The sequence below is a fragment of the Taudactylus pleione genome, unplaced genomic scaffold (genome assembly GCF_031769625.1).
Source record: "Taudactylus pleione unplaced genomic scaffold, aTauple2 ptg000005l, whole genome shotgun sequence".
NCBI lineage: Eukaryota > Metazoa > Chordata > Amphibia > Anura > Myobatrachidae > Taudactylus > Taudactylus pleione.
In genome coordinates this window covers 25,222,855-25,294,943 of record NW_028284408.1, presented here as the reverse complement: position 1 = coordinate 25,294,943, position 72,089 = coordinate 25,222,855, and the positions used below count along the sequence as shown (strand labels likewise).

The 72,089-nt window shown below is 43.9% G+C and overlaps 2 protein-coding genes across 3 annotated transcripts; both read left to right on the top strand.

The window, feature by feature from the left end:
* Positions 1-18,438: 18,438 nt before the first annotated feature.
* Positions 18,439-20,891, top strand: LOC148543294 (uncharacterized). The gene is made up of 2 exons (XM_088481086.1): positions 18,439-19,269; positions 19,503-20,891. Exons 1-2 carry the CDS (start codon positions 18,439-18,441, stop codon positions 20,889-20,891), a joined length of 2,220 nt encoding a protein of 739 aa, XP_088337212.1.
* A 20,369-nt stretch (positions 20,892-41,260) lies between these two features.
* Positions 41,261-71,884, top strand: FKBP11 (FKBP prolyl isomerase 11). Of its 2 annotated transcripts, XM_088479362.1 has the most exons (7): positions 41,261-41,534; positions 42,621-42,683; positions 54,418-54,505; positions 62,580-62,613; positions 68,036-68,106; positions 69,593-69,721; positions 71,647-71,733. In XM_088479362.1, the coding sequence occupies exons 1-6, from the start codon at positions 41,418-41,420 to the stop codon at positions 69,694-69,696; spliced, it is 477 nt and encodes a 158-aa protein (XP_088335488.1). In that variant the 5' UTR covers positions 41,261-41,417; the 3' UTR covers positions 69,697-69,721; positions 71,647-71,733. The 2 variants fall into 2 exon arrangements, with proteins under 2 accessions (XP_088335488.1, XP_088335414.1); XM_088479288.1 differs by lacking the exon at positions 69,593-69,721 and having other exon boundaries at positions 41,285-41,534; positions 71,647-71,884.
* Positions 71,885-72,089: the final 205 nt, after the last annotated feature.

Genomic DNA, 72,089 nt, shown 5'->3' with positions numbered 1-72,089 from the left:
GTATAAGAAACAGGAGGTTTTATGTAGAGTTGTTTGTGTTCATTCAAAGCACTTTGGGGACAATGTTATAAATTCTGTAGATTTTTGGCTAATTTGTCAGCTGTTTTTAAAATGGTAAGAAAAACCCAGCCAGGGTTTTGCCTTTAATAAAATCGCTGTTTCAAAACCAGCCAGCAAAATCACCAAAAATGTGCGATTTTGCAAAACTAGATACTATACATTTCCCCCAAAGTTTGAGTTTTATTGCAGAATGTGGCCATCTTCAACAACAGTATATTTTTGATACAATCACATCTGACTTATATAGTACTGTAATATATAGTAGGTTTATTAATGTTTGAACTTATTTGTATATGTGTTTATATTTTTATTGGTTTTGGTGGTAATTGTTGGCACTTCTTTTATGCTAGTGTAGGGACTTGCAGAGCATTGTGGTCCCTTGACGACAGACTGCAAGCTTAAATGTTTTAATAAAAAAATCAACAAAATCCTCATGCTTTTATTTGCTATATACACAGAGATTTGCAGTATTGTATTGTTATCGCCGATAGCAAAGTCTTTCTGTTTGGCATTTCTTATGCCTTGTATGAGGATTTAAATAATATTCAGGTTTTAGTTTCGGAATCTAGAGGAGTCTTAGGAGGCACTTTTCCCTAAAGTGGAAATCACTGGACAATGTTGTAGATGTCCTCTTGGTAACATTGCAGCCTAGAGAGCAGAGGAAATGACGTGTCATCTATCTCTCCAAGTGGTCTTTTCAGCAACAGTGACGATGCTACCCAGAGTATTATAGGACAACATCGTCACGATTTTTTATCAATTATTACATTATATGTAAGCAATTCAGCATTATTTTTTGCAGGTACAGCGGTTGCGGTAACACGCTGTCCCTGCGATTTTACAGAAGGCACTGTTTTCGGGATCTCGAAAACAATGCCTTCTGTTTCTGCTTCTGCGCATGCTCTCGGGAACAGTCTCCATCCCTGCTTTGCGTTGACCACCGATGGGTAAGTCACTCTAGAGCCTGTCAAAACTGTCCAAATTGATTGAAATGTAAATATAAATGTATACAGACTAATATAAAGCCTGTGTACACATGTCAATCAATTTAAGCAGTTTTGACAGGCTGGAGATGTACTTACCCGCATCGGTCACTGCGAAGCAGGGACGGAGACTGGGCGGAGATACAATATGCTGCAGGGACTTATGGGAAAATGTCCCTCTGCCCCTGCAGTTTTCGGGAAATTTTATGTATTTTCTTCATATAACGCCATTCTGAGATGGCGTTATATAAAGTAAATATTTTTTGAGAAAGTAACGCTTTTTTCTTTGCTGAATAGCCAAAAGCGTTAAAGCACTGTAGAGATCAATGGATGATCCCTACAGTGCAGTACTCTGCGAGATGGGAATTAATGGAGAAGATAATTGCTGAATAGTGGACTTACATAAAAAATGCGGAAATGATAATTTTTATGTAAAAAAATCATTGTTGAATAGCCATAAGTCACTAGCTGTATACACCAGTGTGAATCTCTATGTTACAAGATGTAAAGAAGCAGCCAAACAAACACGACAAGTCCATCTGAACCTATCTGCCTGATACTATAGTACTATATGAAAATCACATAATATAACCTTCTCTTTCTTTGCCAGGAAATATTTCAGTTGCTGACACCAGTTTCCAGTGTTCTTCAAGAAAGCAAATATTGGTTGCAAATAATATAATCAAATAATTGTAGCTGACTCGACCTAGCTTGAACTTGAGACTTGTAAGGATAGATTTAATAGCTGCATAAACTCCTTAACTAGGGTTGCTATAGTATCCCTTTAAATTGGAACACACATGAATTACACAGGTTCTGTGGCTGGTCAACTTCTGTGGCTAGTCACTTATCACAGAATCAGCGTAACTAATATATTTTATTAATAATGTAGCCACCATATCTTTATATTCAGGAGAACTTACCGACAGTGCTTCTAACTGATAAGGGGAAACTCGTAACAGCAGCTGTGTCAAGTGAGAGCCTGTGATAGTAAATGAGACTGTGGAGGTCATTTATGAAGTGCAAAATAGCTCTGCAGAACAAATATTGCATGGGGTTCAATGGGCAACTCCATTTGTGCAAGTGCATCTATATTACAGTCTACAAGCATAGGTTTGTGGAGGATTCAAAGTTTGCTCAAGTAAAGGAATGGCAGTTTTGAATAGAGTTGGCACACCAGTGCAGAGCAAGACTACTGTAATCCGATTAAGGGGTGGAGGTGGCATTTTCAAGGGCATTCCCTACTGTGCAATGCCATGCCTCCTCATCAAAAGGACTGATTGTGTATCAGCTCAGTGCTGGTGGAGATTAGGTCTCATACTTCATATTCTTAATTAGATCAAATAGCTCCCATAGAAAGACAGATAGAAACACACACACACACACACATATATATCTCGCATTCACAGATAGCCTTGCTTCTGGAGATGCTGGGCAGGTTTATATATATAGCACAAACCATTTCCAGACTGATCAGCACATAGATGTGGTGACTTTGGAGGGTGCACAAAACAGTGTGCCATCTAGCAGAGCCGTAAGTAGACTTTTTGGTGCCCTGTGCCAGAAAGAGCATTGGTGCCCCCCCAGTTTTCAAATAGGGACATAATGCACCCAAAAAAGGGGAATGGCCTCATGGGGAAGGGCCAGGGAAGAGATATGGGAGGCCAGGAGATGCTGGGGATGACATAAAGAGGAAGCTACAAGTGAGAATGATAATAAACAGAAAATTGACAGGCCCAAACAGCGCCCCCAGCCCTGCAGTGCCATGGCACTGGTCGCACTACCCTAGTTACGGCCCTGACATCTAGACTATCAGCCTAATGAGGGGAGAAGCATCGGAGCTGATTGCCCTTCTTTAACCTAACTGGTGATTGCGATTAGATTTCTTCCATCTCATTAACAACTCTTTCTGGTATTGTCCTTAGGTGAAGTGAGCAAGAACAATTGTCTAATACTGTTGTGGCAAAATAAATTGAAATCCCTTCATTTTTTTCCATTGTCAAAAACACTTTGTCTAGAGTTGGATTAAAAAGAAGTCCAAGGATGTTATCGCATTAGTGGCAGGATTTTTTTTTTTTTAACAGCACAATTTTATTAAAGGATTTCAAGAGTGAAGGTGGGGAGATGACCTCCACAAGGCATACAGATACAAAGGTAATAAGAAAACATGCAATGGTAGTAAACACAGCGTGGTATTGAGATTATGGAATAGGCTATGGTAAGGCATAGTACTCTGTATAATAAGAATGCAAACTGAGACATTTTATTAAAGGAAAAGATACAGTATATGTTTTCTGGAAGCCAGAAATAGCTATAATGTTAGAGAGAGGCAAGGGGAAGGAGATTTCAAGTACTGGGCAAACACTGCTCTGTTAGCTATAAGTATGTTTCCTATAGCAGTTCTATTGAAGTCTGAAGCTGTAGGGGATGTAATTATATAAAATGGCCAACTTCAGAGAGAAAGGGATATTGGGTTGAACGGCTCAATTTATGAGATTGAAAACCTCATACCAAAGATTAAGTAATACGGGACGACTCCAGAACATATAAATGAGAATACCACCCTTGCCACAACCATTCCTACAGCATTTCAAACAGCTTGGCCATATCTTATGCATTTGCCATAGAGTCAGATTTCATCTATGAATAATAATTTCAGAATGCTTTACATTTTCACATTTTAAAAACATTTTAGGAATTAGAATTAGCTTTTGGTAATGGATGAGCCAACCATGAGATTGTAATACCTGAATGACAAGCATCTGCATTGATTATAAGATCGTCTAAATACAGAATAATCATAGTTATTTTTGCTCTATAAAGTGCTGTTATTATGGCCACTATCTTTGTGAAGACTCTTGGAGTCATCGCTAGCCAGTACATTAGACTAATGTTGAACTTTAACCACAAAATCTGAGAAGACAATGAGGTACTTCCCAGATTGGAACATGTAAAATGCATCTTTTATCTATGAACACCATATAGTCACCAGTTTTCGTGCCCTGAACCAAAGGCGTTACTAGTTCCATCGTAAAGGAATTGACATGAGGATATAAGTTGAGGTTCCTCAAGTTTTCAATTGACTGAAATGAACCATCTGGTTTTTGTACCAGAAAAACCTTTGAATTAAACCCAACCAACTCTGGCAAGTTAGGACAGGTTGAAGCTACTCATGAATTTATTAGAACATGAATCGCCCTTGACAAAGCCTGTTGCTTTGTCAAGGGCGATTCACGACAGGAAGGACTGTGGTGAAGAACTACTTTGGATTGGCTTTAAAATAAACTTAAGTATGTAGCGTCACTCCACAATTCCTCTCACCCAAGTGTCTGGAGTTGAAGAGAGCAACTGGTCTCTGAAGAGAAGATGAGCCCCCACCACAAGTGAACTGTCTCTTGGCATACCAAGCCTGTCCACTCTTACTAGTGAGCTGCCCAACTTGAAACAAGCCTTTTGCCTTGCTATAAAGTAAAAAGGGATGAAACCTGGAAGGTCTGTTTCTTGGGATGTTAGGCAAATAGGAAATAAAATTTAAAACCAAAATGAGTTAACCACAAACTCAATCTCCAGGCGCTAATAGAACATTAAAATTTAGATAGTATTAGAATGTTTATAATAACACAATCTATAGTACACAGCTCCCCAATAAAGTAGCTATGTTACTACTTAACGGTTTAGAATTGGAAAATATATATGCAAGAGGAATAGAATAAACTACTCCACTTGAGGGTGCGTGATATCATAGATTAACTGAGACACATATGTAAAAAATAGTCAGTGTTTAATTGATAATATGATATAAAATACCTAGCCTTCAAATAGGCTAGTGAGGAATAGTACCTCTTGTTGACTTCTCCTTGTAAAATAGTTGTGAGTCTTATAAGAAGCATACGACCAACGGTGGGTGCAGTGTTACTAGCGGTGACGACTGATGTTGGATTGGAGAACGGGACACAGGCAGTGAGAGCTCTATTGCACCGGAGCAGCTGCTCATTATATCCTATTGATGCTTGCTTCTTATAAGACTCACAACTATTTTAAAAGGAGAAGTCAACAAGAGGTACTATTCCTCACTTGATGAAGGACTCTTTATATTGCCTCTAAATAAATGACTAAAGAGACTATCAATTTATACTCCATAGGATATATGAACAATTCTTGCAGCATTGAACTGTTGCTACCTTGAGTGAGATTGTGAAAAGATTACGATCAGCTACTTGATACAGTGGTCTTTAGATATACTATCTTTTGTACCTACTTGTAGCAGCAAAGTGGGGTTATTTCAGGATATTGTTCCAGTATATTCATTGGTATATCTATTATTGATAGAATCGTGTGGTGTTTGTTTTTATATAAGCCTAGTTGAAGGCTAAGTATTTTATATCATATTATCAATTAAATACTGACTATTTTTTACATGTGTCTCAGTTAATCTATGATATCGCGCACCCTCAAGTGGAGTAGTTTATTCTATTCCTCTTGCATATATATTTTCCAAATAGGAAATAATACCTCCTGTAGACTGACTGATAACTCTATGACAAATAGGACATAACCTGAAAGAAATAGTATTATTATTATATTTTTTATATGGTGCCGCCAAGTGTCCATTGTGCCTTACAGAAAGAAACACAATTATACATACATACAAACAACATTTGTAAAAAAAGCTTTTCAACTGAAGAAGGAAATGTGTATAACTACAATAAGTGTAAAAGTTGGGTCCATTGTGGTTCCTCCATTTGAACTTCATGGGACAATTAAGTGTAAGCTCCTGTTGGGCCAGAAGCCTTAGTCACACAAATAGATAGAATAACCGAGGAACTACTGTATTTTTATCTTCTAATAGGGCTGAAGAGCGACTAACTAATTTGGCAGAATTAGACAGTCATATTTAAATTTGTCTTTCCAGGCAGGATCCATCAAGCGGTCACTGGGTCTCAGTATCACAGAACTGACACAAGGCATCAGAAGCAAGCTGCTCAGTCACTAATTTTAAACTACAGTTTGAACACATAAAAAAGTCCCAGAATTGACCCCACTTGAGTAGGCTCTGGTACTGCTCTATTGTCTACAGAAGGCCTAACTCAGAGATGGATGGATTTGCAAAGCTGCACACAAGTGGCTGTGCAATTCCATCCATCTCAGATGCAAATGCATAAGGAGATGTCAGACACCTTCTTGCTGCATTTGCGATCCCAGCACTGTGACCAACGTCGCAGACTAGGATCACTATCGTGACCATCGGTCATGATGGTCATGATTGAGGTTCTTTGGTCAGGCTGAGGGAGCTGAAGATTAATGCAACTTAAGCGGGAGAGATTATGGAAAGTAACAATAGATCCTGGTGACAGTCCGATCCCAGATGAAGTAGAAAGAGTCATGGGTACCGTAGGCTTGAGTATTGAGCAACATATATACTCAATAATACATGGGCAAATTTCCGCTAGAGACATGTCGACTGCATTACAAGAGGCATATCAGGAAGGAGGTCTCATAAGGAGAATAAACTAAAGACTACACGATTACATGAATGCAGAATTATGAATGATTATACAGACAGGATGATGTCAGCAGTTAGCGTCTGTTGTTGTAAACATAAAAGATTGCAACTGCCATGCTTTAATCTCTAACACCAGATTTTGACTTCTTAGTTTTTGCATTAGAAGACTACAATGCAAAGTTGACAATAGACACAGTGAGAGTAAAGCTATTACAGTTTCAGTAACGTGTACCTTGTGACCTAGGGCCTGATTCAGAGACAGACGCTAATGCAATCGCAACTGCGTTTTCGTATGCAACGCAGTTGGAAAAATATACTAATGTTAGCAAAGATCACCTAAGCATAAACACGCCCACTGCTGTCTTCTCACCTGTGTGCGACTATGCATACCTAGGTAAACATCGTAACATCGAAGCACATTAGCGGCCATCTTACCCTTGCGGCAAGTCTGACCTGCCTCAGCCTTGGGAGCTCTTCTGACACGCAGAGCTGCATATGCAATCACAGTGGCTAATTTATGCACGCCCATGGAACGGTGTTTAAATGGACAGGCATGCCCGTGTTTTTGTAACCACTCCCCATTACCACCCCTAAACACTGGCAGTCTTTCACTTAGCGATGGATTCCTCTGTGCCTGCGTGATCACAATGTGATCGCAGCGCACACGTAGTGCGGTGCATATGCATGCACAATGCCAAACAACCACTCGATCTGTATGAAAATTGCATTAGTATCCATCTCTGAATCAGGCCACTAGTCCTGAGACGAATACATAACATGCTAAGACTGAAAAGTTTAGAACACTCAAGTTCAAGTATTATCATGGTCACAAGATACTGTAGGTCACAGGGCAATTCACCGTAAACAGGGAAAAGTGGATAAAGGGCCTGATTCAGACCCACTCGCAAGCGGCTGTCCGCTCACAAGTGGGTCGATGGTGTGGACTGAGCATGCGCACGACGGAGGGAGCTCCGTCGTGCGCATGCGCGAGACGCGACAAGCGAAGGACTTTCCTTTGCTCGTTGTGTCTGATCAAAGGGGGCGTGCTGTCGATGTTGATTGACAGCACGCCCCCTTTGGTGGGCATGCCGGGGGCGTGCCTCCCAGACAGGGGTGTTCCCAAGGGAACGCCTACCGTCAGAAGCCGGCCCACTGACATCACTAGTGATAGAGCCAAAATCACTCCGGGCCTTGCGGTTGAGAAACTCAACTGCAGGCTCCGGCTCGCAGTGGTGACCCACAGCTATACGAGCGTCCAGGAGGTCGCTCCATAATTATGGAGGTGGGCCCTGATTCAGAGCGAGCGCTCTGGTCAGAGCGTCCGGCTCTGAATCAGGGCCAAACTGCATAGTCAGATATTGGATGACAAGGATCAGCCCTGAGTGTAACAGATAACCACAGAAAAGATTAATGGTATATTGATTCAGGTGCAACAAGACATTTCAGCTGTAATGAGTGGTTCACTAAGATAAGTGAGTGTGACTCTATCATAATCAAGGGAATCAGCAATTAATCGTTGATAGCCACTACAGTTGGGACAATTAAAGCTTGTTTAAAAATTGGTTTAAGATTCAAAGTCACAGAGACAGAAATGTATTTTATGTATAGGAACAAATCTTATTGCAATTAGTGTCCTAGAGCCACAGAGTGCATCGTGAAAAATAGAAATGGGACAATTATCGCTACAGACACAAGATGCCAGCAATTGTATGTCCTTGATACACAGCACTGCTAAGCAGAGATGACAAATGAGTCACAGGCTTTGAAACTCTGGAAAATATGTGATTTGCTGGTTTTTAAGGTTTCAGATCCAGTCTATTTCATGTCACAGGGTACTTCTGAAGACGTACCATGTAGGCAGGGCAAGAATAACCTCACCAAAATTTACATACAGTACAGACAAAATTCCAGAGACCGTCATGTAATATAGAGCCCGTAAACTTAAAAAAGAAACTGTTAGACTTCTCTTAATCTTCAGACGTGAATTTTAGAAAAACTTATATTATTTGAGTGATATGAGTATGCTTAAACATATAACATTCACTTTTTATTAAAAAAAGGGCAAACATCCCAATAATAATAAAAGCAACAATATAATAAAAAAAACACCAATATAAAAAAGTTACTAAAACTTAGTACTCACGGAATAGAAGTGCTGTACAAATATGCAAAGTGTAGAAAAAATGTCCCCCACACTGCAATAGACCAGCAATAAGATTTGAATACTACATGATAATAGATATCAAGAGATTTTTTTTGCATATACTTGCAAAGATATGTTTAAGCACCGGGCCGCGTCAAGGCTTCTCTGTTCCGGGGCCCCTAATGCTACATGATAATAGCATCCACTTTGGGTCATATAATTACATATTGTTATGCCACATGCTAATAGCATATACATTAATATAACAAAGTTGAGAGCCAACTCACTTGGATGTAACTACAGAAAAAAAGGAATTTGCCCCCCAGCACACTGCAGCTAAATCAAAAATACTTGAATCCTACATGATAATAGAAATTCAGAGGTATTCATTACATACACTTGCAAATATATGAATAAGCGCTGGGCCGACGTCAAGACTCCTCTATACCAGCCAGTGGTGTAACTGGGGTATTTGGAGCCCAGGGCAAATTTGAAAAGGGAGCCCCCCCGATGTGTGCGCGCCTAAGGTGCGCGCAGCGAAAAAATGGACGTGGTCACTTAAAAATGGGGCGTGTCAACATGACACACCCCTTTATTTTCACACTGAACATTCCTATCCATATGCACCTTAACCCCAGTAGTACCCCTTATACAGTACCCCCAGTATGGAGTTGTGGCCCCTCTTATGCAGGCCCATAGTAGTGCCCCTTATACAGTATCCCCAGTAGTGGTCCCCCCAAATGCAGTGCCTCATGTAGTGTTCCCCCTTATGCAGTGCCCCCAGTAGCAGTCCCACCAATGCAGTGTGCCCAGTAGCGGTATCCCCTTATGCAGTGCCCTTTATATGGTGCCCCCAGTAGTAGTCCCCCCCTATGCAGTGCCCTTTATATAGTGCCCCCAGCAGTAGTCCCCCCCCCATGCAGTTTTCCCAGTAGTGGTCCCCTTATGCAGGCACCCAGTAGTGATCCCCCCTATCCAGTGCCCCCTGTAGCGGCCCTTCCTATCATTGCCCCCAGTAGTGGTCCCCCGAGTGCAGTGCCTCTACTAGTATGCCCCTTTTATAATGCCCCCAGTGGTAGTTCCCCCCCAAGTAGTAGTCCCCAGTAGAGGTTCCCCCTCCCGATTAAGTGCCCCCAGTAGTAGCCCCCCCAGTAGAGGTCCTCCCAATAATGGTGCCCCACCCCCAGTAGAGGTCCTCCCAGTAGTAGCCACCCCCTCCCCCGTTCTGCAGATAGGTTAAAAAAAATCTATATATGTATATATATATATATAAAAACATACTTACCTTCTGCTCCGGTCCGCGCTGCCGCTCCCGCCGCCGCCCGCCAGTCCTCCCGGGCTGGCGCGCTCAGCATTATGGGACAGACGTCATGACATGATGACGTCAGTCCCATTACCCACTCCAGCCAGAACAACCCCGGGGACCCCACTCCCAAACGCTCACCCCAAAATAATTATTGCTACATAATAGCAGCACCCACTCTGGGTCATATAATTACAAATTGGTGTACTGCATGATAACAGTACATTTATGAGCTGAGAGCTCGGACGTGAAGAGTGAGCTCCAGGCTCCAGCTGGTGCTGTGGGGAGGGAGCCAGGTGCCCGCTGGTAACAAAATCTCAGCGGGCGTCCGGCAAATGGAGCCTCCCTGTGGCGCCAGGCTAAGGTGGGTCGGAGGAGGCGGAACTGGTTCCACTTCCAAATAGAAGTGACGGAACGCATTTCCACCCCATTCCGGCCCACTTTAACCCCTGGACACTGGTATAGAGAAATCTCGACACGGCCCAGTGCTTAAACAAATCTTTGCAAATTATGCAACAAAGATCTCTGGATTTCTCTTATCATGTACTATTCTAAACTTATTGCTGGTTTATTGCAGTGTGCTGGGGACATTTTTTTCTAGTCTAGATTAAAACCCCTCCCTTAATGCACCTGTGAAAGACTATTAAATTGATCTGTGCACCCACTACTTTATATGACTGTTTTGAGAGATATGGGTGGAACCAGCATTAAGAATGGTGCTGGTTTATGTAGTGCTATTTGGAGGATTCTGGGTTACATCCAGGTGAGCAAAAAATATGGTAGTTGCTCAATCAGCTTAATGATATACTACAGGTGGGAGACGTCTCTCCTATAGTTCAGAGGACTCAGAACAGCCAGGCGGACCGCAGGAGCGGGGCTTAAGGTAAGTATAGGGTTTTTTTTGCGTAAGCGGCACTATAGGGGGCATAACTACTGGAGGCATTACACAGGGGGCATTACTACTTGGGGCATTACTACTGGGGGCATTAAACAGGGGCATTACTACTGGGGGCATTACATGGGGGGCACTACTACTACTGGGGGCATTACACAGGGGACATTACACAGGCGCCATTACTACTGGGGGCATTACACAGGGGGTACTACTACTACTGGGGGCATTACTACAGGGGGCATTACTACAAGGGGCAGCACTCATGGGGGCACTGCATAAGGGGCACCATTACTGGGGGCACTGAATAAGGGACACTGCATAAGGGGCACCACTGGGGTCACTGAATAAGGAACACGACTACTGTGGGCACTGCATAAGGGGCACTACAACTACTAGGTACACTGCATAAGGGGCACCACTACTAAGAGCACTGCATAAGGGGCACCACTATTGGGGGCACTATCACTGTGGGCACTGCATAAGGGGCACTACCACTACTGGGGGCACTGCATATGGGGCAACACTACTGAGGGCAATGCTGTGTGTCATACCTGAATAAGAGACACTATTATGTGGTGTAATGTGAATCGGGTGATTCAAGATTGTGCTACTGTGTGGTGTAATTTGAATTGGGAATACTATTGTGTGACCACGCAAATTTGTTTTGAGACCACGCACCCTTTTATCAGCGCGCGCGCTGTCCCTTTTTTTACAAAAGCGTCAGGCGGGAGGGTGAGTTCCACCACTTCTCTAGGACCACTTTAAGCACTGCCGGTGCCCCTAACGCTACATGATAATAGCACCCTTTTTGGGTCACATAATTACATACTGTTTTGCCACATGATAATAGCATATGCTTTAATATATCTGAAGGCTCATACACACTAGACCAGTGGTCGCCAACCTTAATTGAGGTGTGAGCTACTTTAGTAAAATTAAACCTCCTGAAGAGCTACTAAAATTGTAGAGAAAAATCTGGTTAATAACCGAACAATTGAAGGTCATTTAATGAAAATAAAAAAAAATGTTTCATAGAAAACAAAAATGCTTAAAATTATTAGAGTGATATTGTTAATACAATTTAAGCACAGGCACATTTCACAGTTAATTACCAGTCTCAAGGAGGTCATACATGCCTACTCTCCCGGAAGTTGCACCCCTGGTAGAGTAGGTATTTCTCCCGCTTTCTGCCCACTTCCTAGTGAAGTGGGCAAAATGGGGATAATTCCTGCACCGATCGGGGGTCCCTGTGTATGGGGTGGGGCTTAATGGTGATTATTTAGCACCGCCCCTATTTAAATTTGCTACAATTTCCCGCAAAGGGGCGTGACTTAATAATGTGAACCGTCAGGCCCCGTCCCCCATCGCAGCCCACCTGCTTCTCCTCCCCGGAGAAAAAAAGTAGGCAAGTATGAAGGAGGTACGTGCAGTAGAGGAGCAAAATATACTGTATAGGCAGGGCTACTGTGTGATTTTCCAGCAGGGTTGCGTAGATGATGTGGAAGCAAGTCAGGCGATTGCTCTAGGGGCTGCGGCAATCACCTGACGCGCCTCCCTGTTGCTCTACCCATGGTTTCGACACCACGGGGGAGCACGCACCAGAGGTCACTTCCTCCTAGTTTACTCGGCAGTACTGCAGCTAGATGAGCTACCAAAATTAAGACCGCGAGCTACCGGTGTGCTGTATGAACACTGGAAGTGGAGCTGCAGTCAGGTCGTTTCTTCTGTCCTACACGACCAGGAGCACAGCAGCAAGTCACTATACACCTTCCCAAGCTCCCATTAGCACATTCTGAGCCAATGCAAGTGCATACCTATCAGTGACATTTGTAGGTTTGCTGGATTATTTTTTCCAGTGATACACTTGCATCAAGTCAGTTGCTCTAATAACAATATTAAATTGGATATTCATCCGTGTGAGTTGATTTTGCACAGTTATTGCTGAAAAATATCATGTCTATATTTATGTCCTTTTGATTGAAGGCTTTTTAACTTTATATTTTACATGTTATGTAATTATTAATGGATATTAAATTCATTTGTACAAAAACCATGAGTTGTATTTAGCTTTTTAGTAGTGGCGCTCCAATTAAAATCAAGTAACAGCTGATAGATTCAGGGGCATCTTAAGAGAGGAGGGGGCCCGTGTTCATTTCCCGTCCGGGGCAACCTCCTCTCTCCCCGGCGGCAGGCAGCTGACTGACGTGGCTGGCCGGCCACCGCAGCATCAGTAGACTCTGGGCCCGGAAATGGCGTGACGGCCATTTGAAGGCGTTTTGAGCAGCGTTGAGACACCCGACGCGGGACCTCGGAGAGGTAAGTTTTAGATAATATGGGAGCAGGGTGAGCGGTGCGTGCCCCCCCTGGACCTGAGGGCCCGTGTGCACCACACATCCTGCACCCATTATAGATACACCCCTGGATAGACTTATTAAAGAACTGGAAGATTTATGCAATGAGTTTAAAAGATATCCAAAGCTGGATAATCATATTTCTATTTACAGCAGCATAAATGATGTTTAGAGTGTTCCATATATGACAAACCATAAATGCAGGTATTAGAAGTATAATTAGAAAGTTCCAATATGGTTGGATAATCAACATTCAGTATGGAGCCTTCCAAAATGGTAAACAGTGAGGGCCATGATTCTCAGGCAGACGCATCCGCGGCTGTCTTTCAGTTCGGCTGCAGCAGTCTACTTACTTACAGTCAGGACCGCCATCAGGGGGGGACAGCCAGTACTCCTGTACCGGGCCGGACAGCTGAGGGGCCGGCTGCTGGCAGAGTAATTGCTACAGTAATTAATCACCCTCACACAGGACACAGAGAGAGTTCTATGAATGAGTCATCACACACAGGACACAGCTAAGCTGTATGTGATGAGTCATTCATTAATTAAGTCTCTGGCCAGCACGCTGCATGATCAGCACATACCTACCAGGTACCAATGTCCTGCTTCTAATACTGTGAATCAGGAGCAGCTGCAGGAGGACCATCTTATAATAAAGCTGGGCCCCCTCTTACAGACAGGTCCCCCTCTCAAGAGTCAGGACCTCATCAAATAAGTAAGTAAGTAGTATGATCTCTGCGAGTCTGCCTCCATCATGACGTCACTCCCATAGTGCCCTGCGGGACCCGGAAGTCGGAGGGAGCTCCGTCCTCCGGCTGCCGCCGGGGGTTTCAATAGGAGCCGGGCGCCCGCTGGTAACACACTCAGCGGGCGCCCGGCAGATGGAGGGAGTCACGGGAGTTCCTCCACTGAGTGGCGTAACTACTGCCCCCGTCGCCCCCAAGCTATCCAGCGCCTCCAAGCCACAGCGGGGGCTGCGGGGGCAGTAGTTACGCCACTGTCCCTTCCTATCTGTGTCTTTGTGTTCTTTACCTAAGTGTGCCTCTCCCTATTTGCACCTCTGTCCCTTTTACTAAGGTGTGCCTCTCCCCATGTATGCCTCTGCCCCCTTGCCATGTCCATGCTGCGTTCCACACCACAGTAACTGAACCTACGGATGGCAGGTAAGTACAGTCTCCTGCTGTAAATCATTGGCTTTTCTCACTTTAAAAAAAATCCTTTATTCCTTTTTAGTCTTTAAAGGCAAATATCGTACATATTTTACATTTACTGTTTAACTGTTTATTTTTGTTATGTGTAATGTGTGTAAATATTGCGATAGGATCACTGGTAAAGTGGTCTGTGGCAGGTACATTTGTCCCAGATTCCTGTCATTATGTGTTTTAAACCCTCAGGAGAAAGTATGCAGTGTAGCAGGCTTGAGTTTCGGCTTTTTGAAAAGCCGGTTTGGGACCTGGGGGTTGTGGGTGAAAGGAGAGGGAGGGCTCCACCCACGGCCACTCCAGGTTTTGGTTCTCGCAGCCTGGTAACAGGCTTGATTGGGTTCCCACCTGAGAGTGGCCAATATAAGCCTAGTGTGTTTAGGGCTGAGTGTCTCACCTGGGAGAGCAGACAGGGAGTTTGCTCAGAGACACTTGGAAAAACCTATCTGTGAGTACTGTGCTGTGCTTTGTTGCTGGCGAGGGCATTAGGCCCTGCCAGGTTCTGGTAGTGAGGGAACTACCTGTGAAGTTAGTGCCCCGACAGGGCTAGGATTTATGTTTATGTTTTCTTTATGTTTGTTTCTGACATTGTACAATAAAGACTGGCACCGACCAGCTTGTACTTGCATCCAGACTGGTGTGCTGCTTCCCTGCTGCTGTGTGTGTGTGTGTAAGGAAGGAGTCCTCTACCCAGGAGAGGGACCCCCTAACCTAACTGTGTCACAATATATATAATATTATATATATATATATATATATATATATAATGTCACTACTGTGGTGGAATCTCATTGCATGCACATGCTCCAGGTACCAGACCTCAACCTCACACCACTGCGTCCACCAATTCTTTAGGGTGCGTTACCAAGGAGGTGTGGGGCCCTGTTTTTTTCATTTGTACAGGGCCTCACTATTTCTGATGGCAGCCCTGCTTACAGTATGCTAATGTGAGAATCCACCCCTGTATACAGAAAATCCATGCAACTGCATGTGCAAGCCTATCCCACCCATTGTTTTCCCATACACAGATACATTCATCATTATTAGTATATGAACTTGCACTCACTACATGCCAAAAGATTGCATCTTCATCTGCACACATTATAACAGGGGTTCCCAACCACGGTCCTCAAGGCACACTAACAGTCCAGGTTTTTACGGACAGCCATACTTGAGCACATGTGACTAAATTAGTACCTCAGTTATTTTGATTTAACCATCTGTGCTTGGATATCACTAAAACCAGGACTGTTTGTGTGCCTTGAGGACTGAGGTTGGGAATCACTGCACTATAATCAAGCATGAAAGTTGGTCTAGGCACACACAACACTCCCATGACACTCCCACGAGATGGAACAGTTTCATGTGTTTGCATGGTCACTGCTTAGAAATCCCCATTCTAATGAAAGTGTTGCCTGTTGACAGACGGATCAATCATATGCACTAGCGTTTCCCGACCGTTTGTATAAGCCTGGTCCAGGAGATGCGCAGTGACCAATCTCTTTCTTTGCCGCATGCACGGTATGCTAAAATCTGCATGATCTGTCTGCATTTCCACTTGTGTCTGACTGAATTTGCAGGTAGGAGTAATAAATGAAAGTCACAATACATTAGAGATACTTACTGACTTCCTAGGCAGGGGTCCATTAGCATTACTTGAATGCAGGATGACTGTGGGGCCCATTTATTATTCAATATTTGAGGTAAAATCCCAGAAAACACACATTTTTGGGGGTTTACCTCAAATACTAAGTATCCCCCGGATGTATGATGGAGGGACCGCAGCAGATATCTCCGATACCTGCTGCGATCCCTCCTTTGCCGCTGGCAGCCGCCTCCCCCATAGGTTTCTATGGGGGATGCGATGCTGCCAAATGTACCAATATTCAGAATGCAAAGCACTCCCGATATTGGCCCCAGCAGCTAACGCCATCTGAAGATAGCGTTAGGCGCTGTAGTCTATAGGCACTTACCGCATATCAGCCAGCGGAGGGATCTCCCAGATCCCTCCACCGGCAATGGGCACCGCTCATGTGCAGTCCGCTGGACTGCGCTTGCGCAGCAGTCCCAAATTTTTCGGAGCCTGTCACCCTGCATGTACCGGTTAATACATCCGGCCGCTCTTTTGCAATGCGTTCATGGGCGGTACTGCATGCCTTGATCGCATTCCAAAATGCAATCATTAATAAATGGGCCCCTGTGTCTCCCAGAGTTATTCGTTCTGGACCCTCCTGTCAATGTGAATATCTGCCCACAAATCCTGGTTAGCTTATGGTATGTTGTTCTCCAGTGGAGTGAGGGCTCGATCCAGACCCGCTCGGTATGTGTGTACGCTCGCTCGATGCGTATGCAAATTCGGCTAAGTGACAGCAAGGCAGGCGATAGCAAGGCATAAATGTGATACCCCCCAAAGTATTTATTATCTAAAAATATACAATGTTAACAAGGATAATCTGTTTGTGAATACAGTGAAGTTGTAAAAATGAATAAAAATGCGGAGTCTCCCTGCAGTCGGCAGGAGAGAGGAGAGGCTGCGGACATCCGAGGGAGCCGGAGGAATCTGAACGGAGGAGGTCGCGTCAGTCGGGCGCTGCCTCCAAGCCTGCCCCGCATAGTGAGTGACAGCCGGGGAGCCGAACGGCCGCTGCGAGGGCGGTAATAGGAGGAAGCAAAGACAGAGGGAGACGCCCAGAGACCTTCCCCCGGGGCTGGTGAGTGACAGCCGGGGAGCTAAGTGACTGCTGTGGGGCGGTGATAAAGGAACGGCCTCAGTAGTGGAACCGCCCGTCTTCTGCCCCTATTTGCAGTGACTGACAGCCGGGGGCTGGAAAGGAGGAGGGAGAGCTATCCCTGTCGTGGAGTGAAAGAAACGGAACAGGTCTGTGAAATACTTACACATTGGCACTCCTACACTATCTGAACTGCTTAGTATATGCACCATAGTGCAGTGCCAGCTAAACTTTAGTTAAACCTTGCCCTGTTCTCTCAGAAGGGAGTGAAAGTCAATAGATACTCAGTTCTTGGACACTTAAACAGGCTATACTCTAATCCTCACAGTATCCGCTATTATAACCTGGACTATAGACTCCCACTCAGCGAGAATGGTAGGAAAGAACTGATTCAATACTACTGTCAGAATAGAGTGGTATAGTGAGAAAGATACCAAGGGCAACTCGGTGGACAGAATTAATTCTGTGACTGCAAATCAAAGCGTCAATGCTTGGCAGGGATAGCGAAGAATATATATACATAGCTCCGCAGGGCATCGTACATAAGTTTTAGTGAAAACATTAAGCGGAGTTACCAATTTCCCTCTCTGCCCAAAATACAGGGAAAGCGGTTACAATTTTACTCTAACTGCGTTTAACAGGATACAGATTAACAACTCCCCAGGGAATTGCATAATAGTAAATGTCGGTGGCAGAACAGTCAGTGAATCCATCCAATCGTTAGATTTGCAGGACCTTGCATTATCTAAGGATCCATAAGTTTCTCTTAAATAAAGCTACACGTCAACCCGGGCACCGTTTGCAAACACCTCATCAAATAGTTACTCATTTTGCATGCATAAATAACGATAAACTATCATTTGTTTTGTGCACAAAATAATAGGGTTATATTGTGTCTAGGATTGACTCTGCATATTGAGAATTGTTAGTTTATCTGTAGAGTGAATTAACCCTTTTTCTAGGATACGGATCCGAGTTCCAGAGTTCCAGTCATAATAAAAAAAACGGATCAGAGTGTTTCTGTTTCTAAAAAAAAGTGTCAAATTTACGGTGATGTAATTATTTAAATGTGACGTTGCTAAATTGCATCTGATTTGTTCTGTATAATCTCTGTTTGGAATAAATTTAATTTGGGTGAAAGACAATTGCCTATATTTAATACTTATACCCTGATCATAGACCCTACACAGCGCAATTACCCAGCCTATCACTATCGACAAGTGTTGTTACAATTATTTTGGCGTCATACGAACAGGATACAGGCGAGTCATGTCTTCTGATGACGAACAAGTTGTGGGAGACTCATCCAATGCTCGGCCAGCCATGGCTAACCTTAACCCAATTACCCTGCCCTATTATTTTGGCGCTCGAAGGCTTCCAATTTATAATGGAGATCTTCAGGGAAGGGAGGGGAATACATTAGATGAATTTAAGACCAAGATGAAATCTATGTTTCGCCTGTACCCCCTCAGTGAACAACAGCAAGTAGAAATATTGATTGGGCAACTCAAGGGTGCTGCCCTCCGAGAAGTTGCTTCATGGCCACACGAGGAAAAACAAAAAATAGATCAAATTCTGCAACGGTTGAGGACCACATTTGAAACCAGAACCATTTCTGAGCTAAAAATGAAGTTTTATGGGCGAAGACAGCGGGCAGGCGAGACGCTCAGGGATTATGCTCTGAGTCTACAAGAAGCTTTAAAGGCAGTACAAGCAGTGGATGATCAAGAAATAGGAAATGCTGATGAAGCTCTGATATCTCAGTTGATTGAAGGGGCCAATAAAGAAGGAATCCGAAGTCATCTTAGAATGCTGAGAATGCAATTGGAGAATCACTCATTCCTCGATTTTAAGGAAGCTGCTATAAAAATCATAGGGCACTGTGCGGAGCAAGAAGTCTCTTTTCCCGAAATGCCTGGATATCAAGAAACATCTAATGCTATTGGGAGTGAAGGCAACAAAATAGGGAAAGAATCAACCGTGAGGGATAAAGTAAGTCAGAGTGCCCAGTTACCTACTCGAGATCCGATGCAGGTCTTACAAGATCAATTAGAGGGACTAACAATGGAATTAACTGAAATGCGCAAAGAAATGCGCCAGCTGTCTCGGCAGAGGTCTAATGATTCCTCCGGATGGAGAGGAAATTCAGAACGGAGGCGCACCAGTAGTGAGTGGTGGGAACCACCTCGTGGAAATGGAAGAAGAGCTACTGATCAATTCGATTCCCAAGGCCGACCTATCTGCAGGAAATGTGGAAGGAGCGGGCATATTGAACGAAACTGTAACTCCGCTGAGCCTTTAAACTCCAACACCCCGAGGATGGGGGCCGAGCCTCGGGGGGAACCGGTAGCTTAGATTCAAAACCGGAAGAGTGGTGGCCCCGATATGTAGGACAGTGCCCCATTATCCCAATCATCATCAACGGCGTAGAGACTTTCGCCATGATAGATACGGGGTCACAAATTACGACTATACAACTGTCTACTTACAAACAACATTGGGAAACAGGACAACTTCTGTTGCCTCCGCCAACCTGGCTGCAACTCATCGCCAGCAATGGTCTGGGAATATCCTGCGTAGGCTATTGGGAGGCTAGCGTGAAAATAGGACAGACTCTACTTCCTGAGCAGGGATGTTTGGTGGCCGAAACAAGTGTCGCCAAAGTGGCTCCTGTGATTTTAGGCATGAATATATTGCAAAATTGCCCTGAAGAATTAGTTTCCATACTCAGGGGAGAGTTAGCCAAGGTGATTCCGCCAAGCCAGCAAGTTCTACAGAAAGCCATTAAAGTCCTGCAGGGGCATCAGCGATTGGCTCAGAACAAGGGAGCCATTGGAAAAGTACGATTGACTGACAGCAAACCTGTCAAACTGCAACCAAATTCTGAAACCATTCTGTGGGGTAAGGCCCGTTCGGGACCCAGTGGGCCGGAATATGAAGCTTTGATTGAACCTTGTGTGATAGCTGCTCGGAACGACGTGGTTGTGGCCCGATCCATAGTTACTGTAAAGAATGGAAGAGTCCCTGTTCGAGTACTCAATCCTCACGGTCACACAGTCAAATTATATCGAAGTCAACCGATTGCTAACCTAATGTGGACCACTTTTCAAGATGTATTAAATCCCATTTTAGTGGTAAATCAAGAAGAAACATCTGCAACAATTGAGGCTGAAATAGAACAAGAACCCACTTGGTGGAAGGAGCTGAAAATTGGGAACATCAGTACGCCGGAAGATCAGAAACAAGGGGCACTTCAAGTAGCTCAAGAGAACTCTGAAGCTTTTAGTAAAGACCCGAATGACTTGGGAGTAGTTATGAAAATTCAACACCGTATTTTCACTGGGGATAGTCCTCCTGTCAAAGAAAGACATCGGCCGTTGGCCCCAGGATTATACCAGCCAGTACGACAAATGATAGAAAACATGAAGGCCACTGGAATTATTCAAGAGAGTCACAGCCCCTGGGCGGCCCCAATGGTCCTTGTACGGAAGAAAGATCGACAGTTCCGCTTCTGTGTGGATTACCGGAAATTAAATAACCTCACCCACAAGGACGCGTACCTGCTGCCCAGGATTGAAGAATCCCTCGCTGCTCTAAAATCGGCCCAGTACTTTTCCACTCTGGATCTGACGAGTGGATATTGGCAAATCCAAATGGCCAAAGAAGATAAAGAGAAGACTGCCTTCATCACCCCAATGGGACTATTTGAATGCCTTTTTTGATTATGTAACGCACCAGCAACATTCCAACGGGTGATGGAACATTGTCTAGGTCACAAGAATTTCGAAACTGTTCTCCTGTATTTGGATGATGTCATCGTTTTTTCAGGATCCTATACAGAGCATCTTCAGCATCTTCGGGAAGTTCTCCAGAGCTTGATCAGATATGGACTTAAATTGAAGCCTTCAAAATGTCATTTGCTCAAACCTGAGGTCCACTACCTGGGTCATATTGTGAGTTCCACCGGAGTCTCTCCTGATCCAGATAAGATTAAAGCCGTGTTGGATTGGCCAATCCCTGTGAAGGACATATGAAGATTCCTTGGTTTCATTGGATATTACAGGAGATTCATTCAGAACTTCGCTCACATCTCGGCTCCACTTCTAGAGTTACTATGAGGAATTCCCAAAGAGCGATATCACAAGAAAATTCTTATCAGTTGGACTATCGAAAGACAAGAGGCATTTGATAAATTGAAGAAAATTTTAACTGAAGCACCCTTGTTGGCATACCCGGATTACACCAAACCTTTTCGGTTGTTCACCGACGCCAGCAAACAGGGCTTGGGAGCCGTCCTGTCTCAGGTTCAGGATGGAAAAGAAAGAGTGATTGCTTACGCTAGTCGGAGTTTGAGGAAGACGGAAAGGAATGATAGCAATTATAGTGCATTCAAGCTGGAATTCTTGGCCCTTGTATGGGCTGTAACCGAGAAGTTCTGCGATTATTTGGCCGCCACACCTTTTGTTGCTTACACCGACTGCAACCCCTTGGTCCATCAGGAGACTGCTAAGTTGAGTGCGTTAGAACAAAGATGGTCTTCACGACTGGCCAACTATCGCTATCGGATAAAATACAGGAGTGGTCGCAGTAATACGAATGCCGATGCCCTGTCCCGTTTACCATTCTCCGAGGAATTGGAGGAAGAGGAAGACCCATGGGAATCAATCGAAACCCCCAGTTTCGGCACTGCCCCCACTTCATCTGAACAACATGCTCTGATGTCAAGCAGAGTTGAAACCTGCACAGGGGATGCTGGACAAGAGGAACTAGAATGGGCAGAAACACAAGATGAAGATCCATGTTTGCATAAATTGAAAGAATTAGTTGGTAGACAATGTGGACTAACTAAGCTGGAAAGACAAATGGATGACCCTGAACTTGCTCAACTCTGGCGACAAAGAAACCGACTGAGACTACATAGAGGTGTGCTTGTCCGTCAATACATCAATCCAAAAACTCATGAGAATATGAGACAGCTAGTGGCACCCCGAGCGAAAGTCAAGGATTTGTTACAGGCCTATCACAACCAGTCCGGGCATTTTGGGTGTCAGAAGTTGGAGAGAAATTTGCGACAGAGATTCTACTAGGTTAATATGAGGAAAGATGTGGAAAACTGGTGTCAAACCTGTTCCACCTGTATCTTACGTCAACCTGTTTTGCCAACACAGAAAGCATTACTCCATCCAATAGTCACTCACAAACCTTTAGAACTCGTTTCGATTGACCATGTCAAATTGGAACCCAGTCGAATGGGATATAAATATGCCATTACCATGATTGACCATTTCACTAAATTTGCAGTGGCCCTCTCGGTCCGGGATCTATCGGCAAAGACCACCGCAGAAATCTTTTGGCGTGCTTTCGTCAGACCCTACGGATATCCTGCTAAAATACTAACCGATCAAGGCCCTGCATTTGAATCGCAACTTTTTCAAGAATTATGCACCCTGTACAGATGCAAGAAAATGCACACCACCGCTTATCATCCACAGGGAAATGGTGTGTGCGAAAGAATGAACAGAACTCTAATCAATATGTTGAGAGCAGCACCCGTTTCCCAGCGATTTGAATGGCCCACTCTGTTAGCCGAATTGATATTTGTCTATAATAATACAGTACATGGGTCAACGGGGTACACCCCCTACTATTTACTTTTCGGCCGACCTGGAAGATTGCCAATGGATGTACAGTTAGGACTACCCAAAAATGCTGATCTTTCCTTCAATTCTAACATGGAATGGGTCGAGGATCATCAGCAACGGTTGAAAATGGCCCAAACCATTGTTCATCAACAAATGGACCATGAAAGACAATGGCAAGAAACATATTATAACCTCAAAGCCCAAGCAAAGCCTTTCAGTGTGGGCGACAGAGTTCTCCGAAAGAATAACATACGGCACAGCAAGCTGGATCTGCAATGGGAGTTAGTACCTTATAGAGTGACTGAGATCCCTAATCCTGAAATCGCAATCTACCGGATAGTTAGAGAAACTGATGGCACAGAAAAGGTGGTTCACCGGAACCAACTTAAATTGTACCTTGTTCCAGAATTGGAAGCCAGACCAGTACCATCAAACCCGGAAATTACACTAACTCAACCATCGGACAACGTCCTAGAGATGATGTTGAGCATGTACTGGCCAGTAGTTTCCGACTCTAGACTTTCACTATCCCATGAACAGTTGGCCGATGCTAGTCCAACATTGGAGGGGGAAGCAACCCTCGAACTTCCTAGCTGCAGACGTTCCAAAAGAAGTAACAAGGGGGTTCTTCCCATAAGATACAGGCAATAACCTGTTCAATGACTGTTTCAACTTACTTCCTTAAAGTTAATAAATGTCTCGGTTCTGTTACTGTTGCTACAAATGTAGCTAAATGTTCATGATTGTGCAAACAGTTTGTTTAAACTTGTTAGAAAAAATGCTCAGTAACTGCTTAAAAGTATCAAATTAACTTGCTACTGATGTAATTGTTGAGAGTAACATGTGTAACTAACTATTGTTCTTGCGACACTTGTTACAGAGTAGCTAAAAGGTGATGGTTGCAAGTAATAGTTGTTGAAAACTTATTAGGAGAGGAAAATGCATGGGGACATGCATCATTCTAGCGGGGAGGAATGTGATACCCCCCCAAAGTATTTATTATCTAAAAATATACAATGTTAACAAGGATAATCTGTTTGTGAATACAGTGATGTTGTAAAAATGAATAAAAATGCAAGTTTATGTATGTACACAGTAAGGAACTTGGAAAGCTGCCATATATATATATATCAAATGCACGATTATTTTGATAATCTGCTAGTAAATGTATGTAAATATTGTTAACCCCCTCTCCGGAGAACAGTGGAGCGGACCCCTGTACGGGACAAGTTCAAATAAGGGGGCACGCGGCCAGCTTTGGGATATTCCAGCCGCTACAGAGGGGAATCTTTTTCCCTTCCTTTAGAACTATATAACTGACCTGTCCGGAGAGCGGCGCGTGCGGTCGGCGGGAAGGAGCCCCGCACGCGACCCCTGATATTTAAGGAGCACTCGCGGGGGCAGCCGGGTAATCTGTGCCTGAGGTGAGGCAGTGCAAGGAGAGAACCACGGTACCTACCGGTGAGGAGGGGACCGTGTGGTGTAAGTTGAGCCCACCGGACAAGCAGCGGAGTCTCCCTGCAGTCGGCAGGGGAGAGGAGAGGCTGCGGACATCCGAGGGAGCCGGAGGAATCTGAACGGAGGAGGTCGCGTCAGTCAGGCGCCGCCTCCAAGCCTGCCCCGCATAGTGAGTGACAGCCGGGGAGCCGAACGGCCGCTGCGAGGGCGGTAATAGGAGGAAGCAAAGACAGAGGGAGCCGCCCAGAGACCTTCCCCCGGGGCTGGTGAGTGACAGCCGGGGAGCTAAGTGACTGCTGTGGGGCGGTGATAAAGGAACGGCCTCAGTAGTGGAACCGCCCGTCTTCTGCCCCTATTTGCAGTGACTGACAGCCGGGGGTTGGAAAGGAGGAGGGAGAGCTATCCCTGTCGTGGAGTGAAAGAAACGGAACAGGTCTGTGAAATACTTACACATTGGCACTCCTACACTATCTGAACTGCTTAGTATATGCACCATAGTGCAGTGCCAGCTAAACTTTAGTTAAACCTTGTCCTGTTCTCTCAGAAGGGAGTGAAAGTCAATAGATACTCAGTTCTTGGACACTTAGGCTATACTCTAATCCTCACAGTATCCGCTATTATAACCTGGACTATAGACTCCCACTCAGCGAGAATGGTAGGAAAGAACTGATTCAATACTACTGTCAGAATAGAGTGGTATAGTGAGAAAGATACCAAGGGCAACTCGGTGGACAGAATTAATTCTGTGACTGCAAATCAAAGCGTCAATGCTTGGCAGGGATAGCGAAGAATATATATACATAGCTCCGCAGGGCATCGTACATAAGTTTTAGTGAAAACATTAAGCGGAGTTACCAATTTCCCTCTCTGCCCAAAATACAGGGAAAGCGGTTACAATTTTACTCTAACTGCGTTTAACAGGATACAGATTAACAACTCCCCAGGGAATTGCATAATAGTAAATGTCGGTGGCAGGACAGTCAGTGAATCCATCCAATCGTTAGATTTGCAGGACCTTGCATTATCTAAGGATCCATAAGTTTCTCTTAAATAAAGCTACACGTCAACCCGGGCACCGTTTGCAAACACCTCATCAAATAGTTACTCATTTTGCATGCATAAATAATGATAAACTATCATTTGTTTTGTGCACAAAATAATAGGGTTATATTGTGTCTAGGATTGACTCTGCATATTGAGAATTGTTAGTTTATCTGTAGAGTGAATTAACCCTTTTTCTAGGATACGGATCCGAGTTCCAGAGTTCCAGTCATAATAAAAAAAACGGATCAGAGTGTTTCTGTTTCTAAAAAAAAGTGTCAAATTTACGGTGATGTAATTATTTAAATGTGACGTTGCTAAATTGCATCTGATTTGTTCTGTATAATCTCTGTTTGGAATAAATTTAATTTGGGTGAAAGACAATTGCCTATATTTAATACTTATACCCTGATCATAGACCATACACAGCGCAATTACCCAGCCTATCACTATCGACAAGTGTTGTTACATAAGCACGCCCACTATGTCTTGGCGTACGATCGCTCTGTGTATGCAGACGCCCACTTGCGCACGTCATCTCCAGAAAATGTACGCTTCCCGATCGCTCAAACTGGTTCGCGCACTGCAATGCGTACGCATGTGCACATTGCGAAACATCACCAGCTACGAGCGAACGCTTCCTAGTGAGCGTGTCTGAATTGGGCCCTTAGTCCAGAGAGTACAAGGTAAATCACTGCCTTATGCATTTCATTGCAGATATCAATTTCATAAGAAGCATTCTAAAGACTGCCATACAATACAGAGAGTATTTCAGAGACAGATATACAAGAAAAATATTCCCGAGACCAATATACAAACAGAGAGCATTCCAGAGACTACCATACAACACAGATGTATGTGTTATGGAATTATAAAGATAAAACTCAAGGGACAGTGGCATGGATGCCAAGCTAGAAGGGAGCAGTACCATTAGGCTCCTCAGTTTACTGTGCTGTTTTCCCCATTTTACCACTGACATGGTTGGTGATCCGACCTATAACTACCCACACACTGCGGTATACCAGGAGCCGAATACAGTGCTGCCTGGAGTACCCCAACCAACATGGCCTGAAGTGCCCTAACTAATGTGACCCCTCCATTCAGGCCCTGCTGTCTGCTTGAATCAGACCCCAAAGTCCAATGCTGGGGCACACTGTTCACTCCCCTGTTTGCCACAATTACGGGGCAACCTTCAGACACACTGCCTCTATGCTTGCTAGAGGATACCTGCAGCTGAGATAACCTATGTATCTCCCTCCAACTCTGATAGTGACTGTCCCTGGGGCCGGTGGCCATTTTGAAACTCAAGAGCTCTCAGTATTTTCATTACATCGTGCTCAACCATGCTCTTAGGCAAACCACACTTCACAATATACAGACGAACTCACTTCTTTCTATTTAATGTCCTTAAGACACTTCTTTTCACTAGTTTTCCTCTATCACATTCCTTTTAAGGGATTGAGATAGGATGCTGGGGCTCACCCTCCTAATCTTTGAATCCTTAACAAGGCAAGCTGCTCCTTGTATCTGATTTCTGTAAACTCTATTATTTCTTATTTGATATTTTTTTCTATTTTAAAATAAATGTGGCAACCTTGCAAAGCATCACTAGTAATAATTTCTTCTCTGCATGATAATCTGAGGGGGTATGCATAAAATCATGATGTCACCTACTGCAGCAAAATCTCAATGCACTTAAACTGGCAAAAACAGAGATCCACCCCTGAATGAGGACCTACCTGCTGCTGATCCTGTGCAGGCGATATCTTCTAGCACTCTGGATAATACAGGTTCTTCCTTCCAACCTGCACAGCCAGCAACCTCTGTATCCTCTACTCTCCAGCTGGTATATGATGACATGGAAACAAAGACACAATGGCTTTAATTATGAAACAGGCTACACCAGTTTGCCGAAGATATCAAAGATATTACAGTCCAGCTTGCCTCCACAGATCTCCAAGTAGTGACTAATGAAACAAGAATCGGGGTGCAATAACAGGTTGTATTTGACCAACAACAGCAGCGGCTCTACAAAAAACTAACTACCAACTCCTCAACAAAGTCTATTACATGGAAAATTGTTCCCGCAGGAACTATTTGCGTATAGTCGGCCTACCTGAAAGGTCCTGATCTAGATAAGTCTCTTTAAACGGGTCTTCTGCACATCTTGGGGGTCGTTTACTATCAAGCGAGTGTATCATCTGTGTCCTTTTAAAGACTCAAATCATCCTTGCACAGTAATATTCCGATGTCAGAACTTTGCCCACAAAATCATCCTTTAGTCAGAAACTTGCAAAATTAGATGGATTGAATGAATGAATGAATCACCGTCTGCTACTTTTCCAGGACTAATCTGTTGAGTTCCAACAGGCATGCAAAGAAATGGCCCCTATATGCTCTAAATTAATCCAAGTCCAAAGAAAATTTTCTCTTCTATACCCAGCAAAACTGATAATCTTTCAAGAAAAAGACTTTAAAGATTTCACCACTTCTGACGTCGCTAAGTCTTTCCTGGATGAAGAGGCCATGGAGTGTGCAGCTGACCATACCTTAGACACTGCTGTGTGATATTTTCTGAGCATTCATTTACTGATTATTTTTGCTACAGAGACTCATAGCTCTTGTTACTGTAACTTTTGATATTTTTCTACCAATATCTCCTATGAGCTATTAGTTATATTATGACCTTACTGTATAATACTAATTTACTATATTTGTTCTCTTTTTGTCTTCCCAAATATCTATGGTTTTTGCCCTGTTAGAATTATATAGTTATTGTTTTATTGTTCATATGTCTTTCGTTCTTGTTATCCTGTTTTATAGTCGGTGGGCGGCCCGGCTGTCTGCTTTGCCCTTTACCTCCCATTGTTTTTGTTATTGCTGTTGAAATGATAAGCTTACTATTACATGTGTCATTAATATTACTCCTAAACTTTCTCCTCTCCATTTCTTGGTTTTAACTATTACTATGTCTTCCAACTTTTTTTCTTATCTTTTTTATTCTTCTTCCTCCCCACATGTTCCTATTTCTTTTCCTCCCTCTACTCTATGCTATATCGATGTTGTTATTCACCATAATTGCCAGCACCTCCATATTGTGGTATGGCTCCATTTGAGATTGGATCTTTCCCCAGCACCTAATTTCCTACTCTACCTAGTATTAGAATTTGTTCCTGGAATGTCAGGAGGGACACTCCAGTGAAACCACATAAAATTATAGCCGCCCTTCTAGCTGTTTTATTTTGCTTTTGGATGGATAAACTAGGCAGCACTAAGTTTTAACTTTCCTAAGTTGCAGAGGGAGTTCTCTTCACCAAGCATGGTGTGTGCCATGTCACTTCCACCCTTCTGGAACGCAAGCTGGAATGCAGGGGCTTAAGGACCCGCGCTGTCTGGTGGAAGTAGCGGAAGAACGAAGTAGCCTAATATCCCCCACGCTCCTCACCGGGTGAGTCAGACCATCGCTCCCAATGGATGTCTCCATGGGGGAAACGGTTATTCAGTTGGGATGTAGTTAGCAGACTGGTGGACGGGATGCCGCCAGTCCGAATCCCGACGGTGGAAGTCCGACGCGGGACTTTAGTTATCCGTCAAAAATACCGATGCCTATCTTAATCACGATGCCGGAACACAGACATACGCCAGACCGAACCAGGTACGTTCGGGGCGTCTTAGCTCTTAGCCACGGGGGGGGGGGGGGGGTTAGGTTTAGGTAGCATAGCGGAGTTAGCTTTAGGATTTGGGGGGAGGTTAGGGTTAGGCACCCCTAGGGGGGAGTTGGGGTTAGGCACCACTGGGGGGGATTAGAGTTAGGCACTAACGTGGGAGGGTTAGGTTTAGGGCTAGGCTACAAGAAGGTTGGGTTAGGTTAGGGGGAGTATACTTACCCAACAACTGTCGGGATACCAACCATCGGGATGCTGCTGTCGGTATTTTGACAGGAGGCATCCCAACAGCCTATATTACATACTGATTCCATTCAGTTTTAGAAGCATTAACTTACAGTTAAATTACAGCAAAACCGGGGATGACGTCACTTCCTGTTATTAATATCCGGTATAAATAGAGGATACAGAGATCCTCCAGTATACCTTGACAAAGATTACTGCGATCAAAATGCGTTGGTATTGGAGGCTAAGGAGACAGGAAGAATTACCGTTTTCATTTTTTACTGGGACGTATGTCTTTTTCAGGCTATTACTTGCTGAGGGTAGATGTCCGGACGTTTACTCACGCCCTAACATCATAGTAAAGCCGCTGAATAAGACCTACTCCCTAACTAAAATGGACTCTCTTGTGTCTCCCTTGTTTCAGAATTGGACTTTTAGTGTATGACATTTGTTTTTTGTGTGAGCTTTCTACAGTTAAATAAATTGTGGAGACATTTTTTACAACAATTTGTGACTCCTCGATAAGTTTGGTGAATCTGCATGAGGAATACTGCTTAACTGATAGTGTGTGAAAGATACCATTGTATGAGGACCCCAACTACATGCCATTGAAAGTTGGGTACGCATACCTGAAGTGTATATATATATATATATATATATATAATTTTTAATTTTTATTTTACAGCACTTTTTCTGGTGTGTGCATGATTGGTATTTCCGGGATTAAACTCAACGGAGGACCCTACAAAGAAACCTTTATAGGTTTTATTCATTTGGTTTTGAAGTGAGTAGGGTGCGTCACTTCTCACTCCACTGTATATAATTGGAGCGTCTTTACCTTCTATTCATCTTAGAAGTCTTGGATGTTTTGACTATAAAGCACCCCTCATCAACAATATCTACAAACACTTTTTGGGTGCATATGTATTTTTGTACATATGTTACTACACATTTATATCTTTTGTTTCTTGTTTTATATAAACATACCATCACAACGACAAAAAGGAAAAGGAAGGAAAAACAAACTATTACCACTTATTATTGGGTGAAGAAAATCCTCTGTTCCTGATTTCTATATTTTTAAGTTGTTGATTTATTTTATAATTGTATTGTGATAGTGCCTTGGATTGTATAGCCACATTTTTCTTTATATATTTGTATTTACCTTGTTTTGGAACAGGATTAGTTATATAATTGGGCAGTTTACATTGTGCCAGATCCTTCCTCTCCATTAGATACATTTCTAAAAGTATTACAAGTTGTTGCTTTCTCATCTTATAATTCTAAATCCAGAGGTGTAGCTATTTTAATATGACGAAGCATCTCAATTTATATTATCTAGCATATATCCGATCCGGGAGGCCGATATGTATTACTTACAGCTGAGCTTATAGTGTTTCTTATACGCTTTGTAATGTATAAATGCCTGGTGTCTATGACAAGTCCATTTTTATACCACTTGTGGTTTTACTCTCTCTTCATAGACACAACGCTGGTGCTTGGGGGTAATTTTAATATTATTGCTTCACATTTCATGGATAAACAATCCATTGCCTCCACCCTCAGAAACAACGCACAGTGGGAATTCAATACCTCTTATGGTGCATACACACTGGGCGATTTTCACCCTGAACGATATCGCTGAACGATTTGGATGATCTTTGATCGTTGATCGTTCAACGACTTTATGCAAATGATTTTCAAACGATTTTACAAACGATCAGCGATCAGCGATATCGTTCAGATTAATATTATAGAGGCTTTATTATTTTTAATGTAAAAAAATGTGGGCAGGGCTATCATGAGGTGATAAAATTGTGTCGGCCATTTTAAATCACTGCATTTATGCTCTGTGGCTAGTTTGATTTGGTGTATTCCTTGCTGAACGCTGTTGCTTAGCTATTTGCTGTGGTTTGTTATTGCTTTGGCTTTAAACAAACTGTCTGTACTATCTGTCATGATGGATACGTACTGTTATCGATTGATGGTTGCTTATGCATGAGTGGTGGTGATAAGTGACCGGGAGAGGAATGAGAAGAGGAGAAGGCTTCGTTCATGCTGGATGAAGGAGTGGTTGCAGCAGAGGAATTCGTTCTCTCATATGCCGCTACTCATGCAGATTCGTGAGAACAACCCGGATGACTTCCGGAACTTCTTGCGAATGGACGATTTAACTTTTCAAGAATTACTGGCCTTGGTGACTCCATACATACAAAGGCAGGACTCCTCCTGCAGAGGAGAGGCTCATTGCGACCCTGTGTTTCCTGGCTACAGGGAGATCTTTGGCCGACTTGAAATTCGGGACTCTCATCTCACCGCAGGCTTTGGGTCTTATTATTCCGGAGACCTGTAAAGCCATCTTTTACGTCCTCAAGCCGGAGTACTTTAAGGTATTTAAATTTTAATAACCCTGTCACAAATCTCCTAAATCTGTCACTTCTTTCTATATGTCTTCAAAAATGTGTTTATATAGGTGCATGCCAGTTGTATGTCCCTGCTACTGCTCCCAACTATATCTACTCCAAAATCTATATAAATAGCTGTTTATCCATCCTCTGCCTATGCTACTGCTGCTCCCAAATTATATCCCGATTATATACCCCAGAAAAAAGGGTCTCCCCTCTCTCCCGAGCACCACAGGCTAACACTGAAGCCGGGGCTTATCCCCATACCCCTGGAGTGGTTGGTATGGCGGTAATAGGGGGGCCAAAATAATGTCAAACTATTGTACTTTACAGTGGAGCAACAAGTGCCAGCATGCCTGCCATTTTGCACTTGTGGAACTACAAGTGCCAGCAGACATGCGGCACCTGTAACTTCACTTTAAAGTAAAAAAGTTAAAAAAAGTCAAAACACACACACCGTGTCAAGTTAAATTTTATTACACACACCTACCCATTCACACATACTTACCTATACCAGATGTTTGGTCCCCTTGTCCACGTAGTATTTCCCAAAACCATGGCCCTGCAAGAAAGATTTCATGCTCCCCTACATCCAGCGCTGGTCTCCACAGTAATCCTTGGTTTTGTTAAAACAAAAAAAAATCATTACACGACCCACGGAACACAGCTATCTGTATGTGTGTTCAATCGAAAAATCTATTGATTTGAGGGTCTCATTCAGACCCTCTTGCGAGTGCAGGATGTTCACAAGCAGGTCGATGGTACCCAAATGCGTATGCGCACGACGAAGGGAGCTCCGTCGTACGCATGCGCGAGACCCGGATAGCGACAGCCAAGCTGTCGCTCTAGGTCTCGCACCAAAGGGGGCGTGCTGTTGATGTTGAGTGAGAGCACGCCCCCTTTGGTGGGCGTGCCGGGGGCGTTGCTGCCCAGACGGAGGCGTTCCCATGGGAACGCCTTCCGTCTGGGTCAGACCCCACTGACATCACTAGTGATGTCAGTGGGAGTGATTTTGGCTCTGATAGAGCCAAAATCACTCCAGGACTTGCGGCAACGAGACCCTACCACAAGGGTCTCGTACGCAAGCCCGATGGTCGCGATGGTCTTGACCATCGCGACCATCATCATGGACGCTCGCATAAGCTGTGGGTGGTAACCCACAGCTATGCGAGCGTCCAAGAGGCCTCTCCAAGTTGAGGTAGGAGGGCCCTGATTCAGAGCGAGTGCTCTGGTCAGAGCGTCCAGCTCTGAATCAGGGCCTGAATACGGTGTTATAGCAAAACTAGCGAAAAAGATGTCTTCGTTTCAAAATTTTAACATAAAATGAATACCCCTTATAAAGGTATTAATGTAATGTTTAAAATATGTTATGTTTTTTTTTTCTGTTTCTAGTTCCCTTCGACTGTCGAGGAATGGCAAGCTATTGCCAACGATTTTGAGACCCGGTGGAACTTCCCAAATTGTGGCGGCGCCATAGACGGGAAACACATCCGGATAACACATCCGGATAACACAACCTGCAAACACTGGATCTTTGTACTTCAATTACAAAGGATTCTTTAGTATGGTTATGATGGCGGTCGTGGATGCCAATTATAAATTTATATTTGTTGACGTTGGCAAAAATGGAAGGTCTTCCGACGGTGGCTCTTTCCGAGAGACCATCTTTTTTGAGAGACGAATCAGTTAAAGATACCTTCGGGGTTGCAAACCAAATATGGTTTAAATTTTGTATTAGTTGCCGATGAGGCATTTGGCCTTAATGAAAATTTAATGAGGCCTTTTCCTCAAAGGGCATTAACACCGGAAAAGAGAATTTTTAACTACAGACTATCGCGTGCGAGGCGCACTGTTGAGAATGCCTTTGGCATAATGGCGAATAGGTTTCGCATTTTCCATACTTGTATAAATTTTAGGCTAGACAAAATCGAGTGGCTTGTCTTGGCATGTTGTGCCCTACATAATTTGCTTCGAGCCAAAAAAATTGGACAACCGCCTGCCACAAACACATTGCCTGAAAATATTGACCATAGTGAGGAAAATATTGTCCTCACATCTCTAAATCCCCCAAGATTTCCCTCTGCGGCCTCTGCCCGGGCAAAAGAGGTCAGAGAGAAATACTTGAATTATTTTAATGGTGAAGGTAGGCAGGTTTAAATATAATCTGGAATTATGTTTCTTGATGTTTTTAAAAACTGAAAATAAAAAAATGTTTTTTTTGCATGTTAATATTTAACATAACTTTTTGCAAAATTAGAATAAGAAATACTATAGTGGCCATTAAACCGAATTTTAATAATGAAAGTTAAGTATTCAGTTTTAGGGCCAAATTCAGAGGCGGTCGTAGGATGCAAGCTTTCATTCTGAAACAGGGCGGCCGCTTGCATCCTGAATGGCCGCCTCCATGTCGCCGGTTAGGCTGTGGGTCAACACCCACCGCTGTAACGGCCTGCTATTGGTGATGGTTGCAATGGTCAAGACCATCGCGACCATTGGGGCTAATGACTACACCGTAAGGTAGGGTCTCATCAACCTTAAGCCCCAGAGCAGGAAGCTCCCCAGTGACATTACTGATGATGTCAGTGGGGCCGCCCCCAAACGGCAAGCGTTCTGGCAGGAACGCTGCCGTTTGGCCAGGCACGCCCCCGTACCACCAAACAAGCGGAGCAAGCTGTCACTCAACATCAACAGCTTGCCCCGTCAGCTAGGAGACCCCTAACGACGGATCACCCGTCGTTAGCCAGGTCACGGGCATGTGCATGACGGAGCCGGCTCCTTTTGTACGCATGCGCATTGGAGCAACATCCACCCAATTGCAAGCTTGTAGAGCTAATGACCGGGTGTGATCAAGCGCCATTATGAGGCATAGGGGCCCATTTATTAATGATCGCATTTTGCAATGCGATCAGGGCATGCATAACCGCCCATGATTGCATTGCAAAATGCGATCATACCAGTCGAATGTATGACCATCACATGCAGGGTGACGGGCTCCGAAAAGAGCCCGTTCCTGCGATGTGGCCGGAGCGCATTCCAGGCTGCTGCACATGCGCAGTCCCGCGGACTGCACATGAGCGGCGCACATTGCCGGCGGAGGAATCTGGAAGATCCCTCCGCCGGCTGAAATGCAGGTAAGTGCCCATAGGACACAGCGGCTAATGCCACAGATGGCGTTAGCTGCTGGTGCCAATATCGGGAATGTGAAGCATTCCCGATATTGATACATTTGGCGGCATTTGGCAACATCGCAACCCCATAGAAACCTATGGGGGAGGCGGCTGCTGGCGGCAATGGAGGGATCGCAGCAGGTATTGGAGATACCTGCTGCGGTCCCTCCTTCATACATTCGGGGGATACATAGTATTTGAGGTAAACCCCCGAAAACAGGTGTTTATGTAATATAAAAATATCTGTGTTCGATAAGCCTAAGTACCCTAAATAACACATTATTACATTACAATTTTATTAAGCCGTTAAATAAGAGACCACACAAATTTTTAACTTGAGTAAAAAAAATTTTTTTACTTTTTGGACAGGATTTATTGAGTCTAATCAAGACTTTAAGTGCCTCTGGAGACAAGATTACACAAATAGAGTGTGAAAAATAAGGCATTTGAGGAATACACCAATACAGTACAGAACAATATTCCTGATGTGAACATTTCAACAGGTTCAAGAACAGAATCCAGGATCTGGGTCCCGGTTTTGAGGGAACACAAAAAATACTTTAGAATCACAAAGAACAAGAAACCAGGGGCACATGAGGTGGAGTAGCCATCGTTATTGTACTACGACCATGCTACAGTCCACCATGAAACAAAGAGCCAAATCAATACAAGGAGTGATAAGTTTTTAAAAAATGAAAAAAAACAACTACCAATTTTATAATAACTTACATATTTAAAAATTCATCTTCGCCAAATACAGTGGTGCGAGCACTGCCCAGTGCTGCGTGAACACCACTGGATGAAGTACTGGGAAAATCAGAAGGGGACGAGGGGGTACGCGACAAAGAACTGTAACTGTAACGGGACTGTAACGGAGAAGGGTTTTCATGTTGTGGATCCGCGTAAGTTTCATCTGGGACGGTGAGGTTGCCTGATGTGGCCGTTGGGGTGGGCTGCTGTCTGTTATTTCAGACAATGGTACTTGCCATACTCAAGTCCCCCTCAATAGCATGTACCAATGCCTTATAAACCAGACGCTTGAAAGGCTGGACCTGTTCCGGAGGAATGGTCCGCATTTCATTGGCGAGATTTTGGCCAAATATTTGATTTTCATCTGGGGGTTTGGAAAGAATCTCCTCCGCATGTTTTAGAAACGTATCACTCCTTGACGTTCCCGAAGTGGGTGCTTGCGTTGTCCCTTTCCGCTTCTTAGCGGGCGCCTTGGATGGCGTCTCGGCCACACGCACAGGGACTTCCACTTGTTGGGGCTCGCAGGACACCGGGTCAGGATCCTCTACCGCCAGCAGTAACTTAAAAGAAATGAAAATAAACAAAACTATATCAACAATATAAACATTAAAAAAAGAATGCTGTAATAAAAAGCCAAGGTTTTTAAAAAAAAATTTTTTTTTACAAATAATAACTCACAAACCTGCAAATTATAAAACTCTCTGGTCCAAAAAAAATCGAATAAATGGCAATAAAAAAATATTATATTATTAATGTTATGGTTAACACATGCTTAAATTATATTCAACATAAATGACCCACTCCCGCATTTCTGGTGCCATAAATAATAAAAAATCCAAAACAACAGGGATTAAAAAGTCAGAATGTTTATAGTTGTAAGAAACCCTTTACATTTACCCGACCTTTCCATTCCTTTAGGGTGCCTAACCTGAAGCTCTCCCTTTCCCCAGCCTTACCCTATACCTCCCAACCCCCCTCCCCCCAGGAACCCTTAACCAATCATTCCCCCCCCCACAACTATCCCTGCCCGGCTTAGCAGTGACCGGGATACCATGCGTCTGGACTCATGCGTAGTTACGGCATCGGGATTACGACGCCTGGCTTTTATCCACTGCAGGGTTTAAACATTTGGAAAGGCAATGGTTGGCATTCCAACCATCGGCTTCCCGACTGATTACTATTTAAAAAACGTGACTAAATTTAGATTTATTAAAAAATGTGACATTTTTAAAAAAAAACTTGAAAAAAAAAAAAGCTTACAGCATCCTGACTCACGGTGTCCTGTGGTACCACATCTGGTGACTGTGGCACCAGCGAGCTCCAGTAACTTTGACTTGGCTCTTTATCCAAGGTAAACAGCAGCAGGTCGTAGTACCATAGCGATGGCTTTCGCACCTCAGCTGCCCCTGCTCCTGATCTTTGCGATTCCAAGTATTTTTTGTGTTCCTTCAAAAACACGGTTCGCAGACCCTGGATTCTGTTCTTGACCCATTCAATGGTCACACCAGGCTTATATTCTATACTGTATTGGCGTATTTTCTCAAACGCCTCATTTTTCATCACTCTATTCATGTAGTCTTTACTCTTCAGTCTCCAGAGGCACTCATTAGCTTGATATAGCTCAATGAATCCTGTCCAGAAAACGGTGTCTTTGGATGAAGGTATTTTCTGAAAATGTTATAATAATAAAAAAAAGATAAATTTTTTTTTTTAACACAAAATAAAGATATGCCCCCAGTATAATGCCCCCAGTATAAATGCAGCCCCCCCTGTGCAATGGCCCCATTAGTAATGCTGCCCCCCTCCCCCCTCCTATGCTGTGCAATGCCCCCAGTATAAATGCTGCCCCCCCCAGCACATACTGTGCAATGCCCCCAGTATAAATGCCCCCAGTATAAATGCAGCGCCCCCCCCAGCACATGCTGTACAATGGCCCCATAATGATGCCCCCCCTCCCCCCTCCCATGCTGTGCAATGCCCCCAGTATAATCCCCCAGTATAAATGCAGCGCCCCCCCAGCACATGCTGTGCAATGGACCCATAATGCTGCCCCCCCCTCCCATGCTGTGCAATGCCCCCAGTATAATCCCCCAGTATAAATGCAGCGCCCCCCCTCCAGCACATGCTGTGCAATGGCCTCATAATGCTGCCCCCCCTCCCATGCTGTGCAATGCCCCCAGTATAATCCCACAGTATAAATGCAAAGCCCCCCCCCCAGCACATGCTGTGCAATAGCCCCAGTACTTATGCTGCCCCTTATGCCTAATAATGACCCCAAAAACATTGGTGGACAGTGGGGGACTTTACTTACCTTTTTTTTTTTTAGACATGACCACGCGCAGCAAACTTCCTTCTTCTTGAATACCAGTAATGGCTGTGTCTGGCTCTCCGCGCGGCGCTAAATCTTTATCGTTATCGTTTGATCATTTGGCAAAAAACATGTACTACATGCCGAGCGATTAAACGATAATGATATCGTCCTAATCGTGCTGCAAGTAGCCGCGATGAACAATGTCAAAAACGACCAGCGGGAGCGCGCATCGCTGGTCGTTTTTGACATTGTGTTGAATGATATTTGAACGATTTATGAACGATCAAGCGATTACGATATCGTAATCGCTTGATCTTTCATTAAAATCGCCCAGTGTGTATGCACCATAAGATCGCTTATAACCGAGAGATATTTGGAGACTACATCATCCTCTAGATAAGGAGTTTACATTTTAGTCAGCAACCTACAAAACTTTCTCCAGGATAGATCATGTTTTCCTTTCCAATACAATGATGACACGGGCCTCTTCTTCAGCTATTGAAATGCTCAGCCTTACTGATCATTCATTAATTTGGATTGAGCTTTGCTCTCCGTTCTCAATGGGTAATTTCAGACACCTGCCCTTCCCCTATTTGGCCTCTACCCAGGGATGTCGAGGGGGGAGGAAAGCAGGTATAAATTACCGTTGGGTCCCTCCAACAAAGCCCAGGCCCAGGTCAGCTGTTAAGTGGGACATTTTGCCCCTTTGCAGTGCAGCAATGAGCCGGCACTACACCCGTGTGCAGTGTGAACGGCACTGACCCGGGAATAACCTGGGCCGGTGCCACTATGTTAAAGGGGTTGTCTCGGGTGTGACCTGGTTTGGAACCGTGTTTGAAGTCCTGGGTCAGACCCAGGCCTTTTATTGGAGAAAAAGTATTACTTATGCTGGGTAGACACTAGGTCGAATTGCAGACCTATTTGACGATAGATAAGTGCATATACACTGACGTCACAACTGCTGGGTCCCTGCAGCATGTGTACGGTCAATGGGCAGGTCACCCATACACACCAGCAGATGCACCGATATATCTGCAGAAATACAGTATATCGCCCATCTACTGTGCTGCACAGCCAATGCATCGGCGGGTGTGTACTCCTGATATGTCTGTGACCGACGTCGTTCATGGACATATCGGAGGTACACACCCATCGACACATTCGGCCAGTGTGTACTCAGCTTTAGACTTCTGTCCTTTCACCTAGTTCCAGAGTCTAATTTTCTGACAATAGACTTGCTCGAGAGGCTCACTGCAATAGGTTGTCACAAGGTTCTTTGGGGGTTCTCTTGATCTGGTCTTCGAGTTCTGATGGAACACTTACCTGATCTCACATTGTAGACTGGCTTTGGTCAAAACACTTCCCACATCAAGGGCAGGGCTGGCTTTCCTGTAATCTCTACTGCATCTAACCCTGAGCTCTGCATTCTGCAGGTTTTGTCCCCTCTCAAGCCTCCTTCTCCGGGACTGGTGCACCATGGCAGGTACCCTTTATAGCTGTTGCTGGATAATCTGCAGGCTATCTTTCTCTACTCACCTCCTCTTCTGGGCACCATCTTCTAAAGTAGGGCTGTCTCTTATGAGGTCCTGTCCGTTAAGGACAGGCAAGTTCCAATCTCTGCTGCCTGTGTGCTCCACGCTCCTTTTTCATCACTTGGCACACTTCTCTCCACCAGTCACCAACTTCTCTCTCTCCCTATCCTCCACCACCCTATACTATACAAATTAGATTGATTTGTATCTTTTTCAGCATATGTTAGACGTAGAGCCCTAGGCCCTGATTCAGAGGTGCATGTAATGTTGATGCACCACGCAAGAGGCCGATGTTTTCAGTCTGAGGACCACATTTACTAACGAATCTAATACCAGTGGCATATTTTGTTTAGTATCGCAGGGACATAAACATATATATAGCACTGGTATTCATCATTACTTACCTCGCCGACGAGGTCCAGCGACGTCCTCCTCATCAACAGGGTCCTCCGCTTACCTGCTGGCAGTCTATAGCTGCCAGCGACGGACTTCTATGTCATGCGCATGTGTGCCGGCCAGCCTGTGCATGTGCATGACTGGTTAACCCGCCATGGACTCGGCAGTGCTTGGAAGGCTTCACTGAAGCCAGAAAGGCTGCTGCCGGGGCTTCATTGCCAGCAATGGGGGCCTATTCGCTCTCACCATCTAAGATGGCGAGACCAATGCAGTAACAAAACAGCAGTAATCATAGATTACCGCTGCTCATTAAATATTGAAAGGATGACATAACCCTTTTAGCGAGTGCTCATAGCGATGTTCAGGAAAATAAGCAAAGTTGATTTTGTGTAACTCTAGACGACATGCGCAGTAACACATCTTGACGATACATCACCCATAAATAGCCCCCTAGGTCTGTATCATACGGCATTAAATGCTCATGTGATTGCAGGTTAGTAAGACAAACATTTTGACTGAATGTAGGATCACATTTTTTTACCAAGGTGACATTAAATATGTGTCTAGACATTTCAGCTACCATAATCATCAATGCTCACGAGTTCATTGGTTAGTGCTATAACAAGTTTGTTACTCATTAAGAGGCGGACATTTTCTTATACTCAGACTACAAATGGAAGCTAAATTGACCATGAGATTTATTCAGAAAAAATTAATGGTTCAAATTTAAATGTTTTTTAATGACATTTTTAAAACATTTTAATGTGATTTTTTATAGATCAGATTGATCAGGTTAAAGAAGATGTCATTAATCATATTTGCTGTGTGATTCTGCTGAAGGAAGATAAAACCACTGTGTTAATGAATGTTAGTACTTTGTACTTACTAGGAGCTTTAGCCTGCTTTCAGTGGAAATAATTCAGGTGAATTAATTTGAATAATAAAATTTGCTGTTATTTCATTAGCTATTGTGGATGTATAATATCCCTTTTACACCTAGGTCCCGGGTCTGACCTGGAATTTGGAACACACACGTATACAGTATATATCATGTTTGTGTTTATGTTGTATGTATAGAGTGTGATAAAGTAGTTTTATGTAAACTTTCAGCAGTGTATTTATTTTTTCTCTTCCATAAGTGATAAGCAATTTTGCCACAACTATCTGAAATAACAGCTCTTCTTTAGTAGGACACATCATTGATTGTGCCATCCAGGTAACTATGACATAAGATCTACCATAATGTAAGTAATTTTGAATAGCTTTACTTTACATGACATAATAATAATACAGATGAGTGTTGCAGCTTGTGCTGCAATGATGATTGCTGTAGCAGTAGCATTACACATGAAGTAGTAATAATGACTAGTAGTTACTAATGACATAGGTGGGGAGGTGTGACCCGACTGCAAATGCAGGTGGAGCTGTGTGTGGGAGGCAGTGAGAGCAGTAGAGGGGTGTGTATAGGTCAGGTCGGGATGATGGAGGCAGCAGTGAGTGGGTCTGGGGGCTGGTAATAGAGGCGGTGCTGCAGCAGCCAGTTCCTCCTCTCCCCTCTCTCTCTTTCTCTGCCACGCTCCCAGCCAGCTGGGTACTACCGTAGCTGCTGCTGCATCTCTCCCGGCAGCTGTCACATCTCCGCACACTGCACACACCATGGTCAGGGGTCTCGTCCTGCTGCTGCTCTTCTGCTCCTCAGCTCTGATCAGGGCGGAGAGTGAGACAGAGGAAACGGAGAATGATAATGTCACCGATCTAGAGATTGAGACTCTGGTAAGTGCAACCGCTCACATTCAAGCAAGAAGTTGTAGAAGTCCACGTGTATATGACCCTCACTGTAATTATTATTATTGCTACCATCCCCTCTCTGTACCTACTGCATCTGTCATACAGCACACAGGCAACAGCTGGTACCATTCCTTCTCTGTACCATTCACTTCTAGCTGTTATAATTATTATTACTACCGTTCCCTCTCTGTACCTACTGCACCTGTCACACAGCACAAAGGTGACAGCATACAAGTAACAACTAGGAGCATCTCCCTGTACCTTTCACCTCTAACTGCCTCATCATCATCATTATTATTATAACTATTATTATGTCCTCTCTGTACTTGTCTGCACCTGGCACACAGCACGCAGGTAACAACACCCAGGTAACAGCTGGGACCATACCCTCTCTGATACCTCTACCTCTAGCTGCCATCACCATCACTCACTATTACACCTTTCCCATTTTCCTTGTCTCATCCTTCTCTGCATCTCCTGTTACACGTTCCTTCCACTTACATGCACTTAGTTTATGCCAGTCTCACGTGCGTCCTCTGTCACTCTTCAGATTGCAAGTTACCTGATGCCCATGTTACATAGGATTACACATCTCCATTCAAACAGACCTAAGCAAAGAATCTGCTATCTGGCCAAACCTTATGTGTCATCTGTTGCTTAATTAACCTTGATTCCAACCTGACTGCAGTTCTCATGTATATTACATGCCCTGTATGAGGCTCCTCCAGGCAGGCTGTGTGCAGCTCTCTCCTGTCCTCCACCTGTGCTGTTGGTGCATGCATCCCCTGCTGGGCTGCTGTCAGTGTCTATTGCTTATTCCCTATCATCATCTGTATCTCTTCCCTGCTGCTTTACTTGTCTCATCTCCCATTGCTATCTTGTATTTGTCACAGTAACCCCCGCTAGTGTTGTCATTGTGATCCCTCTCAGCCTGGCAATAATTGCACAGCTATTCTTACTAGTGTAAGCCCTAGATGTACTCCTGTGTTCTTCTAGCAATCCTAAATCCATGTACTGTTACTGCACCTCACACTCTGCTCCGGGTCACTCTCTCTTGTTTCTCTCACACAGGTGAAGCCGGAGTCGTGTGTGGACACAGTGGCGTGGGGTGACACTGTCCGCCTTCACTACACGGTGAGTTTTGGGTCACTCCCTGAGGCCACATCTGGGCCTAAGGTATAACATCTGTAACAACAATAAATAACACGTCAGCACTGCAGCCGGGGGGAGGAGGGACAGGGGGGGAGGAGACCAGTCTGCTGCCGGGTTTTCTGGTTTAACCCTTCTGTAAAGGAGATCCCCAGTGACACCACACTCCACACAGCAATAGCAAAATGCAGAAATTATTACATGTTAGTATAGACAGTAGCTAAATGCACAAGTCACATAACATAGATGTATTGTACACTGACCAGGTAAATCAGGGACTTTTGGTTCAAATACCCTGTCCAATGAAAACAGTATTTAGTGTCCTTAACCTCCTCATATATAGGATCTTATCTGATGAGCTTAGGAATTCCAGTTACACTCCATAGGATTCCAAAAAGTTCTAAATAATTAAATAACTGCTGAACTTTTGACAATCATTCTTTTTAGAACAAGCCAGGTACAAGTTTTCCACACTTCTGCACATAGCAGAGGGAATAATAATACACATAGTAGCATGTTATAAATATAAAATGTCCTTTTGGATGTACCACAAGAAATATAGGACCTGATTCAGACCCGCTCGCTCTGAACGATTTTTGCCCATCTGCGCATGCATATAATTTGCAGTGCGCGTGCGCAAGCCAGCCTTTGCGATCTGATTTTGGTTGCTCGTAAGCCACTATCAGGTCACTACTTTGAGTGACAGATAATGCCATTTGTGGGTGGTAACAGGGGAAGGTGCTTGTGAACGGGGGAGTGGATGTGCGAACGCAGGTGTGTCTGGCTGCCAAAATGCCATTTAAAGGGCGTGCATAATTAGCAAAGTAGTGTCATTGTACACGTCACCTGCATGTATTTCAGCCAGCGCTGATCGCTGTGCTTGTGGCGGGTTAAGGCAACCCCAAGGGCTGCGAGCAGCTCCGATGGCTCACGATGGTCCCAATTTATCCTACATTTCCTGCAGATGACGTGTGTTACGGGGGCGTCTTTAGACACTTGCGAGCGCAGTTTGCCGTAGCTTGCTAAAATATAGTGGGCGTCCTTACGCGACGTAGTGCGAGCACTTCATTTAAATAACTGGCCCCTTTTTGCCAGCGAGCGATCGCAACTTGCGAGGGGGTCTGAATGAGCTTCATAGTCAGAGCAAAACATTTGCATTATATCACAAATGTCTTTTCTTTTAGCATATGTTTCCTGTCCATAATAATGGATGTAAGATATTAAAAAATGTATCCATTTAGAAAACTAGATTCACCTGATATGCTCATCTTTGGGTATTTTAAAGGTAAAAAATGTTTTGGCCTTTGTGGAAGGTTTTGTAAAAAGTACTAGAGGTAAAGATTAAACTGTTAGGGGTTAGGGGGAGATGTATCAAACATTGAAGAGAGAGAGAAGGTACCAACCAAACAGCTTCTAATTGTCATTTTTCAGGATGAAAACTAATTTGCACCCATTTTGCTTCCAACTCTGTATCATAGTACATCTCATATCTTTAATCTCTCATTACTCCTGCTAACATTTAAAGCACAGTCATTTTGAATTACTCTTGTCTCATTTCTGGCCTAACTCGTTTTCACATTTTTGGAATGGTATAGGGCAAACAGGCAGAGGAAAAGAGAGGAGGGGGGTACCTGTTGGAGGGGCCCGTCGGGGGGCACGTGCCAGCTGCTTTGTGACGATGCGCATTGTATTTTATAGTGATTTATTAGGGATCATGTCTCCGGGAATTGGCCACCCGTCACCGCCACACACACTACATGGGCCCTGTGGCTATCTCAACAGCCCTGTAAGCAGGAGGTCCATAATAAATGGCTGATGGAAAATAAAAACACCTTTTTAATCGAGCAGCAGAACATTTACTTTGTACATAGGTTCCAAAAAAATGTGGTTTCTCTATATTGCTCCATGTGTAATACCCCGCATAAATAAGTCCCTCTACTTGTAGTCTTACCTCCTGACTAGCGAGGTATGTAACTGACTCTTAGCTGGTTCCTTCTTCCTTCTTTCTCATATAGAGGGGTATATTTACTAAGGTGCAGGTTTTTAGAAGTGGTTTTGTTGCCCATAGCAAACAATTAGATTCTAGCTATTACCTTATAGAAGGTGCTAGATAAATGTTAAGTAGAATCTGATTGGTTGCTATGGACAACAAAACCACTTCTAAAAACCCGCACCTTATTAAATATACCCCAGAGAGGCAAGGACCCCCATTCCCTTTCACATACTAAACAACACTGTACTTTCAAATAGTCTAAGTTTTATTAGCCTATGCAATGTTAGCATGCAAATCTAGCAGACTTAAATTGACCCTGGTCACAAACTGCATGCCCCCCATTTTAATAGACAAGTCTCTCCACTGTAATGGATTAGGTCCAATTCAGTTAAGATGGTGGGTTGCTCCTAATATATGTTGTGCACAAAAGATTCAAGCATGCAAGTTTAGTACCTTACTAGCAGTTCCTGTTTTAGAACTTTCTCAAAGCATAACTGGGTCCTGGTGGAGCTGGGCTGGATATGCAGATGAGCAGTATCAGGGGTACCAAGCAGCTGTCTCTTGAGCAGTCAGTAGTAGGGGGCGGGGTCTCACAATGGATTGCCATGGGTCCCTAATTGTGGCTTTCCTGGATCCTCTAACTGACAGGCAGCAATGATTACGCAGTGGCAGGGATGCAATTGGGGGAATAGTAATCTTATAAAGTAGAGAACCACTTAGGAAAACAAGAGGGACTGGGCTGCTTTTACCTGTCAGCATTCACTACAAAGCCTGCAGGACAGAACGGCCTTTATTACCTTTATTAGCCAGTAACAGCAGGCTATACCTAGGGGCCAGACCTGTGGAGCAGTCACTCAACAAGGGCTTTGGGGCTGGGCTGACTGACAGGCGGGCAGAAGGGCAATGCACCGATACTGGGGATCCTTCCTCACCTGGCTGCTGTCACTGAGATGCGGCTTCACATACACAGCAGCCAGCAGCACTGCCGCCAGTCCACTCAGTGGGCACCTCAGAACTTCCTGGTGCTTCACCTCTCACAGCCAACAAGTCACTGCCCGCACTGCCACCCTGACAGGCGGCACTCTGGCACCGCAGCTCCTGCTGCTCAGAAGGTTACGTCAGCTCTCCCCTCAGCATACCTCCCAACATTTGACTGCAAGCAGTTGGGACATCTGTGCGTGCTTCCGAAAAGGGGGCGTGGTATACATGTAAAGGGGGCGTGGCCTAGCGGCATGCCCCATTTACATCACTAAGGGGCGTGCCCAGCATCTCCGAGATGCCCCTGGCTTTCACCCCGTACTGTGAATAGATGCTGTGCATAGCGGTGTATGCTTTCCCCAACTGCACCCCCACCGCGGGACACTGCGGCCCGCGGATGGGACAGCGGGACAGTCCCATAAAAACGGGACTGTTCCGCTAAATTCGGGACAGTTGGGAGGTATGCCTGAGGGTCAGTGAGAGCTGCTATGCAGTATATAGCCTCTGGCTAGGTGCCAGGATGTTTCCCACCCACAGCACAAGCAGGTTCAAATTCTCTCTCAGCCCAACTGTCAATGACTCCCTCAGCTGCAGTGTATCAGGGGAGAGGGGGGGGGACCCCTGCAGAGTATCTCACACCGACATGTCCCCAATGCAGCTCACACACAACAGCTTATTCAAAGCAGAGGCAGTATATATATATATATATATATATATAAAGAAAGAAGGAGTCAGCACATCCATATCAATCCATAGAAAATGTATTAATCCAGTAGAGAACAAATGTCGAGGTTATTTGAGGGGCTTGTGAGCAAAGTCATAGCAATAGTTCATCATGGCACAAACAGCAGGCAATCATGAAAATACTCATCACAAGTCCTCCCTCCAGAGAGTAGCGCCCGACAGCCGTTTCGGTGTCAATCCGACACCTTCATCAAGGGCATATGCCCTTGATGAAGGTGTCGGATTGACACCGAAACGGCTTTCGGGCGCTACTCTCTGGAGGGAGGACTTGTGATGAGTATTTTCATGATTGCCTGCTGTTTGTGCCATGATGAACTATTGCTATGACTTTGCTCACAAGCCCCTCAAATAACCTCGACATTTGTTCTCTACTGGATTAATACATTTTCTATGGATTGATATGGATGTGCTGACTCCTTCTTTCTTTATTACATATCATATTATGTGTTTGCACTCCTCATTGTTGCTGCTACCAAGAGTGTGCTGCTGGTCTCATTTGCACTACTATATATATATATATATATATATATATATATACACATATAGAAGCCATACAAGTTCCTTTTTCAGTACAAGAGTTGTACCACATTTTATACAAACAGATCGTCCTTGGTTGGGGTACCACACATGCACCTGTCCAGCCAGTAGAGATCAACTGATACAGAACACTATTAGCCTGAGATGTACTATGATGCAGAGTTGGAAGCAAAATGGGTGCAAATTACTTTAAAAGATATTGCACCACAAAACTGCAAAACTTTTCCAGGATGCCTATTTAATATGGACATTGTATATTTGAGATATATACAGTATATATACATTGTGCAATAAGGGAATTTCTGTGTTTTATATGTAATATATATATACTACTTACCGACTGTGTTTTCATCTTCTCCAGGCCGGTTCGAGGGGCAGGGCCGGACAGGTGACATAATTAGCCCCAGCACCTTTCTCTGGGAAGTCGATGATTCACAGGTCCGCTACGAGGGGGTGGGGCTAAATGACACAAATCATGTCATTTAGCCCCGCCCCCTCCTCGTTGACCCACGAATTTCCCATTAAATCTCCACATCCTGCCCGCTTGACTAGGTAGTGGGCAGGATGAGGGAGATCTGCCTACTCTTCCAGGGGGTGCGGGGCGGCTACCAGAAAAATCAGGAGCCTCCCGTGACTTCCGGTAGTGTAAGCAGGTATGAGAGATATATATATATATATATATATACATATATGTTTGTTTATCTGTGATTATGCAAGTGAGTCTGCACAAAATATTACCAGTTATACATGGAGGGCACACCAAATTCTGTTTTATGAAAAAGTGAATTATCTGGAGCCGGATTTCTCGTCCATTTTTAGCATGCGGACAGATCCCAGGTGCCTGGAGGCAAGATAAATGCCTTGCTTTCCTGATAAGACATGACAATCCATTGCACCTTGAGGTCTGCATAGGTTCCCTTAGAAATTACATGCTCAACAATTATATACATGTATCTAACTACAATGAGCACAATGCTGTGATGCATAGAGCATCACAATGTTTCCACAGGAAATGTCAGAGAGCCTGATTCAGCATGGAGTGCAGCTGCGTAATCGCACACAATGAATCTGCGAATGTCTGCCACCGCTCAGCCAGCATAGAGATGCCCACTACTGCCTTCTCACATCCATAATAGCTCGCAGTATACATCAGTAACATTGGAGAACATCGGCCCCTCACGCACAATTACAGCAGCTCTGACCTGTCTCAGAAATTACAAGTCTCATTGCATGCAGTAGGTACTCAGGCTGCGTAGGCAATCTCAGTGGCTAATTTATGCACGTCTATGCGACGGCGTTCAAACGGGCAGGCGCGCCTGTGTTTCTGCAACCAGTCCCCCGTCATCACCCCCAAACGGTCATGGCCTGTCACTCACTCTGCGATGGATTGCACAGTGCATACGTAATCGCAGTGCGATCACCACACATGCGCAACAATCAGTTGATCTGCGTACGAAGTTGCAATTGCGATCCATGCTAACTCAGGCCCAGGGTCCAGCTATCTCCATATCAGGCAGTAAAAGTGACCCCAATAGTATTATTTGCTGTTCCTTCTAACTCACATTGCAAAATGTACATTTTAAACAAAACATGAGGAGAAGGTGACAATCACATGGACTTACAATATTTGCAAAGAAACCTGATTGTGCTGTTTGTAGACAATTACAAAAAAACTTTAACTAAGAAGAGAAGGCGCTATTTAACTAGTAGGAATAAAATATTCAATTTATTAAACTAACAAATAAAGTAAGACACATTTCACATATAAGAGTAATAATACATTTGTATATCCGCAATATAAACCTGAATTTTTAAAACAATACTTCCAATGTATAGATATTTATATCAATATCTTATTCAGTACTTAATATTGTAGTACAAACAATTCAAGCTTTTTATAAATAACAGAAATACATGATAATTTTTTTTCAACCGCTTATTAAGATGGCATGCTTATAATTTGTTGCAAAAAGAAGAAAAGGAAAAAAGGCCTTTCTTATATTAAAAATAGTCACTTTGTAACCATCGGTTCATGAAATCCTTTTATCCGGTTATCGATTTATATATTTATCGTTTAAAATACTGCACTTCAGTTTACATCTGAGGAAGCCGCTGATATCATAAACAGGCGGAGAAACACGTTATCAAACCAGGGTCATGGGGGGGCCCGCACCAAACACCCTGCACCTACAAAACTTACCTCCCTGGAGGGTCCCACGTCAGCTCCGGTATCTGAGCCTAAAAAAAGACTGGAAAATGTCCGCCGGACAGAGAGGAGGGGGCCTGTGTCGGAGACTGCACACGGGCCCCCTCCTCTCTAGAAACGCCCCTGCCCAGAGGCAACACAGACTAAAGATACATTTTGCTAAAGTTTCAAAAATCCATATATTGCACTTCTATATAGTAATACAAAATAGTGGTTGCTCATATCAACTTAATGGTTTTTCACAGGTGCTTGTAAAGGGAGGGGGTTTCTCTGCATTACAGAAAACAAAGAAAAGAAAAAAGTTTCCCTCCAGCACACTGCACAAAAACCAGCACACTGCACAAAAACCAGCAGAAAGGCTTGAATACTACATGATAACAGAAATCCATACGTTTTTGTTGCGTATATTTGCAAATACATTGTTAAACGCCGGGCCGCATCAAGGCTCCTCTGTACCGGCGTCCCCAATGCTACATAATAATAGCACCCACTCTGGGTCATAATTGCATACTGTTGTGCCACATGATCACAGCACATACATAAATATATTTGAGCTGAGAGCCAACTCACCTAGGAGGTACCCCAGAAACCTACTTCTATATAGTACATACTGTAGATATGTAAACAGTTCTTACCATCTGAAAAGATATGATTGCTAGCACCACTTATGTGCAACCCTCTAGCTCTAGGTGCCGTAAGAGGAATATTCATATGTCTTGACCAACGCATATTTATTACTGCTATCCTCTTGATTTGAGGAAATATATAATTTCAGTTTAACTCAGTTTAAATAGACCATTATTTCCTGGTTGACAATGTGAATATTGGCACCACAGGGCCCACATGACTATACTGCTGTATTTCCAGCTCCATACTTTAGGAAGAAATGCCTCCTGCAGTCAGCATAGCCATGAATAAATGTACAGCAGAGATGTAACAATGCAGCCGTCTAACAACATAGATAAAAGTAGAGTGACTTTCATGTGTTCCTGTGTTCTTTCTATCCTTGTATTGTCACTTCAAGCCAGCCAGCTCAACTGAAGACTGTCAAGAATTGTCCCGAGATTTGCTGATGCCAATTTGTGGCGTGTCAATATTAGGTTTTATCGTACTAGGCACACAGATTTAATACAAACAACATCATAGTGGATAAAAGCCATTCAACTCACACTCTCTAGTTTCTCAACTGAAAACAACAAACTTTTTCAAACTCAGGGAGAAATGTATCAAGCCTTGGCGAGAGATAAAGTAGAGAGATAAAGTACCAACCATTCAGCTCCTAACTCATTTTACAAGCTGTGTTTGAAAATGACAGAAGCCGATTGGTTGGTACCTTATTTTTCTCCAAGTTTTGATAAATCTCTTTCTTTGGGGGGAATTCAATTCAGCGAGATGATGAATAGCCGCGGGAGGGATCACCCGCAGCTATTCAATTCAATGTGCTGTGTGCCTTGTCAGGAACCAGGTAAGTCAGAGAATGACGATTCTCACGATTTAACCTGGGTGTTAAGGCGCGGTAACTGGCATTCTACAACTAAAGTGCGTGGGCTGTTAGCGCCACGCTAAGCCCGGCAAACAGCTGCGTGCCCGGCACTTTTGTCGGATTTCTCCTCGCATCCCCAGGGGGTGCGAGAAGACACTCTTTAGCCACCCAAACAGTGCAGTGTATTGAATAGCTGTGGGATCTCCCTCCCGCAGCTATTCAACATCGCACTGAATTGAATTCCCCCCATTATGTTATTCTTTCATATTCAGAAGCTTCTATATCCTATGTACATATCTACCAAGCTCTATAGTTTGTTCATTATAACTAAAAAAGAACATAGTGGACCTCATTCTGAGTCAGATGCATCAGATGCATCTGTGGCCGCTTTTCCATAGGCTATGGCCATGAATGCCTTTTTGTTACATTATGCTAATACAAGTATACGCCCATCTATTCCAATTATCTGTCCGTCTTCGTGTGAATGGCCGCCCGCCCACTGTTTCCACCGACAGTGGCGGAACTCCCGGAGACAAAGGAGTCATTTGCCGCTGGGCGCCAGCCCTGAAGGGGGCACCTGGCTCCATTGTTACCCGGCCGTTCCGGGCACTGCTGAGGAGGAGCTGCATGGAGAAGGAGCACCTCCATGACCTGCTGCTGCCGGAGTGCTCTATGGTCGTGGATGTCACGTAGCATGTGACTGCCACGACCCGCATGAGCACTCGACGCACACGCAGGGGGGGTTTCTGAGTAAACAGAAACCCCCCTGCCCGCCGATAAGTAACAAACACATCGCCGGCGGCGACGGCGATGTGTTTGTTTCAGCAGCCATTGAGAGTCAGATAGACTCTCATTAGCTGCTCTATCCACGGAGGGAGCCGGGTGGAGCTCACTCACGAGCTCCGCCTTACGGCTACAACAGTGGTGATGGGGCAGACGTCATGACGTTTCTCCCATAGTACCGAGCGGGAGGACAGAGGAGCGGACGTGGCGTGCGCAGGAACGGGAACTCAGATTTCCTCAAATATAAGTCAGACCTCCCACTATATTCCCCCACATGCCACTCAGTCCTCCGCATAGACCTCTGCCAAGTTTCCTTCTGTCACTCAACTACACAACATGTCTCTCACACCTTCCCCAATTTCACTCTCACCTGTCCCACATGTAACTAACACCTTCATCCTTCCCCACTAGTTGGCTAACTTACTGAAAATACTTACCTTTATACAGGGAGCCCACGGAGAAAGAAGGGGGAGCATGTGGTGCAGAACAAACAAACTATTCCTCCTTCTCCTTCTCCAGTCAGATCTGGAGCATAGGGCTTAGGGCCACAGCTGGAGGCTCGCATTACCGCTGGTGGCCTATTGCCCACAACTGTAATATGAGCTCACTCAGGGCCTCTAATTTGCCTGGGACTTCAAGTAGTAAATTATCCTGTGTGTTCTCTTTTTTTGCTAAAGATGTGCTAATCTCTTTAATTGTTACATTTTGTGGAAAAAGGTAATGATATGAATACTAGTACTAGTCTCTGCTATTTTGGCCCTTCATCTCATATCAAATAAGAAGAGCTACATTCCATACAAATCAGGTAATTCCAAAAACCTGTTTATGAGGAGCGTATCACAGTATTATAAGGTTGCTTCTTTTTCAGCATGCAAAGTCAATTTTCCCCAGTATTCATTAGATGCGGTAAATAATGTAATCACTGCAGCTACCAAAGGGTGGAATATTCTTTTTAAGTGTGAAGTCTTCATAATTCTTTACAGAGATTGTTCCATATTGGGTAATTATAATGCAATTCAGGGACACTCCAGGAAAATGTAGCTTTTTAAAATAAGAGTGTAGCATACTGTATTTCAGCTGCAACATTCTTGGAATAAATGCCTCAGGGCCTGATTCATTACGGAACGCAACTGTGAATGCAATAGCGATTACGCACACAGTTCAACTGCGATAGTATGCTAATTCATTGCGATCACAATGCCGCCTCAGCACTACATAAGGACGCTCATTTTACCTTACACACATCCGTAATATTTAGCAAGACTGCAAAAACATCGGTACAATCGAGTACCATCGCAGCCTCATGCGCACTTGCACAAGCTCTGACCATACTCAGAAATTACTAATTCTGCGCACCCTATCAGGCCTCAGGCTGTGTACGGCATCGCAGTGCATAATTTATGCACGCCCATGCAACAGCGTTCAAATGCACCTCTGCACGCCTGCGTTTCCCCAACCACCCCGTCACTGCCCACAAATGGCACTTCCTGTCAATCACTCTGCGATGGGTCTGCATAGTCCCGATCGCAGTGACCGGTTCACACACACACTGCATACGCATGCGCAGTACGCAACATTCGGCCGTTTGTGTCCATACTAGCAGTCGCGTTTCTTGCTGAATCAGGCCCTCAGTTTACACTTAGGCCGGGTACACATCAGAACGATGCCAAAATGACGTGATGGTCATTCCAAATTCCCGTCATCCCAGAATAAATTATATTGAGCGTACACACGGTGCAATTCTTCAAGCGACGGAACGATCTTTGGTCCTGTACACACAACCATCTTTTAAGAGGTAACGTCCTGAGATGTCAAATTGGAACAACATATCGATGGTCGTCCGGCTGGACGTACACACTACACAATGTGCTCCACATCATTCATGATATCTTCTGATTGACCATGCAGTATGCTAACCAGAAGATATCATATACGACATGCAAAAGTGCAATTGAGCGTACACACTATGCAATCCACACCATTTATGATGCCAGTTATCCTCTGACACTCCCCGTTACCTACACAATGTGCTCCACATCATTCATGATATCTTCTGAACATAGTAGAACTTACACCAGGTGTACATCACATGTAGACATATGTATACTTATGGCTTACGATAGTATACAGAAAACATAAAAATGTGCTTTATCAGTGTTTGTAGTTGCATTTTGGACACAGTGTAATAATGTAATGAAGTGCCATATACCCAAGTGAGAAAAGTGTCATGTTTATGAATAAATGCAAAAGTCATATTTGTAATGTAAAATGTAATTAAATAACAAATGTAATTACATATAGCATCTGCTGTTTTATTTGCTGCAGTATTCCAACTGGAAATGTCAAGTAATGGGCTCCTATAACATAGATGCAAAGCTAATGAATTAAGCTACAAGGTTTAATATGCAATCAGCCAATCCGGATTAGCTGAATAACTCTGCTGATCATCATCATTAACACTGCGTATTGTTGCATCTGCAGTTGTTTCCATTTACTATATCGCAGACTCGCAGTGACATATATACACCTTTTCAGGACTTGGCCTATGTTTCTGCAGGCATAAGGAGAGGCAAGTCAATTATATACTAAAAATGTAACTACGGACATATGCGTACGCAGTTTTGTTGTGCACACCATTGGCGTGCAGAGAAGCCAACACATGATGCAGCAACGAGATCTTCTCTCCTGTGGGGTCGTGGACTACCCCCTTCCTCTCAGACAGAGACTAGTCACCTATACGGCCATCTCTTAAATTAAGAAAATTAATTATGTACAAAAACCTATATGGAGGTGATTTGTACTATTTTAAACAGTAAATGATATATTCCATAAATATATTATAATGTTCAATTCCATAAAGGTTAAGCTTGTATTATCCTTCATATGGTGCCTACAAATTCTGTAGTGCAGTACATCAATGATTCTATACACTAACCTTTAATCATACATTTTATATGGTTTACTGGACAAAAAAAATATCACTTTGTGTCTCTAGGGAAGGCTTGAAGATGGCCATGTGATTGACAGCTCCTTATCTCGAGATCCATTTGAGGTGGTAATGGGGAAGAAGCAAGTAATACCAGGTAAGTTCAGCTTAGATTGTGATTATTTTCAGTGTTTCCAACAAATCAGTTTACATTACTACAGGCTGAGCAAACCTCTGAAAATGTTTTATAATTATTACATATAGAAGTTAGCACTGTATGGGAAATGGGTATTGCATTCTAGATATATTACATGTAAAATGGATAGTTGACACATCTGGATTTTAAATCTTGCTTTATCTTGAAACACAGAATCTAACTTCTTAACTCTCTAAATCCAAATGATGGACCTTACTGAAACATGCCTAAAGGATGGGAAACAATCCTCCAGCTGAGAGCATTCACAATTGTTTCGGAAAAGTCCAAACCTGGAGTCTGAACTCACCCCTTCAGAATTAGAATCTCAGGAAGATGATCCTTCATAATTACATGAAAGGATTTCCGTATATTGTTAACAGTATTAAAATAAATCAGTTTCTCAGTCCAATTAGAGGTACAGAAAGCAATTCAACCACTCAAATATGAAATAACAAGAAGCCATAAGGGCCAAGTTCTGTTTAGCACGCAATTTCCTCACTCAAAAACTATAGAGAGTTGAAGACTCTTACCACTAATCTGGCATCAGAACAAGCTTCATATGGCTAGAAATGCAGAGGGAGCCCATTGACAATTTGTCAAATAGGCCTCACTGAGACACATACTCCTGGTTCCCCCTGCAAGGCTCAGAAGTGAGGGGGCCCGTGGCATCTCACAATGAAGGAGCCGTAATGTATATGGAGTGATGTCATTGGCTCTATATAAAAAACAAATTCTATTTACTGATGATATCTCCCTACCTTAACACAACAACAAATCACCATTCCTAACCTATTATACACATATTACTGATTACAACAAAGTTTCTGGCTATAAAATCAACTTTAACAAAATAGGAGTCCATGATGCTATTTGTCTCAGCTGGATATAATGAGCTTAACCACATCTTTTATCCTGCTCTTTACCAGGAAATCTTTAGTCACCTTTAACCAGATCTTTAAAAGACCTAACCTTTTGAAAACTTTTGATCATTGTTGTGTGGCTAGGCAAGATCATAGATATTAAATTAATACATTTCCAAAATTATTATTTTCAAGCTGTAGCTGTTGCATATTCGTATTTGCTGGTATTGAAAAAGCTTCCTCCAAATTTGTTTGAAAAGAGATGCCCTCTAGAGTCATACAGGTTATACTAAAAAAAGGATGCCGCAGAGAGTCACACAGGTCATACTCAAAAAGGGATGCCTCCGAGACTCACACAGGTCATACTCAAAAAGGGATGCCTCCGAGCGTCACACAAGTCATACTCAAAAAAGGATGCCTTAGAGAGTCATACAGGTCATACTCAAAAAGGGGTGACTCCGAGACTCACACAGGTCATACTCAAAAAGGGATGCCTCTGAGAGTCACACAGGTCATACTCAAAAAAGGATGCCTCAGAGAGTCATACAGGTCATACTCAAAAAGGGATGACTCCGAGACTCACACAGGTCATACTCAAAAAGGGATGCCTCTGAGAGTCACACAGGTCATACTCAAAAAGGGATGCCTCTGAGAGTCACAAAGGTCATACTCAAAAAGGGATGCCTCTGAGAGTCACACAGGTCATACTCAAAAAGGGATGCCTCCGAGAGTCACACAGGTCATACTCAAAAAGGGATGCCTCTGAAAGTCACACAGGTCATACTCAAAAAGGGATGCCTCTGAGAGTCACACAGGTCATATTAAAAAAAAGTCAATAAAGAATGGAGCAGCCCCTTTCTCCCTAATGAGTCCCAACATTAAATAAATAGTGTTATCTTTTAATAAACATGTCCCCTTAGGTATGTAGTTTACATCCCGGCGGACGAGATGCCGGCGGTCGATATACTGATGCCGACATCCCGCCGCTGGGCAAAATATACATGCCAGTATCCCCTTCTGCATCAGGATACTGGTGTCAGAATCCTGACAGTCGGCATCCCGATCGTAAGACTCGGACATAGGTAAGTATTAGCTGCGGGGGGAACTTAGGGTCAGGCACCGCCCCCCCGGGAGTATTAATGTCAGGCTGCGGGGAGGGAGAGTTAGGGTTAGGCACCATTAGTGGGGGTTAGGCACCCCCTGGGATACTTAAGTTTAGGCTGCAGGGAAGGGAGGATAGGGTTAGGCACCACTGGATGGAGGTTAGGGTTAGGCACCCCCCCAGGGAAGTTAGGGTTAGGCACCACAAAATGAGGGTTAGAGTTAGGGGGGGGGTAGAGGGGAGGTATGGTATACTTACCAGCCAGTTGAAATTCTGGACCTCATTCAGAGTCGGTCGTTGCGGCCGCACGGTCGTACGCCACCGATGTTCGCTAAACTGCACATGCGTAAAGTTCGCAATGCGCGTGCACAAACTAGCAGCTACGATCAGAAGTTTCTCTCTCCTTGAACACAGCCAGGTCGTAGTTTGAGTGACAGAATGAGGCGTTTGTGGGTGGTAACAGGGGAAGGTGCTTGAAAACGGGGGAGTGGAGATCCGAACGCAGGCGTGCCAAATTATGCGAATGGCGTTTTATGGGAGTGCATAATTAACAAAGTAGTGTCATGGCACACGTGACATGGGTGGTTTTTACACTGACATGATCGTAGAGCTTAAGAGAGGGTATGGTCAACCTTAAGCTCTACGACCAGTTCCGATGGTCTCGATTAATCCTTATATGGCCGGAGATGACGTGTAATGCGTACAAGAAGGGGGCGTATTTTTTATCTTCCGGCCGCTTCCTCCCCTTGGTCGGGCAGCTAACGATCCGAATTTAGGGACGCAACATGCGAGTGCATCATTTGCATATCCGGCCCCTTTTCCCGTACGACCGTGCGGCCGCAATGACCGACTCTGAATGAGGTCCACTGTCCTAGCCGGGCTTCCAGAATCGGAATTTGAACCGGCTGCTCTTCATATTTCATACCTATTCCCCTCCTTATACTGAACCAACCCAGAAATTAAAGAAGCAGCATTTGCATTTAATAAATAGCCATATTGCCCCACTAACCCTGACATTGAATTATAGCATTGACATTTAATAAATATATCTATTGTACAGCTCCCAACAAGTCCCAACATCAAATTAGTAGTCAACTAAATAGTCCTCAAATTTAACAGAGATTGCATAGTGCAATACCAGACTCTACAATATATTAATAGCTCTATAAACCCCACATTACATTAATATCCTCAACAATTAATAAAGAGCCACCACATAAAATTAATCCCCACCACCACCGGCCCTCACTTAACATTAATACACCCCCACGCCAGCACAAACATGACAACAGTACCTCTCACTGGCGCACACATAACAGTAATAACATACAGACCAACTGCACATAACCATAATACACCAATCTCCACATGGCATTCTGCTACCCCTATTAGCTCCCACATAACATGAATGCATCCCACACAATTAACACCAGTCCCCACATGCTATTAATGCACAGCAGACACACCGTACCACCCAAAGGCACCAGTTCTTAAATGCTCTCTTAAATACGCTCTATGTGCAGAGCATAGGGGAAAAGTTGGAAAGGGATTGAAGATAAATAAGAGGGAAGGAGGGGAGACTGGACAGGATAGAGAAAAGAAAAGGGGGATTGGATTGCTGATCCGCTGCTCACTACATACAGAAAACAGGAACAAGACATATTGGGCTTTCTTTAGCAGAGGGCCAACCCCAATAAGTGAGGACGGGTTGCTTAATAGGTTATCCTGCCTTGGTACCTAGGCAAATACCTCTGTGTACTACTAGTTACTTCAAGTATAGGGGGCGAACATTGACACAAAAATGATCAGACTTTAATCTCATGTGACTGGAGTGAAGATGCTAATTTGGAGCAGGTATTGAGTGACTGAGACTGTACATGTGTATGCGCAAGGCTTCCTGCTTTTATTTCTCATACACAATTTGTTCCCTGTCATTATCACCTAATGCCGCTGCTGCAGCTCCGAATTTGTACGCAGTGACTGTGTGAAAATATGCTTATGTTGCAGCCACCTGGATTTGTATTGAGACGCCCACCAGCGACTTCGCAAGTCCAAGCTACTGTGTACTAAGACGCAGCCTCGTCACAGTGCGGTCGATTATCAGAGTTCTGAGAAACCTTATGGTTGCGCAGAATGGACGCGGTAGCTGAGACATTTTATGTGTACGGGATCACAGTCGTAGGCAGAGATATGCCTCAAAAACAGTTGAGACCTTCCTGCGTTTTCGTTGCCACTCCCTCCTACTGCCAATAAACGGTGCCTTCCTTTCACTCACTTTGCAAATAAGTCCTCACTGCGAGCAACATTGGTAATGATACTTTAAGCGCACACGGCCTGATTCAGACCCGCCCGCAAGTGATTGAGCGCTCGCAAGCGGGTCGATGGTGGGCTCTTATGCAATGCCCCCTGTAGTAGTGCCCCTTTTGCAATGTCCCCTGTAGTAGTGCCCCTTATGCAATGTCCCCTGTAGTAGTGCCCCTTATGCAATGCCCCCTGTAGTAGTGCCCCTTATGCAATGCCCCCTGTAGTAGTGCCCATTATGCAGGGCCCCCTGTAGTAGTGCCCCTGTAGTAGTGCCCATTATGCAGGGCCCCCTGTAGTGCCCCTTCTAGTAGTTAGCCGCCTGTAGTTAGCCGCCTGTAGTTAGCCCCCTGTAGTTGCTCCCCCCCTCCGCGCGCACACAAACAAACACACAGACACAAAAGAAAAATACACAAACACTTACCTTTATCCCCGCTCCAGTGCTGCTGCCGTCCATACCCCGGCGTCCGCTCCTCGTCACTATGGGAGTGACCTCATTACGTCACTCCCATAGTGTTCTGCGGGACCTGGAAGACGGAGCTCACTCCTGAGCTCCGTCCCTGGCGTCCGCTCCTCGGCACTATGGGGAGCTCCGTCCTCCGGCCGCCGCCGGGGGTTTGAATAGGAGCCGGGCGCCCGCTGGTAACACACTCAGCGGGTGCCCGGTAGATGGAGGGTGCAGGGTGTGCGACCGCACCCCCTGCATCCTCCGTAGTTACTACTACTGCCCCCGTCGCCCCCAAGCTACCCAGCGCCTCCAAGCCACCGCGGGGGCTGCGGGGGCAGTAGTTACGCCACTGTAAAGATATATACATATACATAATAATAACAATAATTTTACTTATGAGTTAAAAAAAAAACATAATAGCACAAAAGAATAGTAAAAAAGGTACTTGTTAATTATACGGACTCCACTGTAACTCACCAATGCTGCGCTGCTTCCACATAAACTGCTATTCCCAGTCTCCTGATGCTGGCTGCCTCTAGTAAGTGAAGACATTAGCGTGCTAGGCAGCAATAGATTTGGTAAGGCTCTTGGTTGCAATGGAACCTTTTGTAGTGAATGTGCACAGTTTCTCGGGCTGTCTCTTCTTAGCAATCTTGATACTTATTAACAAGACACAATTCTGATCACTTATGGTCAGAAAAGCAGCTGTTACTAATCTCTTGCTGCCTGACTGTTGTGATAATTTATCCACTGACTTAAACCAAGCAGTGGGAGATTTTAAACAGCGATTCAAGTGGATGTAGCAAAGCGCTGGGGAATTACAGTGATCCACCTACAGTTAACAAGTACCAACCATAATGCTTACAATATTTAAGGTGCCTCTCTCCTGTATTACTTATAGCCAAATACACCATTTGAAATATAATATAGCCCAGTATGCCAATTTAAAAATATTTCATTGTCAGACATTGTGATCACTATGGTGCCACACAAGCAGTGATATTCAGCTAATGCACTTGATATCACTGCATGTGTGTACAGCTGTGGCCTTCAATCTTCTGTCTACTCAAAGTTATTATGTCTTGATAAATGAAATCTAGTTATGACAGTTAATGGATCTGTTACAGTGTACTAGATGCTGAGAACATTGCTCATTCATTACAGAGTGTCTCCAGCCACAGAAGATGAAACACTTTGTATTTCAGACTTGATACTCTCTACCTTCCTCTGAATATTATGGCAGAGCGGCTGTCCTAGAAACCCCTTTATTAAAGTGTCAGGAATGGTCTTTTGAAGCAGTGCTCTGGAAGAAATAAAACATGTATTTTGATTATAGAGTCCTTGCCAATCTCAAGCATGAAATCATATTTTGTAGCTCGACACGCTAATGTGAGGCTATAACAAAAAGATATGGATTGGAAATGTGTCATTTTTCACTTTTAAAATGAACACAGAGGTTTGTGTGATAGCAATGTTATCCCATAAAGTATAATTTATGATTTCTCTCTTACCGAATGGAGTAAACAGAGTGCAAGGGTCACTGCCCATCCGGTTATACAGCTCTCTGCATTGAGAGCTTGCAGTAAAAAGATTTTCTTGACATACAAAATTCCAGCAGGATAAAAGTGTACATTGGGGAGCTCTTTGCTAAGCTAGGGTATAGTTTTGATTCTTACCAGGGTGCTATCTCCAAAGGGTTTCTATGTTATAGGGTCCCCCCACACCACGTTTCCGAAGACATACTCGCAATACACTAGCCGTTGTTCTTATAGTACCCCAGTCGATAACGCCACATACCAGTGTCTTCCATATCTGTAATTTCATCCCCATGCCCCATTCAAATAATACCCTCTGTTATATCACCGGCAGCTACTCCTAGTCGCTCCTGGAAGTTTACAATTGTGGTCAGCTTCATCGGATTTGGATTGTATGGTTGTGTTTCGGAGTTTCTCCATGCAGCCTGGTAGCTATTTTAAACTATAGACTGACCGGTTTTGAGTATGTGTAAAATAAAAAAATGATATTGCACTGATAAAAGTGCCCTTCAGATGACACCTGCAGGGATAAAACTCTGCCATAAATACCACAGATTACCGTGAAGCCAGAGAGAGCTTTGCACGTGTAGTCACCAATGATACATCCCCAATCCGTTGCTGCACTCTCCAGCATAGCATCACTTTCTACCACACTGGTGCCCTCTATTCATCCCTAACTGCCAGAAGATTCCCCAACTCCTGAGGCTAATCGCTGTCAGGTGTAGCTGGCAGCTGTTAATGCTAACTGGGTGCACAGTCAGCTACCATCATGAAAGCATTTGTTTTTATTTATATATGTAGATATCTGTTTCATGCATTATAAATGGGTTTATGCAGCAATTGTGTCAATGTAAAATAGGAGGGCAAGTTTATTATATGCTATATACTGTATCGGGGGTGTAACTAATCATTTGTGGGCCCGTAGCAACATTCATAAGGGTTCCATGTACTGCCCAATGCCAATGAAATATCACATAGAAACATGGGACAGTCACAGAAGACAGGCATCAGCTGCACCTATGAAACATGAGTCATGGAAGACCGGCATGGCTGCACCCATGATAGTTGTGCCGTTGCTATATATGTTACATTACATGAATGTCCTGTGTATGTGAGTGTTTTCTAGTCATGCAATTCTAGGAGCTGATGCTAGTACAGGTACTAATTGAAATAAATTACTCCACAGAGCTGAAAACCACACATACTGTTGGTTGCCAGTAATAATTACTATTTGTCAATGTGTATATATATATATATATATATATATATATATATATATATATTATAAGCATCTATATGCAGGTGGTTTCTGTTGTTGCTATATTTGTAATGTCTTGGCAAAGAAGATAAAACACATGGAAATGTAATTGTTAATTTTGGACAATGATTTTACAATCTCATCAGATTTGTCAGCTGCCAACTACCACCACCTCATCATGTGCGAGTGGGTTCTTTTAGCATGGATGGCCCTAGTGCTTTAGCCATTATATCCTACTACGGAACAGCTGGTTCTGTCCAATGTGTTCAGATCAGCCACAGGTCCGGTCATTTAGCATTTGTACCAGAAGAGCAGATCGTAGCATGTATGGGCACTGTAACACATAGCCATATTCTTTTCTGCTAATAGAAAAATGTGTCCACATATATGGATTTTGTTAACCTTTTAAAAATGCCTTTTCATACTTCACTGTTTTGACAGGCAAATACAAAATAATATTTGTATTGTGTGCAGTGAGCCGAAACATAACTACACAGATATCCTAATGAGATACCTTCACTATATTCACAGGTCTAGAGAAGAGTCTTCTGGGAATGTGTGTTGGGTGAGTATCAGTAACTCCAGTTCCTACTTGCTGTGTCCTGCCCTGACCATCTATCTGTTCTGTTTCAATTGATGTAGCTGTTTTGTATCCTAAAACTTTATTTACTTCTTGAACTCATAACCTTGATATTGTATATGGCAGCAAACAATTACAATGTTACGCTACGGACATTAAGGCTGCTCAAAATGTTTACTCTAACCTGTCAGCTAATTGTGGTTCTATGAGTTGTTCCATTATACACAAATATAAAATATTTGCTTATTTATCCAAAAAGTGCTTAGGCTTCTACCTGCCATTGGAGTTGATTCAGAGTAACAGCATTTCATCTGTGTTGCATTATTGGAATCCACCTGTATTCAGAGTTGATCACATCTATGCGACTGCACTGCCCATATACATCCACTTGTAAAAGCAGCTGTAATTGCCAGTGCTGGAACGGGGCAGCACTGTGCCCTGTGCTGGCCCTGCCCCTGAACACGTGATGTCATGATGTTACCCTGTCGCCAGCGCCGGAAAGCACAGCACTGCCTGGAGTGTCCTGAGGATATTCTGGGCAGCTCTGCAACAGCGATACTAGCTGCATGGTGCCCTTTCAGGCACTCTGCATGTCAATTGCAAGGGCCATGGGGCAGTGACGGCAGCGTCTCCAGGGCCCTGCACCTTGAACAACCACTCGCACACCGCTAGTTATGGCCCATCAGTACACCCACCCTATCCTTGGTGCTAGAGACCAGATTGACATCAGACGGATCTCTGCATATGGAGAACTCTGAATAGTTCTGTCTACAAGCCCGCAGTCGAACCCTTATCCTACGTACGAATACACAGTTGTAGCCCCGTTACACCTACTCTCAGCCACAAGTGCAGCTGAGATTCTGTTATTCTGAATGGTCTGCAGTTGCTCAAAGTTGTATATGCAGGCTCGGATGCATGCACAGTTGCTAAAAGCTATGTGATCCATCTGCAAATTGTACACATGCATGTTTGATTCAGTCCCAGGGTCCTAATAATGTAGTTCAGATTTGTCTACGGTAATGCGGTATCCCGCAAAAGAGCTAAACAGAGAGATTCTGTCTAAATTTGCAGGAATGGAATGTAGAGGGTTTGATATAAAGAGCATCATATCGTCTGCAAATAAAGATCATTTACATTCTTGGTCTCTTATTGCAGTACCTTTAAAGGCGGGATTTTGCCATAACGCTATCGCCAATGGCTCAAGGGCAGTTGCAAACAAAAGTGTGGAAAGGGAGCACCCCAGGGTCTTAATAATGTAATGCAAGATTTATGGAAACATTTTACGTTTTCATCTACAACATGGGTTCAGTCCAGTTAGGTGCGGAGGGGGCCCCCTTCCCTGCCTGATCTCCCCCCGGACTCTTACATTTTTTGCTTGCAGACCTATGGGGTTACAAACAGAAATGTGTGAGTCTGGGAGTACAGTAAAGGCCACATGAATACAAAGTAGCAACTACAGAGTCTGAAGGAGACAAGTAAAAGCACTCAAATCAGTAACAAAATATAAAATATTTATTATAAAACAAAATCATTAAATTGTAGCAGTATTTAGTAACAGCTGTATTGAGCTTAAAATACACAATACAGGTTATAGTCCAGAAAATCATAAAAAGTAATATTTAAAAGTCCCAGAATTGAGACTACTTGGACCAATAGTCGGCAGTATGCAGCAGCATTAGAATCAACCTAAATAAGGGGAATCCAATCTCAAGTAAAAGTCAATGGTTGCAATTTGCACTTCAAATGTTATTAAAGCAGGTGGACCTGCAGAGCAGAGTCACTTTATAGCGGTATGATTGTTACCTGCTCGTCAGATAAAAGTAACCAGTGCAGCCCATAATTCAGGATCGCTGTATAGCAGTAGAAGTTACCTGCTAATCGGGTGAAAATGACTCGTCTTAAGCTGAAAGGGGGTCCAGAACAAGCTGTATTAGATGATGGTATCCACTGTAAAGGAGACACGTACTCGCGGGTGCGAGGAACTCACACCTAATTAGATTGACCCCAAACATTGTATTATCATGAAAATGTGTGCAAAATTATAGCATCCAATAAGACGTTGCTTTTATTTACTTATTTGTAAATAATTGTTTCCGCATCCAGTGCAAGTGACAATATTAACACACTGGGAATATATGGGGCAATTTATAAAACATCTTTGCAAACAAGATCGTTTGTAACAATGGACTCTAACCCTCCCCCTAGGGGTGCCTAACCCTCACCTCCCCCCAAAAAAACCTAACTTTAAATCTGCTACACTCCCTAAACCTAACTCTCGCTCCCACGGCTAACGCTAAGGGTGCCCCAGACTTACCTCGTTCGGGCTGGCATCCTTCGGCATTCCAGCGTCGGGATTAAGACGCCTATCATAAGTCCCATGTCGGGATTTCACTGTCTGTATTGATACCGGTGGCATAACTACATTCTTTTTGCACATAGCCTGAAGGTAATTTTATACAATATTTGTAATAATTTTTTTGCATTAAACAAAGTTTGAGTTCAATAAACCATCAGAAAGCAAATCATTGTCATTGTCTCAGTCACGCTAAAAAAATTCCGTATTTCGGAATGTTCCATATTTTGGAATATTTGGATATAGGAAACTCAACCTGTAATTGTATTTTTTTTTAACACTGCAAAGATTCATGCCTGTGATTATCTTCATAATTAGCAGCAAACATCTAGAATTAGTGGTCAAGTGGTCGAGTGCCCGTAACAGTTGCCCCACATTACAGGTGTATCACCAACTGTGTAACACTTGTACTTCCCTATTTCACTCCTCTAATTGTAAAGAACAGTAAGTGTAATATACAGTTCAGTCACCATACGGACCCAGGTTTATGTAATTATTGTCTTGAAGCCATTAGTATCTTCTATTTAATGCAACGTGTCACTTTGATGGCCTTATAGTCACAATACTTAGTGTAAATATTGACTGATTTAGGTCTTGGAAATGGTCCTACATTTCTTGGTGTGGCATGTTTATTGCTACTAATGACCCCAAGGGCTTAAACAAGGAACTAAAAATGGCTCTCATGCTGCGTAGGAGATCACAAGGGCTAATTTATGCACGCCCATATAATGGCGTTTAAGCGGTCAGACACACCTGCGTTGTTCTGGCCACCCCCGTTTCCACCCCCCAAACACTGATAACTTGTCAATCACTGTGTGATGTATTCCTATGTGCATCCGTAATCGCAATGCGATCGCAGTGCGGCTAATAAGCATGCGTGATGGCAAACAAACGCTCGATCTGCATACGTAATGGCCATTGCATTCATCTCTGAATCAGGCCTCTTGTGCAGAAGCAATCATACAAATGTATACATACAAGTACAAATACAAGATGTCTTATATAAAAGATCTTCTGATTGCTTTCACAAATGTATATGTTAAAGTTCCCATTCCTTGACAGAGCTGGAGATATTATATTTACATTTACTCTGCAGCTGAGTTCAAGCTGTTTTTCCCTTCTCTGCAAAACGAGGCTGATTACAGAACATAAGTTCTTCAGTTGTGTTGCTGACAGGAAGTACACGGTGCAATAGGAAAATATTTTCCTTTATGATAGAAATGTTATTTCAAACCTCTTCTGTTCTGACCAAATCTTCACATACTGTACAGGAGTAAATGCAGGCATCGGCCAGATCCTGATGTTTTAAAGTGGTAATAATTTAAAAGGAAAGACCTGCCTGGCTTGTAAAGCAGTTTTAACGATCGCCTCTTAAAAATATCGGTCAGACTCGCCGGCATCTCGCCGATGCCTGCAAGTTGCAGGCTACTACATTTACTGCTCAGGTTTGTATGGAAGTAGCACACAGACCACGTTTTTGGATGGAGCTGGCGCGTTTCCACACTTTGCATGCTCCCAGCTGAGCGCAGGCATCTACAGGCGATTTGGAGGTGTACACAACTACGTCATAATTCCAAGACTTGTGGCTCATTGGACGGAACTGTGTAGTAGCAAAGCGCTCACACAGAGTTAAATGAGGGTGTGTTGATACAATTGCGACATATGCTTAGTTGTGCGTGCGTCATAATACGCCTGACCGATCTTTTGCGCCAAGCATAGGGCTGGTGTAAGTGCGTGCTGATAATGATGGCGGCTATGTAACAATATGTGTGAATAGGGGTGGTGTGGCCGCATAGATATCTACAACTGTCCATAAGGGCGAGTATCTGGATTTTTCACCATGCACGTAATGCATTTGTAATTATACTGCAACTCTGCATTGGTGCTAACTTACGTCATCCTAAGTTTCAGTTTCATTTGTTTAATTCTATCATGGGACATTTATTTAATGCTGCACATATACACGCTGAATAAATAAATGACTGTTATTATTACTATTATCAATATTGTCACTCATTATATATGTTTAGCTGTAGAAATAACCTACTCCCTGGTAACAGTACATAACTGAGATGTCACTGTTCTATGTAGATAACAAGTGCATGAGTACAATGATACAACTGTACAACCACCCACTGGCTGCACCTAGGGACATGTATCTGAGCCCCCAACAATCTGCCGTCTCTTCCTAATCTCAGTATTACTGCTGGAAACATTTCTCTTCAGTGCTAGGGTTATAGCTGAGCTCGCTTTATATTAATACCACAGTAGGACGTAGCCTGACACACTGTGGGTCTTATTCAAACCCGGTCGCAAGCGCTAAGCGCTCGCAACCGGGTTGCTGTTAAGGCCCTGCGCACGTGCAGCGGCCGCACTGTGCGTGCGCAAGCCCCGGAGTGAGAGAGAAATTCTCTCGCTCCGGAGCTCACTACAAAAGGGGCGGCTGTCGATGTTGATCGACAGCTCGCCCCGTTTTGTAGTGAGCTCCGGAGCAAGAGAATTTCTCTCTCACTCCGGGGCTTGCGCACGCACAGTGCGGCCGCTGCGCGTGCGCAAGCCCCGGAGTGAGAGAGAAATTCTCTCGCTCCGGAGCTCACTACAAAAGGGGCGGCTGTCGATGTTAATCGACAGCTCGCCCCGTTTTGTAGGCGGGGCAGGGCGGTGGCTACACAAACGGAGGCGTTTCTGACGGAACGCCTGCCGTTTTGTGGGCGGCCGAACTGTATCAGCATGGATGTCAGTGGGGAGCTTCCTGCTCGATCAGAGCAGGAAGCTCCCTGGGGCTTGCGGTTGCCGAGACCCAACCTTAGGGTCTCGTCGCAAGCCCCGATGGCCTTGACCATCGCAACCATCACCTTGGTCGGTCGCTAAAGCTGTGGGTGGTAACCCACAGCTTAGCTAGCGACCAGGAGGCCGCACTAAAAAAAACAAGCGGCCGCCCTCATTCATAACAAGTGCTCGCTTCTTGCGAGCGCCTCTGAATGAGGGCCTGTGTTTCTCAAGCTGTTACTTTTATGTGCCACCTTGATAATCCTGTGATTATTTTATCATCAGAGAGAAGCGCAAAGTGATTATCCCCCCTCATCTGGCATATGGAAAAAGAGGATTCCCACCTTCTGTTCCAGGTAATTCATGACCAGTTCTATCACCCTATAATTACTTTTATTTGGTATTTATAGAGAATTCTGTTATGCATCAGATGTTGGAACAATACATCTTCTTTATATTATCCTATTTTATGTAGGTGTTAGGATCTGGGCTTACCTCCCAATATCTCTATATGGCAAATAGGGACACCCTGGGATGTACACTGAGTTGAACACATATAAGATTTAATATATGCTCAGAGAAGCAGCTGCACGCAAAAATGAGAGTATTTACAGTACGCTAACATGCTGAGGCGTATGCATGGGAAGATACACGCTGTCATGGATCAGTAGTATATGTGCTTGGTGTACGTCAGTCATATATTACACCTATACTCATATTTAGCTAAATTCACATTAATTATCAGATTTCCGTAATACTTAAAATATCCCTCATGTTTAAATTGAGCCATAATTATGTATTTAATGAAAGTGGTGGTTCTATAGTGGTAGGAGTTAGAACTTTTAATGTGACATTTATACCTTAGGGCAGTGTGCCTCATTTTTATGCATGTTTGCAATCATAGAGGCACTTCTAGTTTGCACAGCTGTCTGGTAAGAGTGGAGGTTGGGCGAACCATGTAGGAACATTGTTGCAAACTCCAGGCCTTTTGTCCGTCCAGTGAGTTCGGTAAATGAGGTCAGTTGAAGTGTCTCTAAATCTTTTTCTTGTTCTTTTGTCTAATGGAAACATTATATCTATATTCCAGCATGGTGCTAGTTAGATTGTTTGCAGGGCTCGCCATTCAGTAGAGGTCCCATTATCTGTTCTCCAACATAATCCATTTATCTTCTCAATTAGATTTTTCTGTCATTCTTATTTAAGTGTAATAATCCTCTGAGAAAGCAATAATTTGGGTGGGTGGCCTAATTGCAAGGAACATAATGTAGGCAGTGGTATGACATCAATTTTAACATAGCTAGGTTTGAAACGGGATCCGGTAAAAATACCGACAGTTGGGATGCCAGTGCTTAGAATTCCGGCGCTGGAGTCCTGACACCTGTCAGAATCCCGGCGCCGGCATCCTGGTGGTAAGTACTGGGGTTAGGGTTAGGCACTAGGGAGAGAGTTAGGGTTAGGCACTAAGGAGGGAGGTTTAGGGTGCGGGGATGGGGAGGTTAGGTTTAGGCACCAGGGAGGGTTAGAATACTGACCGACAAGTGTCGGTATCCTAACCCTATCAGGATGCCAGCGACAGGATTGTGACCTCCGTGTTCCCGAGCGCCGGCATACTGCACCTAACCCGTTTGAACAGACCAAATGTGTTAGAGAACAGACAAAGAGGGTGTAGAAAGAGCTCTGAACTCACTGCATGCAGATAGATAGCATAAGATCATGTATAGTATATAATATACAGGCCACTCTGCTAACACAGGCCAAGAAATGCTTTGAGGTTTCAGTCCCATTAGAGGTGATATCTACTATCGGGAATCAGCCCCTCTTCTCCCATTCTTGTGTCTATAGGAAATTGGAATGGAATGTGGGGCATCATAGGAAGTGATCATGGCCCAGGCGTTATTCCTCCTTTCCTAGCTCACACCACCCTGGTGGTCTTTCCCCAAAAGTAAATGTTGGAAAGTATGGAGTTATAGTGTAAGTTTATGTACCTGCCGTTAAGTCCAACTCTCCAGAAATGTTGGATGTGCCCTAAAAAGCAATTAGATGAATGAGACTGAATGATTTTGCATGACTGAATAAAATATAGAGAATGATGCAAAGTAAATAATGAGATTATTGACCTTCATTAATATATAGCGGCTACATATTCCAAAACGCTTTAGAGATAAGTCACTAGGCCAGTGGTTCCCAAACTGTGCGCCGTGGCACCCTGGGGTGCCTTGGAACCCTTGCAAGGGTGCCTCAGGTTGGTGGTCCAGCACCAAATCAAATCAGAATTTCTTAAAAACAAACATTTGGCTTAGGGGTGCCAGGAAAACAATGCTGATTCTCCAGGGCGCCGTGATGCAAAAAAGTTTGGGAACCTCTGCATTAGGCCATTATAGCTTACAATTTATATTGACACAATGTACAAAGTACAGTTCTTCATCTCGCTAATGTAATGAAGCCAGAGGTGCACATTACTTCTCACTACCACAAGGCATTGAAAGCCAGAGACTCGCATTACTCCTCAGTACCACCAGGCATTGAAAGCCAGAGACTCACATTACTCCTCACTACCACAAGGCATTGAAAGCCAGAGACTCACATTACTCCCCAGTACCACCACGCATTGAAAGCCAGAGACTCACATTAGTCCTCAGTACCACCACGCATTGAAAGCCAGAGGCTCACATTACGCCTCAGTACCACCAGGCATTGGAGCTTCTTAGCGGCCACCAATGAACATTGAAGGCATTTAAGCAATCAGATGCCTCTAAACAGTAAAAGTCCCAGCCCTAATTTCTTTGTAGTATGGCAAACAAAATGTGCATACTCTAAATGTAATACTGAGATTACACCTGGCTTCATGCTGTGAAATATGCTTCCCTTCTGTATAAAGCAATATATATTAAAAAACAAAACTTGTATGGGCCCCATAAGGTAAATATAAATATCATCAGCAGACATGCTCAGAACAGCACCTCTAGGGACATAATGCTACAAGACAACGTGATTTGAACAAAGGCCCTGATTCAGAGCCGGACGCTCTGACAGAGTGCTCGCTTTGAATCAGGGCCGTCCCTCTGAATTTTTAGAACGGCCTCCTGGCCGCTCGTATAGCTGTGGGTGACCACCCACAGCTATAGCGAGCAGCCAGGAAGATGGTCGCGATGGTCAAGACCATTGCAACCATCAGGCTTGCGACGAGACCCTTGTGGTAGGGTCTCGTTGCCGCAAGCCCTGGAGTGCTTTCGGCTCTATCAGAGCCAAAAGCACTCCCACTGACATCACTTGTAATGTCAGTGGGGCCGGCCCCAGACGGCAGGCGTTCCCATGGGAATGCCTCCGTCTAACCAGCCACGCCCCCAGCACGCCCACCAAAGGGGGCGTGCTGTCACTCACCATCAACAGCACGCCCCCTTTGTAGCGAGACCCATAGCGACGGCTTGCCCGTCGCTATCCGGGTCTCACGCATGCGCACGACGGAGCCGCCTCCGTCGTGCGCATGCGCACTGGGCTAACATCGACCCGCTTGCGAGCGCTCAGCGCTCGCGAGTGGGTCTGAATTAGGCCCAAAGCCTCTTTCATACATACGTTTACTAAGAAATGTTAGAACATGAATGATTTTTAAAATAGTGTAAGCTATAGGAATATTAGATAAAATAATAAGGCTGTAAGTCAAGTGATTTTATACAGGTCACAGTAATAACTAACATGTGGGAATGTATTATCCCTTATAATACATATATATACCTAATAAACACTGATGTGATGTTTATACTGTAAATATTTATGTATATTCTACATACATTAACAACACTTGTTTATTATGTAACCGTAAATTAGTTAATTATGGAATATTTTACTCCTACATAGATTCTTCATGCACATCCTGCTTTCTGTCTCCCCACCTCTAGGTGATGCTGTGCTTCAATTTGAGACTGAATTAATATCATTGTCTAAACCCTCGCAGTGGCAGACCCTGACAAATGATGTGCTTCCCATGATCTCCATAGCCTTAGTGCCCACACTCTTGGGGCTAATTGGCTACCATCTATACTCCAAGTCTAAGACGCCAACTGTATCCAAGAAGAAACTGAAGGAAGAGAAACGAAACAAAGCTAAAAAGAAATAAAGAACTCTAATTTTCTCAGACATTTGAGTCCGACCACTTATTAATCTGAAGGGCAGCTTTTTCTGGGGGTGCACAAGACAATGTCACAACTGTTTTATTCAGTGAGATATTTCTTCTCTGGAACATTAGATTGTGGTGATTCTGGAGTCGGCAGAGGAAAGTATGAAGCTGAAACTGTGACATCCCACAGCACCATCTGATTGGGGCTAATGACACCACCTCCAG

Bases quoted from the DNA above. Each gene is read 5' to 3' on its own strand.
- LOC148543294 (XM_088481086.1), top strand. From the start codon at position 18,439: ATGTCTTCTGATGACGAACAAGTTGTGGGAGACTCATCCAATGCTCGG. The intron at 19,270-19,502 runs CTGTCTCGGCAG...GGGGGCCGAGCC, and splicing joins TGCGCAAAGAAATGCGCCAG to TCGGGGGGAACCGGTAGCTT.
- FKBP11 (XM_088479288.1), top strand. From the start codon at position 41,418: ATGGTCAGGGGTCTCGTCCTGCTGCTGCTCTTCTGCTCCTCAGCTCTG. The intron at 62,614-68,035 runs GTGAGTATCAGT...TTTTATCATCAG, and splicing joins CTTCTGGGAATGTGTGTTGG to AGAGAAGCGCAAAGTGATTA. The intron at 68,107-71,646 runs GTAATTCATGAC...CCCCACCTCTAG, and splicing joins ATTCCCACCTTCTGTTCCAG to GTGATGCTGTGCTTCAATTT.